We start from the raw sequence: 72,089 nt of genomic DNA, 5'->3' as shown, positions 1-72,089 counted from the left end.
TGTCCTAGAATCCATAGATTGAACTCATCGTATTATCTTCTCTTTCTTTGTGGATCCCCTTTCCCCATAGGAAAGCTTATGTTTATCTTGATATCTTTCTTTGTAGGTACATGTCTAGTTATCAGGTAATTAACTTCTCTCACAAACAAATCTTGAATTTGGTAGAAATGCAAGGGAGCTTTATGTGTCCCAAAAAATAGATACCTAAACTACATTGGTTCTCCATTGGGATTAAAATTACTTTTATGGGTTAATCCATTGAAAACATGACAAGTTACAAGATTTGTTATTAAATTTTCCATCATGAAAAACCTACAAGTTTTTGACAAATTCACCAACTAGAAGACTAGCTCATTTGATATGAGGTTTTCCCAGTGAAACAAAAAATCTTTTTTTATAAAAATAATATAGAACATAAAGTACAAAACTTGTAACATTGGATGTAGTCTCTCATCTTATTACTTAGGAAAAAAGCCAAGAAAAATCTTTGTAAGGTTCCACAAATATGGAAATCTCCAAGAAATAAATTTCAGAGGGAACCTGCGAGGCCAATGAGATGAATTCCTGGATAATGCTCATTCTGCTAGCTTGAGAGTTTAGGAAACTTTCAACTTCATGCAAATTTAACATCTTATTTGGCTTTGCCAATTTGAACATTTTCTTGAATCCTTTAGGGATCAAAGGAATTAGATTCATCTTCACTTCTACTCTTATTGTCCTTATCTTCAGATCAAAATGCCATGGCCAAATATAGGCTATTTCTTCAAAAAATTCAGGGATACATGCAACATTTTCTTACCCACAGGTCCAAATTTTTTTATTCTACTTATGTTTGATCAATAAGTTTACTTGACGAGTGAAATCTTTTGTCTTGGTAGGAAAGCAAATTAAATGTGTCACTGCAAATTGCTTCCTTCTTTCTTTCGGTAGCCATCTTCCCTTTATACTTAGAAATATGTGAGTAATCACCAACATTCTTAGTGGTTGGTAGTTATGATTTCCTCATTCTTCTATATAATTACTAGTTCTCATCCTTTCCCATGTGAAGCAGGACATGATAATAAATATAAGTTAATACATTAAGGTCGCCATTTATGGGAGGTGATAGAAGCATATCTTGAAGCGTTAAAGCCATCATGTCCCTTTAACTCAGACATTGATCCACTTTTAATATTCTTTATATTATTACCATGAGTAATAGGGAAATTAATGTGTTGATTTGATTATCTTGCTATGAAATCTTTGTGATCGTAATAGGTGTTGTATAGGTAATTAATTATTCGAAGGGGAAGTGCAAAGGAGTGGAGTGTGCAGGAAATAACATGTGCAAAAGGGAGAGGTATGTAGAGTGGTACATGTGTTGAACGGAAGACATGTGCGGAGAGGGGAATATGAACTTTTGTTCCACACACGTTATATTTGAGTAAGTATAAAATTATTCAATAGAATGCAAGTTTTGGGATCAACACAAGATAACTCTATACATGCACAATTTATAACATAGAAAGGGGAAATCAATACTTAATATTGAATTTAAATGAAAGAGAAAATAATTATCTCACAATTGTGCACAGTCCCTTTACAAATCTCTCTCATTCTCTCCAATCTCACTCCTCTCTAAACTCTAATTATTACATAAGATGCTGTTTTTAATAGAATTCTCATTCAAGTATAACAACCTAGAACTAATTCCTACTTTCTCTATCCAGATTTATCTAATTTATCTTTTTTACATAAAAAATTAAATAATATTCCACTAACTCCCTAACCATTTTGATTCATTTTAAAATATATCTAATTGAATTATTACAAATTCAAATAAATTAGATAACCCAACTTCCCTAAAAATATGTTAAGAACCAACTCCATTAATAAATTAGATAACCCAACTTCCCTAAAAATATGTTAAGAACCAACTCCATTAATAAATGGGTATTGACCCAAGGAGGTTAAAGGTGAATTTGGTTTGTGGATGTCCCTAGATCAAGTAATAGCATATATTTTATGTGTATGGATACAAGGTTGTCACTTGATTTTGATTTTTAGATTGATACTAAGATTGTGTTTCCATCTAGATGTAGAATGGTTGGAAACATGGTAAATGTTAAACACCAATACTTATATATATATACACAAAGTATTATTGATTGATTGTAGTTTTATAATATATTTTTTTATCAATAAAATAAATTTTGAGTTTTTAAAAATATAAATATAAATTTTACGCTTATAAATTAATTTGTGATATAATTTTGCATTTTTAAGTGAGAATACAATTTTGACAAAAATTATAAATTTTCATTATTTAAAATACATCTTTGAGTGAATAAATAAATTCAATGCCTTTGAAAACCTCTAATTTCTTGGTCATTCAAAATAAATAAACCATAAAACTTAAATTTATAATTACAATAATTAATAATTATAATATCGAGATAAAGAAAGTCTCCCACTTAATGCTGGCGCAAAATGGACCTATCTATTGGTTTGAATTCTTAGCTGGCAACGAACAATGCCGGGAAGATCAATAGCAGTAGCCATTTCTGTTTCAGGAAGATTAATCTTACATAGTTTGGTTTTGATTCAGGAATTGGAAGGAATTTTCGCTTTCAAATGTGATGCTATTAACCTTTAAACTTTACGTGTATAAGGATATTAAATTTTTTCACTGTAGATGCTTATATTGATCAAGTTTCTGAAAAATGTATTATTGATAATTCCTTTCCCACCGGGAAAATGTTGGAGAGAAAAAAAACCAATGGAGTTAGTGAATGTAGATATATGTGGTCTTATGAAAACATTGTCTCGTGACAAGTTCAAGAAGTATTTTATTGTTTTTTTTATGATTTTTGTAGAATAATATGCGTATCTTATATTAAACAAAAAAATTGATGTATTTGTTATTGTTCAACCATTTAGACGTTGCTGAGAGAGACGGAAAGTGGATATGTACGGAAGACATTAATTATAGAATGTTCCCAATAGAGTGTTTGCGAAGAATAGATCAATTGAGAGAGAGGGAGAGTGGATATGTATGGAAGACATTAATTATAGAATGTTTCCAAGAGAGTGTTTGTGAAGAATAGATCAATTGTTGAGATTTCTAGGAGTATGTTGAAAGTTAAAGCTCTTCCAAACACTTCTGTGGTAAAGTTATAATTACATCTATTTTTTTTTATTTTTTTTTTATGGATGTCTAATAAGAAGGGTGCAAATTATGATTCCATATTAGGGATGGACTAGAAGAAAATTTAGTGTTGTTCATTTCAAAGTTATTGATTGTATTGCTTATGTTCATGTTTATTTTCAAAAAAAAAAACTAGATGATAAAAGTGTGAAATGGATTTTTATTGGCTATTGTGAGGCAACTAAGGGATGCTTGTATGAAAAATAAAAAATTACTTGTATGTCATGATGTGTTATTTGATGAAATAGAGGAAGGACATTGGAATCAAGGAATACAACAAGAAAACCCAATAGTTATTTAACAAGAAGATGAATCTTTTGTTTCTACAAATCCAGCCAGTATAGTTTTCCCACTACATCCACACCATCATCTTCTTCAAATTCAAGTACTATTACAAGATGAATTCCTCTTTTCATAAAGGTAAAATCTTTAAATGAAATTTAGAGATATACTATTTTTCCTTTAATGTCTCAGATGGTTCAAAGAAATGGATGAAGAAAGTGTGGCAATAGAGAGGAATGAAACTAGGGAGCTTCTAGATCCTCCTATCTAAAAGGAAGTCATTGGAGTCAAATGGGTGTGAAAAAAAAGAAGTTAGAATTTTGATCTATTGCAATTAGATTTAGAAGGAGGTGGTTACTATGTTCCAAACTCCAAGTTATAGTTGTGGGAATGGGATCTAAAAAAAAATTCTTTCTTCAACTTCCTCAAAAATTAAAATGGACAATATCGTTGCATCCATCTCATTGAGATGATTCCAACGATATACTTTTTTTCTCAATCTGGTTCAAGGATCATAATTTATGAACTTTTAAGCATAGGCCATTGCAAACCTTACCACATCATCTGACCTCCACCTAGTAGCCACACAATAGCCCATGTGGCAAGTTATGTGCTTGCATTGCCATCGTGGACAGGTCCACGCGGCAAGTGATCCAAGCCTAAGGTAGTCGAAGGTCATGATTATTACTGTAACACATTGTTTAGAGACAATGTTCGACCCTATATGGATGCAACATTGATAAAGGGTGGGACTAACCTGACCCTCGACCTCGCTAACCATCTTGATCTTGACTCGGTCCATGGCTTGCTTCCTCCCCTTCTTATTATCAACATGGATGTAGGAAAAACATTAATATAATAATTTTGAAAACCTTTGCTTATATAAATGCCATAATATATTATTGGCAAAATAATGGGATGTAAAAAGTATCGGAGAAGCTATATGATGCAGGGTTTAAGTGGATAACAAATATTGACTTCTCTAAAGTGGTCATCGGGAATATGCTTCGAAAGCACCTTCGTGCCCGTCCCAGCATGCTCTGGAGAGTTATGGATATGACTAACATGCAGGTTTTTAACTTACCCCTTTTAAATTCTTTATTTTGTAGCTATGATCTTTTTATGACTTCTAGTGGTTTTGTATGGCATTGGTGTGAATCGAACTCGAGGTGCAGCGATGGGGCCCTATACGGAATTTAAATTGAACTCTGTTATGCTTGCCAATGATGTCAGCCCTTTTCGTAGTGTCTACTTTTGGAAGAGTGGGATTATTAAGTTACTTTGGCACCACTAAACAACTTTTTCCCAGTAAATGTGATGGGGAAGATAATCACCAAGATCTCAGTATTTAGAACTGTGTTTACAAAAGTCGAAATAAATTACTATCTCTCTAGCCAAATAGAGCGATGCCAAAATAACCTCACCCCCTTACCTTCCCTTTGAAATAACAAGAATGGAAATGCTTTGGACAGGTCAATATAAATATAATTTTTTTTGTTGGGTTATACATATATATTCCCAAATAATCTTGATTAGTTGGGATTTAATTTGCCAAATTTATTGATTTGATTTATTTTGAATGATTGATTGGATTTTATTATATAAATAATTGAGAGAAACAAAGAATAATAATTGGTATAATTTTGATTAAGGATTTATTTTATTTTGGACAATTTATTGACTAGGTTTAATTTGAATGATTGAATTATTATAATATTTATTATTTTGAACCAAAATACAATTTTTTCACCTTTTGGGGCAATTGCTAATTTTATATCCAATCAATATTAAATCAACCTAATCGCCAATTCTTCTACAGAATTAAAAATAAAATAATATAAAAAATACCTAATCTTGCACCGTTCGAGAACCAATTGCAAAGACCATATGAACGATGCCGAGTTTGGTTCGAACTTTTCCAATGACTATTTTTTCAGCAACGACATTTTCGTAACTCTACATGCTAGACAACTGGAAACATGGATTGTCATGTGGTTGCAGTTTGGAATACCTGCTTGCAGCAACTTCTTCCAAGTTGCATGTCCATGGTGGACAATGTTAAATAATCACTTACGTAAATGCGAACAAATATGACGGGTAGTCATCCTGGTCAAGTAAATGTAGGATTAGGGTATAAATTTAACTGACAATGTTACTTATAGAGTATATTTTTGGGGTTTTTTCCAAATTGACCCTTTTTTTTAATAAATATAAAAATATTGTGATATATTTGTTATAAATATAAAAATATATTTTTATAAATTTTGAGTAGATAGTTTTTTTAATTCTGACTTAGGGATAAAATAAATAAATAAAAAATATCTCACTAACATGTAAATTTTAAAATAATCAATATTTAACGAAAATCGGGCCCTGCACGTCAAATTGAACACCTACATGGGTGGATCAATATTTTATATCGTGGTGGGCGCCGATAGAGTTATAGGTCAACGCGATGCACAATCCAAGCGGTTTACTCGAATGCCCCGATATTTGGGCGTAATAAAGCATAATATTTTTTTAATAAATATAAAAATAAATGGGTCATTTTATCGTATTAATGGGATTTTATAATAATAATAATTGAATGTATAGTTAAAATATTAGTGAATTTTTTTGAAGTTTTTCCAGTTTAATTTTTCTAAAATTTGGTAGGAATTTATTAAAATCACAAGTTAGATGGGTAAATTCTGCACGATACTAAAAACAACTCAGTGAAATATTTTTACAATAAATACTCAAATTTCCATAAAATGATATTATGATATTATAATAGGATAATATTAGAATATTATTAAGATTATAATATTATTATAAAATGATATTATGATATGATAATATTTTTAGGATTAATCACATTTCATGTTACTCGTTGACATTTCGAACTAACTAATATGAGTTATTCAACTAATTATGTTTGGAAACGTATAGGTCAAAAATTTCTCTCATGTGATTTTTACAGAAAAACTTTACATAATTCATTATGGATCACAGAAGCCTTGTCACATTCCCTTGCTGTACAAATAAAGTAAAAAAAAAAAAAATTATTTTAACTACCATGCATAAACTATACATACGTTCCACGTTGATATTCCTTGCATAAACACTTTTATAACATATATATATATGTCACATTTTATCGAGCAGCACAATCTAAGTTTGCTTTTATACATATGTATGGGCTACACATATCCTTACCCACTTACATAATGGTTATGTTGATTATATTTACCTCCCTCCATGCAATCACCCATTCCAAAGGTTCGCTAACAATTAAACATTGACTAAGTTTTGATTTAGTGGCATAATAACAATCTGCGGTTGCAAAACCGAGATATATACAACGCACGGTAAGAGTTGTCAATCTTAAATGTTGGATTTATGGCAACTGTTGTTCATGTTCTGGTTTAAAACCCCGAGAAATCCGAAACTATGACGCTATGTCCGGCCTCGGCGTTGAACCAGCTGGCGATATCAGCATCGTCCATTTGGATTGATAAACGGTCAGATGACAAACCGTCATGTGCCAATGCGTGCCCGGTGCTCCAAGCGCCATACGGCCTGACACCTCGAGCTTGCCATTTCGCGCCTGAACTCTTTCCGAACTCCAACCCGCTATCGAACGGTGATAAGAAGCTGCTTCGGATCGAAGGCTAAGATTGCGCCACGAGGCGGTAAGATGGATGAGGTATTTTAAGAGGTGTGTTTTCCCCTTCCGACTGATACTGGTTTTCATTTTAGTGTGACTGTGTGCCGCTTACAACACTGTGGCGATTAGCATTGTTCCGAAATCCCTTCAACTTCAGCAAACATCACGCCTTCGTTATCAGGTATATTGTCATTGTTAACCTGGTTCCGTCTTTTCTTAATGCATGAAATTATCGGGTATATTAGTTTATGCAATACCAGTCTTGGTTACAGCCTGCGCTAGTTTTTCCGTTGCAGTCTATCATCGTTTCTAATCAGGGTTCTCGGTTTATGGATTGGTTATCGTGCTCAGGTGGATGGCTCGTCGTTTACCCATCGATGACAAGAAACTTCTCCACTCTGCTTGCTAGCTCAATACCAGGTAAGACTCATATGTTGCCAAAGTCCCCTATGTTCGACTTATCCAGGGTAATGGCTGAACTTTTGTTCACTTGGGCAGGGATGCCGGGTATCATACTCTCGAATTTGGGGTCCCGGTGCAAGCTCAAGGGTCTCCCTGTTGACAGTTTTTCTGGTTCTACTTTTACCTGTCGGGTTTCCTCGCCCCTGCTTAGGCGGAAACCTCTGTTAGGAGGCGCTGCATGCTGAGCATGACTGCTTAACCGTGTCTCATTTAAAATGTATAACTGTCTTTTAGCTTTTAACTTTGTCTCAGAACGCATACAGTGATTTTGTTAAACAATGGTACTGAACTGTATGGGTTTGTTTCGTGGTTTAGACTTGTTGAGATAACATGAATGAGACAAGAGAATTTTAATAAGCTTTTAGCTCTGTTTATAATGTTTTTCGGTTTATCCGCCTTCTCTGTACTGGACTATGTTTACAGACTTAAGTTTAATTTATATCATTTCCTTCTTCAGGGTAAGCTATTGTTTTTCTTTCCTTTCAAATGGTGAGTTCATATATTCATATGATTCGGCTTTGGTAGCCTCTGCTGGCTAAGCACATGCTTAAGCTCAGCTAGGGAGACTCATCCAGAGCGGGGGTTACAGGTTAATATTGGCTGTGCATGCATATGGTTAAGGTTATTGTTCTCGTTCCACGACATCAATGCATTATTTGTTTATTTACTGTTTAAACCGTGAATGTATATATTTCAAGCCATGTAACACAGTTACGCGGTTGTAAAGGAAATGTTGTTGAGTTGAACTTAGTTTCGTTACCAGCAATCGATTCATTCCGCGGTCCCATTGACCGAGGGTTAGGGTATCTCGTCGCCTTTCTTTGAACAATGTTATAGTTTAGAATATAACTCGTTTTATTCTGAATGTCACACCAGATTTACTTTCCGTGTTCATTCTCATGGGAATATATGTATGCTACAGTCTCTTTCCAACAGAGAATGCTTATAATTTTCTTTCCAGTTCTTGAATACAGAGATTGCTAGAATTTTGTTTTCGATTCTTGTATATAAAGAAGGGTTTTACAGTATTCTTTTCTTGTTTTAAAATTCTTGCTACCGCCAAGGTTACAGAGTTCTGTTCGATATGTCTTCGCTTTTATTTCAAATAAAGAATACAGGTTCTGTCTCTTCGGTCACATAGAAACTAGTATTCTTTTTTAAAAAGAAATAAACAGATTACTTTCCACTATTTTTATTCTCTTACCACAGAACCACGCAAGAAATTTCTCAGTTGATATGCTTAGTAAGCCATACCTGCTTAGCAGCAAACCTATTCGTAATGCTTGTCAAACCACCCGTCCGTAGGAAGATCCTTCTCGATCTTCCACCCCCAAGCACTTATGCAGATCCTCTTGTCTGCAATTTCACTGGCTACGCCAGATCTCGCTATCTGATCCTAACCAGACATAGCGAATACAGGAAAATCTCTTCCCTTTTCCTTTGCTATCTGATCACTACCAGACATAGCATTCTTTTTCTTTCTGCCATCTGATCTCTACCAGACTTGGCAATCTTTTCCCCTTTTTCCAACTGGGGCCTCAACTACCTCCTGAAGGTAGTTAGGGTTTTTTTTTTTATATTTAACTGCCTCCACAGTTATTAACCATAATTAATCATAAGCTCAAATCAAATAGTGATAACACAATTTAATTATCATAATGGTTAACAATACTAGCAACAGAGTTTTTATACTTTTCAAATAAAGTTTAGCTCATGGTTAACTTTACTATTTACCAACATTAACATTTCACGAGGAGTATTACAAGCCTTAATACAAAAATCAACTATTTTATCTCTCTTTTACAATATATCTTAACTTAATTAAAATATATATATATATATATATATATATATCTCTTAAAAAAATCTTATTAACTTAATTAAAAAAAATGATATCTCTTACTAAAATGATCTTATTAGGAAAGTTATGAATTCTCCCTTAATCACAACCCAAGCTTCTTTTCCATATTCAAACTCTCTAGAATTATCCCATGCTTACATATAACAAAGTTATAATATTATTATAATATTACTATAATACAATATTGTTATAATATAATATTACTATTATAATATAATATTATTAGGATTATAATATAATATTGTAATATAATATATAATATTATTAGGATTATAATATAATATTGTAATATTATTAAGATTATTAATATAATATGATAATGTTATAATATTATTATAAAATGATATTATGGTTTTTTAATGATTAATCACATTTCATGCTAGTTGACATTTAGATTCAACTAATTATGTTTTTCTTTTTTAATTATCTATAATATCAATTTATTTTATATTAAACAAAACCCAAGCTTCTTTTCCATATTCAAACTCTCTAAAATTATCCCATTGAATTTTGATTCCTTACGTAAAACAAAGTTATAATATTATTATAATATAATAATATTATATTGTAATATTATTAAGATTATAATATTATAATATTATTAGGATTATAATATAATATTATAATATTATAATATTATTATAAAATGATATTATGATATTTTAAAGATTAATCACATTTTATGCTGGTTGATATTTAGATTCAACAAATATGATTTATTTATTCATAATATCAATTTATTTTATCTTAAACAATGTCTTTCCCTAAGAATCACATAAAATAAACTTTTGACCATTTGGAACCAACAAGTATAGTTCATCTTTCTTTTCTACAATATATCTTAACTTAATCTAAAATAATAATAATAATATCTTTTAGTAAAATATTATTAACTTAATTTTAAAAAAATAAAATAATAATATCTCTTACTAAAATCTTATTATGAAAGTTAAGAATTCTCCCTCGATCACAACCCAAGCTTCTTTTCTATGTTCAAACTCTCTAAAAATTATCCCATTGAATTATGGTTCTTACTTATAACAAAGTTATAATATTATAATATAATATTTTAATATTATTATAATATAAAATCATATTAATAGGATAATATTATAATATTATTAAGATTATAATATAATATTGTAATATTATTACGATGATAATATTATAATATTATTAGGACTATAATATAATATGATAATGTTGTAATATTATTATAAAATGATATTTTTAAGATTAATGGCATTTCATGCTAGTCTTGTTTTATTTTAAGCAAAGTCTTTTAGTAAAAATCACATAAAAAAATTTCACGGTTTCAAACCAACAAGTGTGGTTCAATTTTCTACAATATATCTTAATTTAATTTTTAAAAATAATATATATATATATATATATATATATATATATATATAATCTTATTAACTTAATTAAAAATAATAATAATATCTCTTACTAAAATCTTATTATGAAGATTACTAATTCTACCTCCATCACAACCAAAAATTCTTTTCCATATTCAAACTCTCTAAAATTATCCCAATTATCCCATTAAATTCTGATTCTTACCATATAACAAAATTATTTTTTAATTATTCCTATAGAATGAAATTTGAGAAAAATCTATTATGGGTGAAGGGAAATGAAATAACAGACTCGTCACAACATAATTTCCTCAACCAAAATAGACTTCCTTACCATATAACAAAATTATTCAAATTATTTTTTAATTATTCCCCAGAATGAAATTTTGGAAAAATCTATCATGGGTGAAGGGAAATGAACTAACAGAGTCGTCACAACATTATTTCCTCTGCAAAACGCATAATAATCTTTCTCATTTTTCCCTTATTATATTATCTCTTTCATTTTTAATAGTTTAATTATTTTATTATCTATTATTAAAAAAATATTATTAATTATAAAAAATATTTTTCCAAATAAAATTATCATTTTATATATTTATTAAAAAAAAAAAAAAAATTAAATTATTATTATGATTTTTGATAAATTATATATATATATATATATATATAATTGCTTTATTTAATAAATTTAATATATATAGATATAGATAATCATATATATATATATATAATTGCTTTATTTAATAAATTTAATATATATAAATATAGATAATCATTAAAAATATAAATTTAGAATAATAAATTTTAATATAATTAATTTTATTTTTAATAAATATATAATTTTTATATGCATAGTTCTATTTTATTTCTAATTTTCATATTATGTAATCAAAAGCTATAAGTGGATTAGTTTATTTGATGCATTTATTAAGTTTATTTCTAATATTCCTGTTATGTAATCAAAAGCTATAGGTAAAAATTTATTTGGATTAGTTTATTTGATGCATTTATTAACAAGTTTATATGGACCATATGATAAACAAAATTTGGTATTAAAATAGGTGAAAATATAGATTTGTTTTTTTTTTTGGGTCAAAATTGTAATTTTTAAAATATAAGTTGTCACTTAAATTATACTATCTAGTACTCATTATAATGGAAATTTGTGAGATATCTTATTTTTCGTATTCATGGAAATTAGGAATTCAAAAGAAAATGGATGTTTCATTTCCTTGAATCATTTCCTCGTCCACCGTTAGAATCCTCATAGGCTTTTGCATGTCAAGATGATCCATCATATATAAATAAGTGCTAGAAAGATAGAGAGAAATTTGACTCTTAGCAAATTAATAAGGTCACAATATTAAAATCATAATTTTAAATCAATTATAGATTCAAGCCATCAAAGGGCCCAACTAAGTTAGCTATTAACATCATTTTCAAGTCCTCCAATGACCTAAATCTACTATTGGGTTAAGGATGGTCATCCTAAACCTAAAAGTGCTTAATGAAAAACAATATAGAACTTAAAGAATAAGACTATGTTTTGGAGCTTGAGACTTACTAATTGCATACCAAATTGTAATGTCCCTTTCTGACTCCTAGAAGCAAAGGGGGGTTGAGTCTTAACCTATCTAGATCCCATAGGCTATTGATAGGAAAAATAAAGGGGTCACCATAATAAGTTAGATAACATTAAATAAAAGGGGTAAAACACTTTGAGGGAAATTAAGTGACCCTTGGTATTCACAAAAGGATATTATTAAGATAGAAAGAAGATTGAAGGAGGAAATAACGAAGAATTGTTGAGAATTTGATAAGGAGATCTAGAAATTGCCAGGTAAAGGAGGATACTCTAATATTTACAAGCTTTGGTATTGAGAGACATACCCTAGATATATATCATTGGCTTCAAGGTTGGAAGACACTCCCTAGGCAATTATTCTAGTTGACACATTAAGTCTAAAGGAGAAGAATGCATGGCAGGAGAAAAACAGCATTTGAAAGATCAGATTCCTTAAGAGGTCAAGACTGCCAATCAATGACATTTCTCGGGGTTGAGTTGAATCTAATTACATGTCTTAATTAAAGATGAACCACCATCTCAGAGGGCCACAGTCAGGTGATTGATCTTGGAGCATGGCGAAATCAAGTTGACCTTCTAATACCTAAGGTCGATTTGACTAATATTAGGTATCCAAGTCGAATAAACTCATCATCTCAAAAAGGCATCACTATTATCCAAGGGGGTAATTATCTTTCTCACGGTCCAAATTGGAATTATGAAGGGGTCGAAGCTAAGTAATTGTTGGGTGAACCAGAGCATCAAGGTTGTCAAGGTTGAGCATCATTGAATCTATTGGATTGATTTTCCTCTCCATGTAGAAGAAGTGTCGACCTCATTGTATTGTCAAATTTGAGCATCATTGAATCTATTGGATCAAGCATATTATTTGTTAGGATGAGCAACATTGAATTGATTAGATCAAGTCACCATCTGCCACGTGAGGCTAGGATCACGTTATTAATTGAGGGTGTATAAGTCAACCCATCCATGTTTTCCTAGGAGTCAAGAGTTGAACTCTTTAATCTCCATAAGGCCGAGATAATAATAATATAAGGATGTGTTGGCATGCTTTTTAAGACTAATTGAATTTCTAGAATGAAATGTCAGATTAGGGTTGAGTTGATATTCTAAAACTACATCGAAGACCTAAGCCTTAATAAGCGAGAAATCCTTTGAAACATATTATCAAGTTCCTCTCAGAAATAGATTGTAAAATTCCTCATGATATTTCTTGGTATTAAATTAGATATGCAATACTTGCTTCTGGGGCTTGTATATTTCCTTGTGTTTTTTCCATTTACAAGATTTTGTGTAGTTAAAAAAAATCATTTTTAATTAAAAAACCCTAGAAATTTCTTGAAAATTATATAAGGGTTATTACAGTGCTATCAAAGATGCTCATATTTCTCGTGGTTGGAAAGAACAAAAAAAGTTTCGATGGGAAAGTAGGAAGGAAAATGCGCAGAACTAGGGTTTGGAGTAGAATACAGGAGTTGGGCACCATGGAGGACTGAGAAGCGGAGAGTTCTACTCCCTCCTATAGTCATGTAGTCTCTAATTGTTTCAAGAAGCCCGTGGAAGTGGAAATCGGGTATACAAATAAAGGAAAATAGGAAAATAGCAAAGCACAGAGTTCGGCATAAATGGAGGGGGAAGTCAGAAGGGAGAAACGTACAGAAGTAGACAGTCAGAAAGTTGACCCCAGAATTCGGACAAGACCATGTAAACCCAAGGCTTCCATCACACTGCGAGTGGTGTTAAGTGACCCAGCCCTATAGGCGCACGGGGAGCACATGGCAAGTTATGCAGTGATTTGAAAATTCATGGGATTATGGTCTACGAAGAAGACCCTACACACGTGGATAAAGAACCATTTGAAACCTAAGGGAGATATAGATCTGCACCTTGGATTCAAGGGTTTCTTCACAGTTGTGTTTACTAACCTTGAGGATAAGGACAGAATATTTGAAGGAGGACCCTACTTCTATGCGGCTGCAAGTCTCTATATGAGACCTTGGGTGATGAACTTTGTCCTAGAGCGAGAAACATTTACTTCAGTGCCGGTATGGATAAGACTTTATGCCCTACCTCTAGATTATTGGCTGCCGGAATCACTAAAAGCCATAGGTGATAAGCTAGGGAATTTTATAAAAATATCAGAGGCCACACTACGTAGGAAATATATCTCCTTTGCCAGAATATGCGTGGAAATGGACCTTTCTAGGGCTTTGCTGGATGAAATAATTCTAGAAGATTTTGACGAAGATTGGGTGCAGGCAGTGGATTATGAGCATATACCCTTCAGATGTCGCAAATGCCATGAACACGGACACCTCTTCAGAGACTGTCCTTTAAATAAGATGGAGAGAAGTTTCAAAGCAACCTCAGGTAAAGAGACCGAAAGTTTTACCAAAGAAGAAGGTAAAGGAAAAGGAGGAAGAAAGAACCAAAATAAAATCTATGAGGAAAAACAACCTAGTCATAATAAGTTCAAGATATTAGAAGAAGAAGAAAGGGAGGAGAAAGCGAAACAAGTTTTGAAGGACAATCCAGTAGAGAAGGAAAAGGAGGACAGCATGGAGGATAGATCCGACCAAAATCAAAAAAAGGAGGATCAACCCAGCACGATGGAACTTGATAGGGACCAAGAAATGACCTCAGGTGAAGTGGGAACGGAGGAACATGAACTGCGGGACATACTAGAAAGGGAACATCTCGATTTAGAAAAGTTCCTGGAGGAAGGAACTACCAGAGGAGTGGACTCACTACCTCAAGAGGAATTTAACAGAGTACAACAACTCTTCCTCTGGAGAACTCAGGCAAAGGGTTCTAGGGTAAAAAGAAACCATGATGGTCAGGATAATGGAGGGGTCAAAACTATGGAGGCAACAGAGGGACAAGCTCCCAAAAACCCAGGAAGAAAAAGAGGAAGAAAAAGACAAAATGAAATGCTGATTGAATGTGGAAAACTCATGATAAACTCAGGTAAGATGAAAGACCTAACTAATTACTCATTTACAAATCTTTCTTAATGAAGCTTACAACATGGAATATTAGGGGTCTAGGAAGTAAAAGAAAACAACAAAATCTCAACAATAGAATGAAGGAGGAAAAACCACATTTGGTTTTTATCCAGGAAGAAAAATGTTCTATAGATAAAATACAAGATATACACAACAAGTGGCTTATTAAGTATGAAAATCTAGAAGTTAAAGCAGACAACACAGTAGGAGGAATTCTTACAATGTGGAACCCTCAAAAACTTGGAATCCTAGATGCTGAAGCATCCAAAAACTACCTCTCAGTGGTCATCCAACCTTTGGGGGTCAAGGAACTTTATCTGATCACGAATGTCTATGGTCCACAAAAGCTTGAAGATAAATTCAAGCTGCTAAAATCTCTGGAGGAGCTAAGAGAAAGACACATGGGCATCCCATGGATTCTGGGAGGGGATTTTAATATGATAAAATCTCTTTCTGAAAAAAGGAGGGACTATATCTCTAGGCAGAGATTCCATAGCTTTTCAGAACTTCATTATCAACATGAGGCTAGTAGATACAGAAACCTCCAATGGTATCTTCACCTGGAACAATAAAAGGGGAGGGGCTACTCAAGTGGCCTCTAAACTTTGATAGATTCATTATCTCCGAGGACCTTATCCTCTCGGACCTTGACTTGTCAGCTATGATTCTCCCTTTTGGAGGCTCGGACCACTGGCCCATTCAATTAGAAGCATCCTTTATAGGAACGCCAAGAAATAGACCTTTCAGATTTGAAAATATTTGGCTTACCCACACGAACTTCAACAACAATATTGGAAATTGGTGGACAAAATATTTGAATGTTTAGGGTACTAAAATGTTCCTTCTGTAGCAGAGGCTGAAACACATCAAACTCAGGCTTAAAGATTGGAACAAGAATGAGTTTGGCAATATCTTCGAAGCAAAAGAAATAGTTGAAGGAAAGCATCAAGAAATTAACCAGGAGCTCATCACCAAGGGATTCACCGAAGAGGGTAAGAAGCAAGCTGATTCACTTCATCATGAATGGGAAGGCGTATGTAAGCAAGAGGAAATCTTTTGGAAATGGAAATTTAGAGTTCAATGGTTAAAGGAAGGAGACAAGAATACAAGGTTTTTTCACGAATCCGCAATGGATCACCGATCTCATAACAGGATTCTAAAACTTAAAGATATGCAAGGAAAACATCTCAATACCCACAAAGAAATAGAATCTTCTCTGGTTCAACATTTCCAAGGCATAGCAAAGGAGCCCCTTATAGATAGATCACATTTTATTAATGACTTCGCTAATCACATTCCTAGGCTTGTCACAAGAGAAGATAATTATAATCTTAACAGGCCAGTGAATGAACAGGAGGTCAATGAAGTCATCAAAGAAATGCAAAATGGGAAAGCTCCTAGCCCAAAAGGTTTTAATGTTGACTTCTTCAAATCATGCTGGAACATAGTCAAGCAAGACATTTTGGAGGTGGTAGAGGGCTCAAGGAAAAACAAAATTTTTTTGAAAGCCCTCAACACCTCTTTCATAGCCTTGATCCCAAAGCAGGAAAATGCTATGACACCATATAGATTCAGACCCATAGAATTATGCAATGTGGTGTACAAAATCATTTCCAAAATAATTGCAAATAGGCTTAAGCACCTTCTTCCAACTCTAGTGTCTGAGGAGCAAACGGGATATGTGGAAGGTAGAAAAATTCTAAATAATATCATTCAAGCTCACGAAGTGATCCACTCTTTGAAGAGTAATAAGCAGTCAGGCATGATAATACAACTTGATCTTGAAAAGGCTTACGACAAGCTTAGTTGGGCTTACATCAGGGAAGTTCTAAAGGCATATGGCTTTGACCATAACTGGATAAGATGGGTAATGGCCCTCGTCTCCACCTCAAGCTTTTCAATTCTACTAAATGGTTTACCATCCAAAACCTTCAAGCCTTCAAGAGGTCTTAGACAAAGAGATCTGCTCTCACCCTTCCTCTTTATTCTCATGATGGAAGGGCTGGGAAATGCAACCAAAGCTTCCAGTGTAGAAGGCAAAATTCAAGGGCTCAAACTCACCATGAATGGGGATGCTTTGACTCACTAATAATTTGTGGATGACACCATGTTGCAGGGTACACCTACGGTCAAAGAAGCTCTTACTTTCAAACAAATTCTGAAAACTTTGCTTTGGCTGCAGGTACTGAGGTAAGCCTTACCAAATCAAAGATTTTCTTTTTTAATATTGATAATGCTATACAGAGAAACCTCACCAGAATTCTAGGATTTTAAAGAGAATTATTACATGTGGGAGTTCCTCTAACAGACATACCTCTATGCAAGATAGTTTGGGGAGCCCGTTATTAATAAACTTGAGGACAGAATTCGGAAATGGACAAACAGGGCTTTGAATTTGGCAGGAAGACTAGTGCTTACAAAAGCCATCCTACAAACTCTTCCTATTTTCATGTTTTCAGCACTTCCAGCTCCTAAAGAAGTGATGCAACGCATTAGAAATATTCAAAGAGATTTTCTTTGGGGTAGAGGGGAAGAGAAAAAGAAATGGGCTCTGGTAGCCTGGGAAAAGATCTGTAAACCGAAGACACATGGAGGTTTGGGACTAGATGTCCCTAAAATCCTAAACAAAGTTCTAGGGGCTAAACTCTGGTGGAGATTGCTAAAGGAATCAGATGCCCCTTGGGCCAAGGTTTGGAAACAGAAATATGCAAACAATTGGAAAGAAAAGGAGCTCATCAGAATGTCTGGAATAATCAAAGGCTCCCACATCTGGAACAAAGCTTGGGAGAATAGAGCTATTGTTCAGAAACATAGTTTCTGGGAAATCAGAGATGGAAACCTTGCTTGGTTTTGGGAAGATAATTGGCAACAGGAACCAAAACTATTGAGATAAGAGTTGGACAATCTTAAGAATGATACCGATGACAAAGGGTTACATAGGGTTAATGACTTGTGGGAGCGGAACATAAATGAAGGAAAATGGAGAGTATGGAAGAACTTGTTGTACAGTGAGGGCTCTCCATTGAAGGCCTAGGCAGAAGCTCTCACAGCTATCTTGGAATAGAGAAAGATTCTGATTTCAACTTCTTCTAACCAACTGAGATGGGGTAGAAACAATGAAGGGTACTTTAACCTTAAAGAGGCCAAGCGAATAGCCCTTGGGATTGACTTTCCAAACCTTGATATGGTCTGGAAGGACCTATGGAAGAATTAAATTTGGATGAAAATCAAACTGTTCATGTGGTTGGTGCAACACAAAAGGATTTTAACTTGGGAAAACCTGAGGAAAAGAGGGGTAATTGAGCCATCAAGATGCAAGCTTTGCAATTTACAAGAAGAAACTATGGAACACCTTCTCAACTTATGCCCATTCACTTCTATCTTGTGGAATTGGGCAGCTTCAATCTTCAAACAGTCTGACATGGACATTAGCAGCATCAAAATCACATTGAGGAATTGGAGGAGTAATTTCTATGCTAATGAGATTATCAACAAAGCTTGGGAACTAGTTCCTGGATTTCTAATTTGGGATGTATGGAAAGAACGCAACAATAGAATCTTCAAGAACAGGAGTGGTTCTGCCCAGAGCATTATGGATCAGATCATTGGACAGATTAAAGAGATTGTTGGTAGCCTTATAAAAACCTCCCCTGAGAACCAACCTCATGAACAGTATAGGCAGATTTTGATCCAGTTGGGCCTTCAAGGGCTCTTCCCCCAGGGAACAACCAAGAATGTAAGTCATATATCAGCTGATAAGGATCTCTGGCAACCCCCCCTCGATATATGAAGTGCAATATTGATGGGGCCTAAAAAGGAAACCCTAGCATTTCTAGTTATGGAGGAGTAATAAGAGATGACCAAGGATTAATAAAAACCATCTTTCACATACATCTGGGTAAAGCCACTAACAATATAGTAGAGCTCATGGCCCTGGAGCAATGCCTAGGAATCGTAAAGGACTCAAACTTACATAATACCATAATTGAAGCTGATTCTGAACTGATAATCAACTCAGTCAAGAAAATATGCAATGGCTTAGTGCCAGACAAAGTTTCGAAACGCTGGAGATTACTACAAGTTTATCATCTTATTCAATCCCACCTGCACACCATGAGAACCCTTAGGTTCACTCATGTGCGAAGAACTGCCAACAGGTTAGTGAATATTATGGCTAATAAGGGTGCTCTCTATGCCAAAAGCAATAATATATATGAATGGACAGAGACTCCTCAGGGCCGTTTGAGGGATGAGTGCCACAAACAGGCCTCAGCAGACAGGGAGATCTGCCAGAACAGAGGAAAAAAGCAGGATGATCTATAAGCAGGGTGTCCAGCATGTTCAGAGGACTTTTAGTTAGCATGAGGAAAAACATGAGCAGAAGGTCAAAAGTCAACACAGGGGTTTATCCTGTTTATCGAAATTCTACAGTTATCAGTTTAACAAGTTGGAAACTATCTACAGAACAAGTCTGCAATTTAACATGCGGGAAACTATTAAAAGAACAAGTCTTCAAAGCCTTTTAATGTTTAGTGCTGAGAACTTCACTAAAGAGTGGGCAGGTCAGCATAATCACGGAAATATAATGCATTTCACACAACAAACTGCTCGGTTGTTAACCCTCTATTCAGACCCGAAATGTATTTCAGATTGGATTCTATAAGACTTCGGGTCCGAAGGCTTAGTTAAGTTCCGCTCTAGTTGGAGACGATTTTTGTGTCCGCTTGCATCTGGTACATTTCGGGCGGATAAAATGCCCGAAGGTTATCATTCCATTCAGACCCGATATGGATTTTAATGATGGTTTATTATATTTTTGGGTTTGTTTTTGGCATTATAGTGTGAGCATGTTGCTCACTCGATATTCACCTGGTCCGTTAAATCTGTGGGGCGTGATCGAACGGCCTTGTTTGGGCCCGAAGCTTGGTTTGTGGGCCCGAGGCTTGGTGTGTGGGCTCGAGGCTTGGTTTGTGGGCCCAAGGATTGGTTTGTGGGCCCGAGGCTTGGGCTATGGGCCCAAAGCTTGGGCTTGGCTTTAGTTTGGGCTTTTGCACTCTTTTTATATATTTTGTATCTTTTATTTGAATTGAAATAGAAGGACCTACGCTTGATTTAGCAAAAAAAAAGATGCTCATATTTCCAACCTAGTAGGGTTATGAGTTGGTGTTTCCAAAATATCAAGGAAACATAACTTTCAAGAAGAATAAGAAGAAAGAGCAAGAGGAAGGGCAAGACAAGATGAGGGATCACAAAGAACAACCCCGGAAGAGTTTCAATAACATTATGAATTACTTAGCTAGAGGTACTCCAAGAATTAGAGAAGGGATGGAGTGAAATGGCCCAAATGGTAATAGGGGGTTAATAAGAGGTCGTTTCCGCTCTAAAGAAGTTGCATATACCATGACTAGTTTCTTTGATAATAGGTCCAATCAAGTGGCATAAGGGTTGCATAGAAATCATAGTTTAATTGAAGGAGATGATAACCATCAGTGTTGATAATATCGCCGAAATATCGACGATATTCGCAAATATCGCGATATTTTCGGCGAGCCGAAATATCGCCCCGAAAAAATCGCGATATTTGCTTGTTTTGAATTTCGCGCGAGATTTGCGAGATTTCGGCGATATTTTCTAAAATATCGCACGACGATAGTAAATATCGCCGGCGGGCTGTATAAATTTGGTTTTTGGTTTTTTGTTTCACCGTTCACGTCATTTCGTTTTCGTGAGAGCTGGAGACGCTGCGAAGGAGGGTTTGAACTTTGGCTGCGAAGGAGGGTTTACAGGTATGCTATCTTAATGTTCAGTGGATGCTATCAGATTAGCCCGTCCTCCTTGCAGAATTTCTGACTGAAATATTAAAGTAATGCGATATTATTATTGCTTCATAATTGATAATGGTATCAATGTTGGTAATATATATTATCAATGCGGCTCTCTCATACCGAATGCTCCAGTATTGGTAATGCTCCAGCGTTGGTAATGTTTCTCTCTCATACACAAATACTCCAACATTATACTATGTGAATGCCCCACCGTTATTGTAGCATTGATATTGCAGATTGTAGCGTTGATATTGTGAGGGTGGCAGCGTTACATGTTTTTCCAGCACCAATGTTAATGTATTAATGCCCAACATTATTGTTGAAAAATGCAACGCTCATCTTGCAATCACTCATCGGTAATGCCGTAATGGGCACAACTATGCATGGAGCTTGGAACCTTTACATGGTTCTGCCTATTTCTAAACAGATATATCATATCATTACACGGCTGCATGGTGTTTTTTGGGGCAAGCAATAAGCCACATATAGAATACCTTCCCAGAACCTTGCAAATGTGTATGGTCCCATTATCCATATGCCCAGCCTGTCAAATGAAGGTTCTGAGCAGAAAATCTGCATAGAGCTTATTGCTTGTGCTTAAGAATTGCCTTATCTTCCCTCAATCTGATACCAGGGAATCGGGATAGCTTCCAAGCGTTTGACTTTTGTCAATCCCCTTGCTTGTGACCTCAAACTAGTACTAAAGTCTAATATCACCTCCAAGTGTCTCTCTCCTTTGTCAATCACCTTCCTTATAAGTTATAACCTCAATCTAAGTACTAATATATGATGCTTCTAGGTGTTTATCTCCTTTGTCAATCAAAAGTTAAAACTAGTACTAATATCAAATTCAGATGTCTATGTCCTTTGTCCAATGTCAATAGCCTGCTGCCTTACTATCATATCATGTTTCCAGGTGTTATCTCCTTAGTTAATCCCTTTGCTTTTGAGGGTCAACAAGTAACCAACATCAAAGTAATAGATGCTGTATAGGTTAGGATATACAGCATTTATTACTCTGCTGCAGGGTGCATGATGTTTATCCTTGCTTGTGATTGTTATTGCTCTTACACTTTTAAAAGCTAGGGTATTAAAAATTTAATTTTCTTTCAAGACCTTTGGATTTTTCTTGTAGAACTTTGTTAAAGTTTAGTCCATTTGTCTTTGAAGAATGAGGATTTGATATTGAGACCTGCACCCATGGAATTTCGTAAACTCGTATTACTTATTAAGTTATTAAGTTACTAATTCCAAAATTTTTTTGGTGTTGTAGGTTTCCTTTTGAGTTAGCCCACTACAAAATACAAATATGCCAAAAAACTTGGACCCATTTTGGGAGTATGGGATCCCTGATGGTGGGACAAATCGTGCATATCTTTCATGCAAATTGTGTGGGGACAAGATGACAGGTGGGGTTACACGACTGAAATACCATCTTGCTAGACTCACTGGACATGATTTTGGCATTTTTCAAGTTTCTAGTCCGGAGCTTATACGAAAAGCTCTTGAGGCAATTGAAGAAAAGGACAGAAAGAAGGAAGAGGCGGAAAGAAACAAAGCTGAACGTGCAGGTAGATATTTTGGGATATCTTCTCCTGATTTTGATGTTCAGGGTAGTGGCCCTACTGGCCCTAGTGGGAGGGGCTCCACAACTGGCACACCATCACATGCTAGCGCTACTGCTAGTGTGAATGCGAGGTCATCATTTTTTGTTCCACGAACAGGAGCTAGAGCACAACCTGGCATAAAATCGCTTTATAAAAAAAAGGAGAAGCAAGAAGCAGATAGAGTCATGGGGAGGTGTATTTTTTGGAGCGACTTACCTCTCAGCATCACAAAAACCAATCCATTTTGGCAACCAATGTGTGATGATATTGCTGTTGTGGGCCCAGGGTACAAAAGTGCCACATATGAGGAGTTGCGGGGGCCAATTCTTCAAGCAGAAAAACAGGACATCAACTCTAGATTGGCGGAGTTGAAACAGACATGGGAAGTCACTGGATGCACAGTGATGTCTGATGGTTGGACAAATAGGAAGGGTAGGACCCTTCTAAATTTCTTGGTACATTGTCCTAAAGGTACCATGTTTATTAAATCGTTGGATGCATCAGAACATATCAAAGATGCAGCAACGATATGTGAGTTGTTAGATGGGTTCATTCAGGAGATTGGTGTGCAGAATGTAGTGCAAGTCGTAACAGACAATGCAGCTAATTATGTGTTTGCCGGCAGAATGCTTATGGAGAGGCATCCCACATTGTTCTGGACTCCATGTGCAGCGCATTGTCTTGATTTGTTGCTTGAGGATATGGGGAAACTCTCCTTCATCAAGGAGGCAGTTGATATGGCTAGGAGCATCCCCAAGTTTATTTATAACCATGCTTTTGTCCTTAGCCTTATGAGGAGGTTCACTAGAAACAAGGAGTTGCGACGTCCTGCCATCACACGTTTTGCCACAACCTTTATTACTCTTCAGTCTTTGCTTCGATGTCAGTTCGAGTTGAAGCAAATGTTTGTGTCTGATGATTGGCGTGCTTGTAGATACAGCAGGAGACCTGATGGGAGAGCCATTGAAAAAATGGTGTACTCTGAGACATTTTGGCGTGGAGTACAAGAAGCATGTGCAGTTAGCGAACCTATAGTAAAGGTTCTTAGATTGGTGGATGGAGAGAAGCCTGCAATGCCTTATTTGTATGAGGGCATGGATAGGGCCAAGGAGGCCATTCGTTCCTATTATGCAGACAAGGGTTCTGCTGGCCTTAATAGGCAGATGATGTTATGGGATGTGATCGATAGTCGGTGGACAGGGATGCTTCATCGACCCATTCATGCAGCAGCACTCTTCCTCAACCCTGCATTTGCATACAAATGCAACTTTCGTTTTGATGGCGAGGTGATGGAAGGGCTCCATTCCTGTATTCAGAGGATGGTACCTGATTCTGAGCTTCGTAGCAAAATCAAGCGCGAGGTACAGAGTTATCAGGATTGTGTTGGCCTATTTGGCTTTGATGATGCCATTAAGGAAAGGGCCCTCTTCATGCCACGTAAGTGACAAGTCATCGCTCATTAGAAATTAGAAATTTGAATTTAATTATGTTTTAACTTTTAACTTTTAACTTTTAAGTTTTTGAATTTTTTATTTCATTATTTTGTTGTAGATCTTTGGTGGCGAAGCTATGGTGCAAGGGTACCAAATTTGCAAAATTTGGCTATACGAATCTTGAGTCAAACATGTAGCTCTTCAGGGTGTGAGCGCAATTGGAGTGTATTTGAGAAAATACACGCCAAAAAGCGCAACAGGTATAACTTTGAACTCAAGCCTTCAGTTGAGCAATTACACTTATTGTAATTTTTAATTTTTAATTTATGACCTTCAAGTGTCAAGAGTCAAGAGTCAAGACTCATTACTTTTTTTGACACTCTTACAGGTTGGAGTTCGCACGCCTCAACGATTTGGTGTATGTGCATTACAACATCCGACTTCGAGTGAGGCAAATAGAATCACCAGTGGATCCAGATGCCATTTCCTTAGACAATATTGATGTATTGTCTCCGTGGAGGGTGGAGTCTCAGGAGCCCATATTGGAGGAGTCACCTTCATGGTTAGAGCCAGTGGCAGATGATCCATTAGAGCAGGGGCAGCAAGAGGAGGACTCGGAGTCAGAGGAGCAGAAGCACTTAGAGGAGGAGCAGGAGGAGCAGGAGGAGCAGGACACTGCGGGAGCATCAGCATCAACACCATCTGCTATAGATATAGGAGAGCATAGCTCCATGCCTATCACTCATTATTTGACATTAGGTGCAGAGGCAGTGTCAGGGCCTTCTACTACTAGGGGCAGGCCTGGCAAACAGCCCATCATGTTTTCCCGTAAAAGGGGGAGAGGGCAGTAGATAGATAGCTGCTAGTTTTATTTGTTATGCTACATGTAACTCATGATGATGAGATACTTTTATTATTATATGTGATGTTATTTTGTATTGGTTCTCCACATTTGAGTCCTTGAATGGACAATTATCAGGGATTAGCACGATTTGGTATCGCCTTTGATATATCATTTCTATTTGACATCATATATATCAGTGTTTTCTTCATATTTATGTGCCAATGTGTTTATTTCATGTTGTTATTGCTTTATATGTTTAAAAATCTGAAAAAAATGAATATATTATGCATTTTTTATGCTTGCTTTTGTTGTTTAAATTCTGAACATGAAGATGTTGCTTTAAAAATTAAAATAGTTTCTTGAGTGTTTGCTGGGCACTGTATAGTTATACTCATTTAATGCCAATTTTTTGTTTTTTTTGTGCCCTAGGTTTGAATTAGTTCACTACAAATGTCAAATATGCCAAAAGCCTTGGACCCATTTTGGGAGTATGGGGAGGCTGTTGGTGGGGCAAATCAGGCATATATATCATGCAACTTGTGTGGGACCAAGATGTCAGGAGGGATTACACGATTGAAATACCATCTGGCTAAACTCTCTGCATATGATGCAGATGTGATGCCTTGTATGGTTTCTAGTGCAGAGGTTATACAAAAAGCTCGTGAAGCAATTGCTGAACAAGACAGAAAGAAAGCTGCTAGGGAGAGGCCAATGGTCTCAGATAGATAGCTGCTAGTTTTATTTGTTTTGCAACTTTTGCTACATATAAGTTTATAACTCATGATGATGAAATACTTTTAAAGTTTTATATATGTGATGTTGTTTTGTTTGAGTCCTTGATTGGACAATTATCACTATCAGGGATCAGCAGGATATGTGATGTTATTTTGTTTGAGTCCTTGATTGGACAATTATCAGGGATCAGCAGGATTTGGTATCGCCTTTGAAGTTTGATGTATCATTTCTATTTGACATCATATATATCAATGCCTTCTTCATATTTATGTGCCAATGTGTTTAGTTCATGTTGTTATTGCTTTATATGTTTATAAATCTGAAAAAAATGAATATATTATGCATTTTTTATGCTTGCCGATATTTGCCGATATTTTGCCGATATTTTTGCCGATATTTCCGATAAGATATTTTCCGGACCCTCGCCGATATTTTCCCGATACTGATATTATCAACACTGATAACCATAATGGGAAGCCTAGTAGCTCTATTAATCTGGTGCCTCCACCGATAAAACCACCTTCATCAAGACCTTTCCTACCCATGCGTTTGGAAGATAAAGCCGATAACCAACAAAGATGAGGTGAAAACTTTTTAGATTACCTAAGAGAGTACTAAGCAATGGGAGCATAATTTAATGCCCAAATGTCATTCCAAGACTATTATGCATCAAACACAGAAGTAGATCAAGGCACTCTAAAATGGTGGATGAACAATGATAACCCAAAGAAGGTCAGGAAAATAAATATACCCACTTTTAATGGAACTTCTTGAGGTTTAGCTAGAGCTTGGGTGAAAAAGCTCGACACATAATTTTCGCTCAATCCCATGAGGGAATCAGAGGCAATCTGGTATGCCGCCATGCTTCTAGAAGGTGAAGCTCATGAGTACTGGTGGTACCATGGGTTAACCAAACTTGGGCATTCCATCATCAAGTCCTATCTGGAGTTCACAAAAATGAGAGGCTTGATAAGAGGGATCCAGAACTGCATTTTAGGGACCTTGCACAACTATAATAAACTAGGTGTCCAGACAGATTTATTTCAAAATTCTAGAGTTTTGTTGTGATGGTTACAAAGATATCTTAGGAACAATTGGTGATGTTGTTCATGAAGGGTTTAAATTAACTATTTCGAGCTTGGGTAAAGGCATTTAATCCTAGCATGTTGTAAGATGTCATTCTAAGATGAGGGATATGAAGGCTATGGTGCCTAAAAATAAAGCATCTCCCAAACCACCGCCTTTTCAATAGACTACAGATAAGCTAATACCCTAGGAGAAGGAGATCGAAATAAGCATGTTGGAACTTGGAACTTGAGATAATCTATGAAGAAATAAACTATGTTATAGTTGCAAGGAGCCTTGGGATTCAGGGCATAGATTCAAGGGAAAGGGAAAAGTGCACTACATTGAGGTGCTCTCCAAACGTGAGGGAGAAGATGAAACATGATCAGTGTAGAGTGACGTATATTTTAATTCAAAGGAAGAGTATACAAGGGAAGAAGTATTAGGTGGCACCATAGCCACACTTTCAGGAGTCCCTAGCTACAACAACTTCAAATACAAAGGTTCTATATACAGGCATTGGGCCACTGTCCTAATCAATGGTTGGCCAACGCACAATTTTATTGACTTGACATTAATAGCTAAAAGAGGCATCCCAACAAAGGACTTTGGAGGGTTTAATGTGGAGATGGTTTGCTATTTCATCATGGCATGAAATTAGGCATTCCCAATGGCAAAGTTAAGGATGGGAAACTACATTATGGTTCACGATTTTTACATGTTGAAGTTGTCCAATTCTAATGATAGTATTGGGTGTCCAATGGCTTATCACCATAGGGAAGCATTGGAATAAATATTAGACCATGGAAATGGGATTCAAAACGAAGGGAGGTCGAAAGCTAGTCTTGAGAGGTATGACTCAAGATCCTCCAAAGATTACTACACACAAACAAATGGTGGGCGGAGTGGGAAGAAGCACATGGATTCATCAAAGGATACTCAGCAAATGAGGTCACATTCTAATTCAAAAGAACATTTAAATTTGCAGTCAAGGTCATGTTTTATGGTTCAAACATAGCCTAACTTTGTTGAGAGGCATGTAGTGCTAAATCAAGAATACTCGAGATGGAGGTGCGAGACCAAACAAAAAATGGATCTGCAATTAAGAGTAGTCAAATAGCAGTAGGAGATCCAACAAAAATACAACAAAATCATGAAGCAGATAGGCCATCATGAAGAGTTAATCTCTTTAAACTCGCTAGAAGTTTTTATGGGAGTTGGGTTACAAGGGTTTCTTCATGCCATGGTGACAAATAACAATATTATTGAATTGGGAAACCTTAAGATGGTGCAACAAGTTCTTACCAAATCCTTTAGTCAACTTGTCTAGGATTCTGGTATTGGATGGAATTTGCTTAAGGAGAAGAAAAATTTGGGAAGGGGTGATAGTAATGTTCCAATCTAACTCTTTGAAACAAAGGAAAGTTGAGTCTTAGCCTATCTGTATCCCATAGGTTATTGATAGAAACAAAAATGGGTCACCATAATAAAATAGATAATAATGAAATAAAAGGGGTAAAAAGTCACTTTCGGGGACACTAAGTGACTCATGGTATTACACATGGTATTTGAAGAAGGATATTATTATCAAAAGGGGAAGGAGATTGTAGGAGGACATGAGGAAGAATTATTGAGGATTTGATAAGGAGCTCTACGAGTTGTCGAGTAAAGGAGGGTACTCTGATATTTACCAGTGTCATTTTTGGGAGACATACCCTAGCTATAAATCATTAGCTTCGAGTTGGAAGACACTCTCTAGCCAATTATTTTAGTTGACACTTTGATTTTATAGGAGCATAATTGGTGGTAGGAGAAAATCAACATTAAGAAGCCCAGATTCCTTAAGTGGTCGAGACCACCACTCTAGGACTTTTCTCAAGGTCGAGTTGAAGCTAATCAAATGTCTCAATTGAAGATGAACCATTATCTCATAGGGCCATGGTTGAGTTATTGATTTAGGAGAAGGGCCAAATTAGGTTGAATTTCTAGTACCTAAGGATGATTTGAATAATACCAGGAAACCAATTCGAATTAACCCATCGTCTCAGAAAAACAACCTTATTATCTAGGGGGGTGAACATCTTTCTCAAGCTCTAAATTGAAATTGTGAAGGGGTCGAATAGGAGCTAAGTCATTGTTGGGCAGAATAGGGTCAAATTCAATAACCTTTTTTAGTGTTGATCTCATTATATTGTCAAGGATAAGAATCATTATATCTATTGGATTGAGTTGCCTCTCCATGTAGAATGAGTATTGATCTCATTATCTTGTGAAGGTCAAGCATCACTAAATCTATTGGATCCAATGTATTATTTATTAGGCCGAGCAACATCAAATTGATTGGATTAGGTCACTATCTTTATACAAAACAAATAGGGAGGAAATAAATAAGTGAAGAGAGGTGGGAATCAATCTACTACAAAGAACTAAAGTTAAGTTTGCTAATTGCTTAGGAGGAAGGACACACCTCTTATCTGATTGAAGAATAAATTAAACTACAAATTTCTAGGCATCAAAGGATGAGACTTGTGAGCCAACGAGTTGTTGAATAATGAGTAACCATACCATTATTTCTTTGGATCCCATTTCATATCAATAAGGGAACAATTATTAGGTCAAATTTGCATGCTAGAAAGGGTTGTAGCTATTTCAGTAATTTGGGCGAGTTTTCCTGAGTATTTACACTAGTGGTATCCCAACATATGGTTGCATAATTCTTGCACATCATATTGTTCTAGTGCGAGTATCTGTCACATGAGGCCATGATTGTGTTATTGATTGAGGGCTTATAAGACGACTCCTCCTTATTTGCTCAGGATTCAAGGGTCGAATTCTATAAACTTCGAAAGGCTAAGATAATTTATAAGGAAGTCTTTCCATGCTTGTTAAGACTAAGTGAATCGCTAGAACAGAAGGTCGCATCACAGGTCAAGTCAATCTTCTAAATCTACAACGAAGACTTGAGTCCCACTAAGAAAGCAATCATCTGAAACATATTATTAGGTTCCCTAGAAATAAATTGTAAAATTCGTGATATTTTTGGTAATAAGATATTTAATATTTGATATTAGGGTTTATATATTTACCGGTGTTTCTTCCATTTCTTGTGTGTAGTTAAAAAAATCCATGTTTCACTTAAAAAACTCTAGAAAATTCTTGCAAACTATACAAGGGCTATTACACAAATACACTCTTCCCCAAATAATTAAAATAAATATGACACTAACGAAGACAAGAAATGACTATGATGTCAATAACTAACTCCTAGAGACTAATCAAACTCAACAAACATAGAGAAAACAAAGTGAAACGAAGACCAACCTCCCACCTAATAACTAGAGTGCATTAGTTTGGTGCATTCTAAACTAATGTCAATTAAACATAACTACCTACAATCTTTCCACCACACAAAGGTCCAACATTCTATATCCCACCTTTCGTGGATTGAAATAAACCTTGCCTTTAATAACCTACATCCATGAGAGCTCAAGCATGTGTTAGATAACCTTGGGTCATGTCAAGATCATCTTTCCTTAAGAAAGGGGTTGGCACATGAAAGTCACATGGCATAGTAAAGTCAAAGTACTTGTCATTAATTGCAAAGAGGACATCTCAAACATTCTTAGCACAATTCCATCTCCATGTAGAATGGTTGGAAACCTGGTAAATGTTAAACACCAATACTTATATATATACACAAAGTATTATTGATTGATTGTAGTTTTATAATATAATTTTTTTATCAATAAAATAAATTTTAAGTTTTTAAAAATATAAATTTAAGTTTTACGCTTATAAATTAATTTGTGATATAATTTTGCATTTTTAGTGAGAATACAATTTTGACAAAAATTGTAAATTTTCGTTATTTAAAATACATCTTTGAGTGAATAAATAAATTCAATGCCTTTGAAAATCTCAAACTTCTTGGTCATTCAAAATAAATAAACCATAAAACTTAAATTTATAATTAAAATAATTAATAATTACAATACTAATAATAATAATAATCATTAATTTTATACCCAATCAATATTAAGTCAATATTAAAAATAAAATAATATAAAAAATAGCTAATCTTGCACCGTTCGAGAACCAATTGCAAAGACTATATGAACGATGCCGAGTTTGGTTCGAACTTTTCCAATGACTATTTTTTGAGCAACGACATTTTCGTAACTGTACATAGTGGACAACATACCTGGAAACATGGATTGTCATGTGGTTGCAGTTTGGAATACCTGCTTGCAACTGCTTCCAAGATGCATGTCCATGGTGGACAATGTTAAACAATCACTTACATAAATGCGAACAAATATGACGGGTAGTCATCCTGGTCAAGTAAATGTAGGTTTAGGGTATAAATTTAACTGAGAGTGTTACTTATATTTTTGGGGTTTTTTCCAAATTGACTTTTTTTTATAAATATAAAAATATTGTGGTATATTTGTTATAAATATAAAAATATATTTTTATAAATTTGGTGTAGATAATTTTTTTAATTCTGACTTACGGATAAAATAACTAAATAAAAAATATCTCACTAACATGTAAATTTTAAAATAATCAATATTTAACGAAAATCGGGCCCTGCACGTCAAATTGAACACCTACATGGGTGGATCAATATTTTATATCGTGGTGGGCGCCTATAGTTTTATAGGTCAACGCGGTGCACAATCCAAGCGGTTTCCTCGAATGCCCCGTTATTTGGGCGTAATAAAGCATAATATTTTTATTATTAAAAATAAATTTGTTATTTTGTGGTGTTAATGGGATTTCATAATAATAAGAATTGCATGTATAGTTAAAATATTAGTGAAATTTTTTGGAAATTTGTCCAGTTTAATTTTTCTAAAATTAATTTGGTAGGAATTTATTAAAATTACAAGTTAGATGAGTAAATTCTGCACAATCGAAGTGCACAATAAATAAATAAAACCAGTTTAAATAACACAAATCAAGATTTCACTTCAAATTTTTCTACGGCCCCAAAATCTAAAAAATCACACTAAAAACAACTTAGTGAAATATTTTTACAATAAATACAATTCAATTTTCCACAAAATGATATTATGATATCATAATAGGATAATATTAGAATATTATTAAGATTATACTATAATATTATAATATTATTATAAAATGATATTATGATATGATAATATTTTTAGGATTAATCACATTTCATGTCACTGGTTGACATTTCAAAGTAATTAATATGAGTTATTCAACTAATTATGTTTGGAAACGTATACGCCAAAAATTTCTCTTACGTAATTTTTACAGAGAAACTTTGTTAATGCATTATGGATCACAGAAGCCTTAATACAAAAATCAACTTGTTTTATCTTTCTCTTTTACAATATATCTTAACTTAAAAAATAAAATAATAATACCTCTTAAAAAAATCTTATTAACTTAATTAAAAAAAATGATATCTCTTATTAAAATGATCTTATTATGAAAATTACACATTCTCCCTCGATCACAACCCAAGCTTCTTTTCCATATTCAAACTCTCTAGAATTATCCCATTGAATTTTGGTTGCTTACATATAACAAAGTTATAATATTATTGTATTATTATAATATAATATTATAATATTACTATAATAAAATATTATTATAATATAAAATTAGTATTATAATATAATATTGTAATATTATTAAGATTATAATGTGATAATATTATTAGGATTAGATATGATAATGTTGTAATATTATTATAAAATGATATTATGATTTTTTAAAGATTAATCACATTTCATGCTAGTTGACATTTAGATTCAATTAATATGATTTATTCAATTAATTGTGTTTCTTTTTTTTAATTATCTATAATATCAATTTATTTATCTTAAACAAAACCCAAGCTTTTTTTCCATATTCAAACTCTCTAGAATTATCTCATTAAATTTTGGTTGGCTACATATAACAAAGTTTTAATATTATTATATTATTATAATATAATATTATAATATTACTATAATACAATATTATTATAATATAATATTACTATTATAATAAAATATTGTAATATTATTAAGATTATAATATGATAATATTATTAGGATTATAATATAATATGATATTGTTGTAATATTATTATAAAATGATATTATGTTTTTTTAAAGATTAATCACATTTTATGCTAGTTGACATTTAAATTAAACTAATATGATTTATTCAATTAATTATGTTTTTCTTTTTTAATTATCCATAATATCAATTTATTTTATCTTAAACAAAACCCAAGCTTCTTTTCCATATTCAAACTCTCTAGAATTATCCCATTGAATTTTGATTCCTTAAGTATAACAAAGTTATAATATTATTATATTATTATGATATAATATTATAATATTACTATAATACAATATTATATATAATATAATATATAATATTATTATTATTATTATTATTATTTATTATATTATATTGTATTGTAATATTATTAAGATTATAATATTATAATATTATTAGGATTATAATATTATTAGGATTATAATATAATATGATAATGTTATAATATTATTATAAAATGATATTATGATATTTTAAAGATTAATCACATTTTATGCTAGTTTACATTTAGATTCAACTAATATGATTTATTTAACTAATTATTTTTTCTTTTTTAATTATTTATAATATCAATTTATTTTATCTTAAACAATGTCTTTCTCTAAAAATCACATAAGAGAAATTTTTGACCATTTAGAACCAAGAAGTAGAATTCATCTTTCTTTTCTATAATATATCTTAACTTAATCTAAAAAAAATTATAATAATATCTTTTAGTAAAATCTTATTAACTTGATTTTAAAAAAATAAAATAATAATATCTCTTACTAAATTCTTATGAAAGTTAAGAATTCTCCCTCGATCACAACCCAAGCTTCTTTTCCATGTTCAAACTCTCTAAAAATTATCCCATTGAATTATGGTTCTTACTTATAACAAAGTTATAATATTATAATATAATATTTTAATATTATTATAATATAAAATCATATTAATAGGATAATATTATAATATTATTATAATATAAAATCATATTAATAGGAAAATATTATAATATTATTAATATTATCATATAATATTGTAATATTATTACGATTATAATATGAGAATATTATAATATTATTAGGATTATAATATAATATGATAATGTTATAATATTATTATAAAATGATATTTTGAAAATTAATGGCATTTCATGCTAGTCTTGTTTCATTTTAATCAAAGTCTTTTAGTAAAAATCACATAAAAGAAAATTTTCACGGTTTCAAACTAACAAGTGTAATTCATCTTTCTTTTCTACAATATATCTTAATTTAATTTTAAAAAATAATATATATCTCTTAATAAAATCTTATTAACTTAATTAAAAATAATAATAATATCTCTTATTAAAATCTTATTATGAAGATTACTAATTCTACATCCATCACAACCAAAAATTATTTTTCATATTCAAACTCTCTAAAATTATCCCAATGAATTCTAATTCTTACCATATCACAAAATTATTTTTTAATTATTCCTATAGAATGAAATTTGAGAAAAATCTATCCTGGGTGAAAGGAAATGAACTAACAGACTAATCACAACATTATTTCCTTATTATTTCCTCAACCAAAATAGACTTCCTTACCATATAACAAAATTATTCAAATTATTCTTTAATTATTCCTACATAAGGAAATTTGGAAAAAATAAAAAAAATGAACTAATAGACTCGTCACAACATTATTTCCTCTACAAACCGTTGACTACAAAACGCATGATAATCTTTCTCATTTTTCCCTTATTATATTATCTCTTTCATTTTTGATAGTTTAATTATTTTATTATCTATTATTAAAAAAGATATTAATAATTATAAAAAATACTTTTCCAAATAAAATTATCATTTTATATATTTATTTAATATTTTATTTTATAAAAAAATTAAATTAAATTATTATTATATTTTTTATAAATTAAAAAAAATATATATATATATATATATATATATATATATATATATATATATATATAATATTTATATATAATTGTTTTATTTAATAAATTATATATATAGATATAATCATTAAAAATATAAATTTAGTATAATAAATTTTAATACAATTAATTTTATTTTTTAATAAATATATAACTTTTATATGCATAATTCTATTTTATTTCTAATTTTCGTCTTATGTAATCAAAAGTTATAAATAAAAACTTATTTGGATTAATTTATTTGATGCATTTATTAACAAGTTTATTTCTAATATTCCTGTTATGTAATCAAAATCTATAGGTAAAAGTTTATTTGGATTAATTTATTTGATGCATTTATTAACAAGTTTATATGGACTATATGATAAACAAAATTCGGTATTAAAATAGGTGAAAATATAGATTTCTATTTTTTTTTTTTGTCAAAATTGTAATTTTTAAAATATAAGTTATCACATAAATTATACTATCTAGTACTCATTACAATTGAAATTTGTGAGATATCGTATTTTTCATATTTATGGAAATTAGGAATTCAAAACAAAATGGATGTTTCATTTCCTTGAATCATTTCCTCATGCACCGTTAGAATCCTCATAGGCTTTTGCATGTCAAGATGATCCATCATATATAAATAAGTACTAGAAAGATAGAGAGAAATTTTACTCTTAGCAAATTAATAAGGTCATGATATTAAAATCATAATTTTAAATCAATTATAGATTCAATCCATCAAAGGGCCCAACCAAGTTAGCTATTAACTTCATTGTCAAGCCCTCCAATGACCTAAATCTACTATTGGGTTAAGGATGGTCATCCTAAACCTAAAAGTGCTTAATGAAAAACAATATAGAACTTAAAGAATAAGACTATGTTTTGGAGCTTGAGACTTACTAATCGCATACCAAATTGTAATGTCCCTTTCTGACACCTAGAAGCAATGGGGGGTTGAGTCTTAACCTATCTAGATCCCATAGGCTATTGATAGGAAAAATAAAGGGGTCACCATAATAAGTTAGATAATATTAAATAAAAGGGGTAAAGCACTTTGAGGGAAATTAAGTGACCCTTGGTATTCACAAAAGGATATTATTAAGAGAGAAAGGAGATTGAAGGAGGAAATAAGGAAGAATTGTTGAGAATTTGATAAGGAGATCTAGGAATTGGCAGGTAAAGGAGGATACTCTAATATTTACAAGATTTGGTATTGAGAGACATACCCTAGATATATATCATTGGCTTCAAGGTTGGAAGACACTCCCTAGGTAATTATTCTAGTTGACACATTAAGTCTAAAGGAGAAGAATGCATGGCAGGAGAAAACCAACATCTGAAAGATTAGATTCCTTAAGAGGTCAAGACTGCCAATCAATGACATTTCTCGGGGTTGAGTTGAATCTAATTACATGTCTTAATAAATATGAACCATTATCTCAGAGGGCCACAGTGAGGTGATTGATCTTGGAGCATGGCGAAATCAAGTTGACCTTCTAATACCTAAGGTCGATTTGACTAATATTAGGTATCCAAGTCGAATAAACTCATCATCTCAGAAAGGCATCACTATTATCCAAGGGGGTAATTATCTTTCTCAAGGTCCAAATTGGAATTATGAAGGGGTCGAAGCTAAGTAATTGTTGGGCGAACCAGAGCCAAATACAATAACCTTTTTAGGGGACGATCTCATTACCTTGTCAAGGTTGAGCATCATTGAATCTATCGGATTGATTTTCCTCTCCATGCAGAAGAAGTGTTGATCTCATTGTATTGTCAAATTTGAGCATCTTTGAATCTATTGGATCAAGCGTATTATTTGTCAAGACGAGCAACATTGAATTGATCATATCAAGTCACCATCTGCCACGTGAGGCTAGGATCACGTTATTAATTGAGGGTGTATAAGTCAACCCATCCCTGTTTTCCTAGGAGTCAAGGGTTCAACTCTTTAATCTCCATAAGGCCGAGATAATAATAATATAAGGATGTTTTGGCATGCTTTTAAGACTAATTGAATTGCTAGAATGAAATGTCAGATTAGGGTTGAGGCAATATTCTAAAACTACATCGAAGACCTAAGCCTCAATAAGCGAGAAATCCTTTGAAACATATTATCAAGTTCCTTCTCAGAAATAGGTTTTAAAATTCCTCATGATATTTCTTGGTATTACATTAGATATGCAATACTTTCTTCTGGGGCTTGTATATTTCCTGGTGTTTTTCCATTTACAAGATTTTGTGTAGTTAAAAAAATTTCATTTTTAATTTAAAAACCCTAGAAATTTCTTGAAAATTATATAAGGGTTATTATAGTGCTATCAAAGATGCTCATATTTCCGGTGGTTGGAAAGAACAAAAAAAGTTTCGACAAGAAAGCAGGAAGGAAAGCTCGCAGAACTAGGGTTTGGAGTAGAATATAGGAGTTGGGCACCATGGAGGAGCGAGAAGGGGAGAGTTCTACTCCCTCCTACAGTCATGTAGTCTCTAATCATTTCAAGAAGCCCATGGAAGTGGAAACCGAGTATACAGAAAGAGGAAAATAGGAAATTAGCAGAGCACAGAGTATGGCAGAAACGCAGGGGGAAGTCAGAAGGGAGAAACATACAGAAGTAGACAGTCAGAAAGCTAACCCCAGAATTCGGACAAGACCATGTAAACCCAAGGTTTCCATCACACCCTGAGTGGTGTTAAGTGACCCATCCCTACAGGCGCATGCGGAGCACATGGCGAGTTATGCAGTGATTTGCAAATTCATGGGATTATGGCCTACAGAGAAGACCCTACACACATGGATAAAGAACCATTGGAAACCTAAGGGAGATATAGATCTGCACCTTGGATCCAAGGGTTTCTTCATAGTTGTGTTTACTAACTTCGAGGATAAGGACAGAATATTTGAAGGAGGACCCTACTTCTATGCGGCTGCAAGTCTCTATATGCGACCTTGGGTGATGAACTTCGTCTCGGAGCGAGAAACATTTACTTCAGTGCCGGTATGGATAAGACTTTATTCCCTATCTCTAGATTATTGGCTGCCGGAATCACTAAAAGCCATAGGTGATAAGCTAGGGAATTTTATAAAAATATCAGAGGCCACACTGCGCAGGAAATATACCTCCTTTGCTAGAATATGCATGGAAATAGACCTTTCTAGGGCTTTGCCGGATGAAATAATTCTAGAAGTTTTTTATGAAGATAGGGTGCAAGTGGTGCATTACGAGCATATACCCTTCAGATGCTGCAAATGCCATGAACATGGGCACCTCTTCAGAGACTGTCCTTTAAATAAGATGGAGAGAATTTTCAAAGCAACCTCAGGTAAAGAGACTGAAAGCTTTACCAAAGCGTAAGGTAAAGGAAAAGAACGAAGAAAAAACCAAAAAAAATCTATGAGGAAAAACGGCCTAGTCATAATAAGTTCAAGATATTAGAAGAAGAAGAAGGGGAGGAGAAAACGAAACAAGTTTTGAAGGACAATCCAGTAGAGAAGGAAAAGGAGGACAACATGGAGGATAGATCCGACCAAAATCAACAAAAGGAGGATTAGCCCAGCATGATGGAACTTGATAGGGACCAAGAAATGACCTCAAGTGAAGTGGGAACGAAGGAACATGAACTGCAGGACATACTAGAAAGGGAACATCTCGATTTAGAAAAGTTCCTGTAGGAAGGAACTACCAGAGGAGTGGACTCACTACCTCAAGAGGAATTTAATAGAGTACAACATCTCTTCCTCTAGAGAACTCAAGCAAAGGGTTATGGGTAAAAAGAAACCAAGATAGTCAGGATAACGGAGGGGTCAAAACTATGGAGGCAACAGAGGGACAAGCTCCCAAAAACCCAGGAAGAAAAAGAGGAAGAAAAAGACAAAATGAGCTGCTAATTCAATGTGGAAAACTCATGGTAAACTCAGGTAAGATGAAAGACCTAACTAGTTACTCATTTAGAAATCTTTCTTAATGAAGCTTACAACATGGAATATTAGGGGTCTAGGAAGTAAAAGAAAACAACAAAATCTCAACAATAGAATGAAGGAAGAAAAACCAGATTTGGTTTTTATCCAGGAAGAAAAATGTTTTGTAGATAAAATACGAGAGATACACAGCAAGTGGCTTATGAAGTATGAATATCTAGAAGTTAAAGCAGAAAACGCAGCAGGAGGAATTCTTACAATGTGGAACCCTCAAAAACTTGGAATCCTAGATGCTGAAGCGTCCAGAAACTACCTTTCAGTGGTCATCCAACCTTTGGGGGACAAGGAAGTTTATATGATCACAAATGTCTATGGTCCACAAAAGCTTGAAGATAAATTCAAGCTGCTAACATCTCTGGAGGAGCTAAGAGAAAGACACATGGGCATCCCATGGATTCTGGGAGGGTATTTTAATATGATAAAATATCTTTCAGAAAAAAAGGAGGGGCTATATCTTTAGGTAGAGATTCCATAGCTTTTCAGAACTTCATTACCAACATGAGGCTAGTAGATACAGAAACCTCCAATGATATATTCCCCTGGAACAATAAAAGGGGAGGGGCTGCTCCAGTGGCCTCTAAACTTGATAGATTCATTATCTCTGAGGACCTTATCCTCTCGGGCCTTGACTTATCAGCTATGATTCTCCCTTTTGGGGACTCGGACCACTGGCCCATTAAATTAGAAGCATCCTTTATAGGAACGCCAAGAAATAGACCTTTCAGATTTGAAAATATTTGGCTTACCCACCCAAACTTCAACAACAATATTGAAAAATGGTGGACAGAAGATTTGAATATTCAGGGTACTAAAATGTTCCTTCTGCAGTGGAGGCTGAAACACATCAAACTCAAGTGTAAATATTGGAACAAGAATGAGTTTGGCAATATCTTCGAACAAAAAAAATAGTTGAAGGAAAGCTTCAAGAAATTAACCAGGAGTTCATGTAAAAGGGATTCACCGAAGAGGGTAAGAAGCAAGTTGATTCGGTTCATCAGGAATGGGAAGGCTTATGCAAGCAAGAGGAAATATTCTGGAAATGGAAATCTAGAGTTCAATGGTTAAAGGAAGGATATAGGAATACAAGGTTTTTTCACAAATCCACAATGGATCACCGATCTCATAACAGGATTCTAAAACTGAAAGATACGCAAGGAAAACATCTCAATACCCACAAAGAAATAGAATCTGCTTTGGTTCAACATTTCCAAGGCATAGCAGAGGAGCCCCTCATAGATAGATCACATTTTATTAATGACTTCACTAAACACATTCCTAGGCTTGTGACAAGAGAAGATAATTATAATCTTAACAGGCCAGTGAATGAACAAGAGGTCAATGAAGTCATCAAAGAAATGCAAAATGGGAAATCTCCTGGCCCAGATGGTTTTAATGTTGACTTCTTCAAAGCATGTTGGAACATAGTCAAGCAAGACATTTTGGAGGTGGTAGAGGACTCAAGGAAGAACAAAACTTTTTTGAAAGCGCTCAACACCTCTTTCATAGCCTTGATCCCAAAGCAGGAAAATGCTATGACACCAGATAGATTCAGACCCATAACATTATGCAATGTGGTGTACAAAATCATTTCCAAAATAATTGCAAATAGACTTAAGCCCCTTCTTCCAACTCTAGTGTCTGAGGAGCAAACAGGATATGTGGAAGGTAGACAAATTCTAAAAATATCATTCAAGTTCACAAAGTGATCCACTCTTTGAAGAGTAATAAGTAGCCAGGCATGATAACACAACTTGATCTTGAAAAGGCTTATGACAAGCTTAGTTGGGCTTACATCAGGGAAGTTCTAAAGGCATATGGCTTTGACCATAACTGGATAAGATGGGTAATGGCCCTCGTCTCCACCTCAAGCTTTTCAATTCTACTAAATGGCTTACCATCCAAAACCTTCAAGCCTACAAGAGATCTTAAACAAAGAGATTTGCTCTCACCGTTCCTCTTTATTCTCATGATGGAAGGGCTAGGAAATGCAATCAAAGCTTCCAGAGTAGAAGGCAAAATTCAGGGGCTCAAACTCACCATGGATGGGGATGCTTTGACTCACCAACAATTTGTGGATGACACCATGCTGTAGGGTACACCTATGGTCAAAGAAGCTCTTGCCTTCAAACAAATTCTGAAAGACTTTGCTTTGGTTGCAGGTACTGAGGTAAGCCTTACCAAATCAAAGATTTTATTTTTTAATACTGATAATGCTATACATAGAAACCTCACCAGAATTCTGGGTCTTCAAAGAGAATTATTACCCTCCAAATATTTGGGAGTTCCTCTAACAGACATACCTCTAAGCAAGACAGTTTGGGAGCCCGTTATTAATAAACTTCAGGACAAAATTCGGAAATGGACAAATAGGGCTTTGAATTTGGCAGGAAGACTAGTGCTTACAAAAGCCATCCTATGAACTGTTCCTATTTTCATGTTTTCAGCACTTCCAGCTCCTAAAGAAGTGATGCAACGCATTAGAAATATTCAAAGAGATTTTCTTTGGGGCAGAGGGGAAGAGAAAAAGAAATGGGCTCTGGTAGCCTAGGAAAAGATATGTAAACCTAAGACACATAGAGATTTGGGACTAGATAACTCTGAAATTCTAAACAAAGTTCTAGAGGCTAAAATTTGGTGGAGATTGCTAAAGGAATTAGATGCCCCTTGGGCCAAGGTTTGGAAACATAAATATGCAAACAATTGGCAAGAAAGGGAGCTCATCAGAATGTCTGGAATAATCAAAGGCTCCCACATCTGGAACAAAGCTTGGGAGAACAGAGCTATTGTTCAGAAACATAGTTTCTGGGAAATCAGAGATGGAAACCTTGCTTGGTTTTGGGAAGATAATTGGCAACATGAACCAAAACTGCTAAGAGAAGAGTTTGACAATCTTAAGAATGATACCGATGACAAAGGGTTACATAGGGTTAATGACTTGTGGGAGCGGAACATAAACGAAGGAAAATGGAGAGTATGGAAGAACCTGTTGTATAGTGAGGACTCTCCATTAAAGGCCCGGGCAGAAGCTTTCACAGCTATCTTGGAATAGAGAAAGATTCTGATTTCAACTTCTTCTAACCAACTGAGATGGGGCAGAAACAATGAAGGAACTTTAACCTTAAAGAGGCCAAGTGAATAGCCTTGGGCTTGACTTTCCAAACCCTGATATGGTCTGGAAGGACCTATGGAAGAATTAAATTTGGATGAAAATCAAACTGTTCATGTGGTTGGTGCAACACAAAAAGATTTTAACTTGGGAAAACCTGAGGAAAAGAGGGGTAATTGGGCCATCAAGATGCCAACTTTGCAATTTACAAGAAGAAACTATGGAAAACCTTCTCAACCTATGCCCATTCACTTCTATCTTGTGGAATTGAGTAGCTTCAATCTTCAAACAGTCTAACAGGGACATTAGCAGCATCAAAAGCACATTGAGGAATTGGAGGAGTAATTTCTCTGCTAATGAGATTATCAATAAAGCCTAGGAACTAGTTCCTGGCTTTCTGATTTGGGATGTATGGAAACAACGCAACAATAGAATCTTCAAGAATAGGAGTGGTTCTGCCCAGAGAATTATGGATCAAATCATTGGATAGATTAAAGAGACTGTTGGTAGCCTTATAAAAACCTCCCCTGAGAACCAACATCATGAACAAGATAGGCAGATTCTGATCCAGTTGGGCCTTCAAGGGCTATTCCCCCAGGGAACAACCAAGAATGTAAGTCATATATCAGCTGATAAAGATCTCTGGCAAACCCCCCCTAGATATATGAAGTGCAATATTGATGGAGCCTAAAAAGGAAACCCTGGCATTGTTGGTTATGGAGGAGTAATAAGAGATGATCAGGGATTAATAAAAACCATCTTTCACAGACATCTGGGTAAAGCCAATAACAATATGGTAGAGCTCACGGCCCTGGAGCAATGCCTAGGAATCTTAAAGGACTCAAACTTACATAATACCATAATTGAAGCTAATTCTGAAATGATAATCAACTCAGTCAAGAAAATATGCAATGGCTCAGTGCCAGACAAAGTTTCAAAACACTGGAGATTACTGCAAGTCTGTCATCTTATTCAATCCCACCTACGCACCATGAGAACCCTTAGGTTCACTCATGTGCGAAGAACTGCCAACAGGTTAGCGGATATTATGGCTAATAAGGACGTTCTATGTGCCAAAAGCAATAATATATATGAATGAACAGAGACTCCTTAGGGCCATTTGAGGGATGAGTGCCACAAACAGGGCTCAGCAGATAGGGAGATCTGCCAGAATAGAGGAAAAAAGCAGGATGATGTATAAGCAGGGTGTTCGACATGTTCAGAGGAATTTTAGTCAGCATGAGAAAAAACTTGAGCAGAAGGTCAAAAGTGAACACAGGGGTTTACTCTGTTTATCTGAATTCTACAGTTACCATTTTAACAGGTTGGAAACTATCTACAGAACAAGTCTACAGTTTAACATGCGAGAAACTATTAACAGAATAAGTCTTTAAAGCCTTTTAATGTTTAGTTCCGAGAACTTCACTAAAGAGTGGGCAGGTCATCATAATCACGGAAATATAATGCATTTCGCACAACAAACTGCTCAGTGGTTAACCCTCCATTCAGACCCAAAATGCATTTCAGATTGGACTCTATAAGACTTCGGGTCCAAAGGCTCAGTTAAGTTTCGCGCTAGTTGGAGACGATTTTTGTGTCCACTTGCATCTGGTACATTTCGGGCGGATAAAATTCCCGAAGGTTATCATTCCATTCGGACCCGATATGGATTTTAATGACAGTTTATTATATTTTCAGGTCCGTTTTTGGCATTATAGTGTGAGAATGTTGCTCACCCGATATTCATCTGGTCCGTTAGATCTGTGAGGCGTGATCAAACGACCTTGTTTGGGCCCGAAGCTTGGTTTGTGGGCCCGAGGCTTGGTGTGTGGGCCCGAGGCTTGGTTTGTGGGCCCGAGGATTAGTTTGTGGGCCCAAGGCTTGGACTGTGGACCCAAAGCTTGGGATTTTGCGCCCTTTTTGTATATTTGGTATCTTTTATTTGAATTGAAATAGAAGGACCTATGCTTGCTTTAGCAAAAAAAAAATATGCTCATATTTCCAGCCTAATAGGGTTATGAGTTGGTGTTTCCAAAATATCAAGGAAACATAACCTTCAAGAAGAAGAAGAAGAAGAAAGAGCAAGAGGAAGGGAAAGGCAAGATGAGGGATCACAAAGAACAACCCCGAAAGAGTTTCAATAACATTATGACTTACTTAGCTAGAGGGAAACAAAAGGTACTCCAAGAATTAGAGAAGGGATGGAGTGAAATGGCCCAAATGGTAATAAGGGGTTAACAGGAGGTGGTTTCCGCTCTAAAGAAGTTGCATATACCATGGCTAGTTTCTGTGATAATAAGTCCAATCAAGTGGCATAAGGGTTGTATAGAAATCATAGTTTAATTGAAGGAGATGATAACCATAATGGGAAGCCTAGTAGCTCTATTAATGTGGTGCCTCCACTGATAAAACCACCTTCATCAAGACCTTTCCTACCCATGCGTTTGGAAGAGAAAGCAGATAACCAACAGAGATGAGGTGAAAACTTTTTAGATTTCCTACGAGAGTACTAAGCAATGGGAGCATAATTTAAAGCCCAAATGTCATTCCAAGACTATTATGCATCAAACACAGAAGTAGATCAAGGTAATCTAAAATGGTGGATGAACAATGATAACCCAAAGAAGGTCAGGAAACTAAATATACCCACTTTCAATGGAACTTCTCGAGGTTTAGCTAGAGCTTGGGTGAAAAAGCTCGACACATACTTTCCGCTCAATCCCATGAGGGAATCAGAGGCAATCCGGTATGCCGCCATGCTTCTAGAAGGTGAAGCTCATGAGTACTAGTGGTAACATGGGTTAACCAAACTTGGGCATTCCATCATCAAGTCCTCTCTAGAGTTCACAAAAATGAGAGGTTTGATAAGAGGGATCCATAACTGCATTTTAGGGACCTTGCACAACTATAATAAACTAGGTGTCCAAACAGATTTATTTCAAAATTCCAGAGTTTTGTTGTGATGGTTACAAAGATATCTTAGGAACAATTGGTGATGTTGTTCATGAAGGCTTTAAATCAACTATTTCGAGGTTGGGTAAAGGCATTTAATCCTAGCATGTTGTAAGATGCCATTCTAAGATGAGGGATATGAAGGCTATGGTGCCTAAAAATAAAGCATCTCCCAAACCACCTCCTTTTCAATAGACTACAGATAAGCTACCACCCTAGGAGAAGGAGATCGAAATAAGCATGTTGGAACCTGGAACTTGAGACAATTTACAAAGAAATAAAGTATGTTATAGTTGCAATGAGCCTTGGGAGTCAGGGCATAGATTCAAGGGAAAGGGAAAAGTGCACTACATTGAGGTGCTCTCCAAACGTGAGGGAGAAGATGAAACATGATCAGTGTAGAGTGACATATATTTTAATTCAAAGGAAGAGTATACAAGGGAAGAAGTATTAGGTGGCACCATAACCACACTTTCAGGAGTCCCTAGCTATAACAACTTCAGATACAAAGGTTCTATATATAGGCATCGGGCCACTATCCTAATCAATGGTTGGCCAACCCACAATTTTATTGACTTGACATTAATAGCTGAAAGAGGCATCCCAACAAAGGACTTTGGAGGGTTTAATGTGGAGATGGTTTGCTATTTCATCATGGCATGAAATTAGGCATTCCCAAAGGCAAAGTTAAGGATGGGAAACTACATTATGGTTCACGATTTTTACATGTTGAAGTTGTCCAATTCTAATGATAGTATTGGGTGTCCAATGGCTTATCACCACAAGCAAGCATTGGAATAAATATTAGACCATGGAAATGGGATTCAAAACGAAGGGAGGTCGAAAGCTAGTCTTGAGAGGTATGACTCAAGATCCTACAAATATTTCTACACACAAACAAATGGTGAGCAGAGTGGGAAGAAGCACATGGATTCCTCAAAGGATACTCAGCAAATGAGGTCACATTCTAATTCAAAAGAACATTTAAATTTGCAATCAAGGTCATGTTTTATAATTCAAACATAGCCTAACTGTGTTGAGAGGCATGTAGTGCTAAATCAAGAATACTCGGGATGGAGGTGCGAGACCAAACAAAAAATGGATCTATAATTAAGAGTAGTCAAATAACAGTAGGAGATCCAACAAAAATACAACAAAATCATGAAGCAGATAGGCCATCATGAAGAGTTAATCTCTTTAAACTCAATAGGAGTTTTTATGGGAGTTGGGTTACAAGGGTTTCTTCATGCCATGGTGACAAATAACAATATTATTGAATTGGGATACCTTAAGATGGTGCAACAAGTTCTTACCAAAGCCTTTAGTCGACTTGTCTAGGATTCTGGTATTGGATGGAATTTGCTTAAGGAGAAGAAAAATTTGGGAAGGGGGGACAGTAATGTTCCAATCTAACTCTTTGAACCAAAGGAAAGTTGAGTCTTAGCCTATCTATATCCCATAGGCTATTGATAGGAAAAAAAATGGATCACCATAATAAAATAGATAATAATGAAATAAAAGGGGTAAAAAGTCACTTTCGGGGACATTAAGTGACTCATGGTATTACACATGGTATTTGAAGAAGGATATTATTATTAAAAGGGGAAGGAGATTGTAGGAGGACATGAGGAAGAATTATTGAGGATTTGATAAGGAGCTCTATGAGTTGTCGAGTAAAGGAGGCTACTCTGATATTTACCAGCTTCAATTTAGCTATAAATCATTAGCTTCGAGTTGGAAGGCACTCTCTAGCCAATTATTTTAGTTGACATTTTGATTTTATAGGAGCATAATTAGTGGTAGGAGAAAATCAACATTAAGAAGCCCAGATTCCTTAAGAGGTCGAGACCACCAATCTAGGACTTTTCTCAAGGTCGGGTTGAAGCTAATCAGATGTCTTAATTGAAGATGAACCATTATCTCATAGGGCCATGGTTGAGTTATTGATTTAGGAGAAGGGCCAAATTAGGTTGAATTTCTAGTACCTAAGGATGATTTGAATAATACCAAGAAACCAAGTCAAATTAACCCATCATCTCAGAAAAACAACCTTATTATCTAGGGGGGTGAACATCTTTCTCAAGCTCTAAATTGAAATTGTGAAGGGGTCGAATAGGAGCTAAGTCATTGTTGGGCAGAATAGGGTCAAATTAAATAACCTTTTTTAGTGTTGATCTCATTATATTTTCAAGGATAAGAATCATTATATCTATTGGATTGAGTTGCCTCTCCATGTAGAATGAGTGTTGATCTCATTATCTTGTGAAGGTCAAGCATCACTAAATCTATTGGATCCAATGTATTATTTATTAGGCTGAGCAACTTCAAATTGATTGGATTAGGTCACCATCTTTACACACAACAAATAGGGAGGAAATAAATAAGTGAAGAGAGGTGGGAATCAATCTACTACAAAGAACTAAACATGAGTTTGCTCATTTCTTAGGAGGAAGGACACACCTCTTATCTAATTGAAGGATAAATTAAACTACAAATTTCTAGACATCAAAGGATGAGACTTGTGAGCCAACGAGTTGTTGAATAAGGAGTAACCATACCATTATTTCTTTGGATCCCATTTCATATCAATAAGGGAGCAATTATTAGGTCAAATTTGCATGCTAGAAAAGGTTGTAGCTATTTCAGTGCTTTGGGCGAGTTTTTCCTGAGTATTTACACTAGTGGTATCCAAACATATGGATGCATAATTCTTGCACATCATATTGTTCAGGTGCGATTATCTGTCACATGAGGCCAGGATTGCATTATTGATTGAGGGCTTATAAGACGACTCCTCCCTATTTGCTCAAGATTCAAGGGTCAAATTCTTCAAACTTCAGAAGGCCAAGATAATTTATAAGGAAGTGTTTCCATGCTTGTTAAGACTAAGTGAATTGCTAGAACAGAAGGCCACATCACAAGTCAAGTCAATCTTCTAAAGCTACAACGAAGACTTGAGTCCCACTAAGAAAGCAATCATCTGAAACATATTATTAGGTTCCCAAGAAATAAATTGTAAAATTCGTGATATTTTTGGTAATAAATTAGATATGCAATATTTGATATTAGGGTTTATATATTTACTGGTGTTTCTTCCATTTCTTGTGTGTAGTTAAAAAAATCCATGTTTCACTTAAAAAACTCTAGAAAATTATTCCAAACTATACAAGGGCTATTACACAAATACACTCTTCCCCAAATAATTAAAATAAATATGACACTAACGAAGACAAGAAATTACTATGATGTCAATAACTAACTCCTAGAGACCAATCAAACTCAACAAACATAGAGAAAACAAAGTGAAACGAAGACCAACCTCCCACCTAATAACTAGAGTGCATTAGTTTTGTGCATTCTAAACTAATGTCAATTAAACATAACTACCTACAATCTTTCCACCACACAAAGGTCCAACATTCTATATCCCACCTTTCTTGGATTGAAATAAACCTGGCCTTTAATAACCTACATCCGTGAGAGCTCAAGCATGTGTTAGATAACATTGGGTCATGTCAAGATCACATTTCCTTAAGAAAGGGGTTGGCACATGAAAGTCACATGGCATAGTAAATTCAAGGTACTTGTCATTAATTACAAAGAGGACGTCTCAAATATTCTTAGCGCAATTCCTTAGATGGTTAATTGGCCATAAATAAAAAAACTCCCATTCCTTGGGTGGTTAATTGACCAATAACACAAAGCGCCTCCTATTTTTAACATAACTATTGGGGGAAGATTATAAGTATTGGGGGTTACATAACTATTGGGGGAAGATTATAAGTATTGGGTGTTATAAAAAGAGGTATTCCCTAAAAATAGAGGATATTTATTCAAAATAGGGGTTCTTTTTATTATAAAGATGTATTGAGAGGGGGTTAGGCAATAAGATTTTGTTAGGTTTTTATCAATATTTGCACCCCCTTTGTAGGAACGTAGATTAGCAATGAATATCTTCCATAAACTTTCCATTAGACTACAATTCAACCAACAAAATCCTTGTTGTAGCCATAATAATTAGTGTCCTATCTTATGAATGACAAGTGAGTAAGCTTTGATCCACTTATTTGTACCATGGGAATGTAAAGAAATCTCACACATTGAACTACTATCTCCAATTATCCCCATGGCAACCTTAGGGGTTGAACACCCTCATGTGAATTAAACCTACAAGACCAATGAAAAGCTATTATTCCTTTCCTAGAAATCCAACCTCTTTAGATTCAATTGTCCTTGTAGGTTCAATTGTTTCCGGGTACAAAACACATCAAAACTCCACAATATATTTTTTTTTGGTTTTTACCAAATTCCAACAAAAACTCCAAAAACATCTAATAGGCAACAATGCGTTGCCCTTGTCTAGTCCAACGTCTTCCGGCCTCCGATTTCCAACCTAGACATTCATTATTCTCTGATGCCAGCAAATAATTTTAAAATCCTGCACAGTACAGTGATGTGTGGTTTGACAGTAGGTCCACTTGGGCAAAGTCCGGGAGACCGAAGTTCAAATCTCATGGAGTACAGTGACCTGCTGTGGTGGTAGCTAAAGGAGCAGATTCTCCTTCCCCGTGAGTCTTGTTCTTGCTAAAATCCTATTTCCACTTGCAGGTAGTTGGATGTACTCTTGGTGTTATAGTGGCAGCTACGAGGATTGATCCTGGGTCTCCCATAGATTAGGCCTCGCAATTACCGATTCACCATGTGTTAAAAAAATAAAACAATGTTAACCGTCAACAGCCTACTACTTGGTTTGATACTTGTTTCCAACCAGTTGATACTTGGGAAGAGAATGCCAGTGATTGGGGCGTTTAGTGCCATATAAGTTGGGGGGTACGCCATGAAGGCTGGCCGTTATGGAAGGACTGTGTGACCTCAAGCGAAGTCTAGCGCTTGCTCGTCTATTGATCCTCAGTTTTTTTATCCTCGACTTCTATCGTGTCAATCTTTTCCCATCGTTTATTGCCTTCGCCAGCTACTTCCTCTGTATCACTACATGGCAGGATGCATGATCATGAATCCCAGTCCCAAGCAGCCTCACCATTGGTTCCATCAGTTGATGGAATTCCTTAGAACAGCAGCTCTGTGAATGAGGTGATTCAACTCAATATTGGTTAACCTATTTCATTTTTCTTATTGATATTAATGAATATAGAGTGATAGGACAATTCATGTTGAATTTAATAAGTTTTAAACAATGGGAACAGAATTGAATTGAATTTTACTGCGTGGATGTAGTGGAAGCGGGGAGGCATCGTATTCCGAAGGTGGAAATCGACCTGAGAAGGGCTCGGGCAGCCATAAGGAAAGCGATTTTACACAAGGCACAGAAACAATACCCGGAAGATTCCTATGTTCCAACTCGAGACATCTATCGAAACGCCGGTGTCTTTCATCGGTAAAATTTCTATTCCAACTATATATGAATCTTTATTCTGGTTCATTATATCTTAATAAATGGATTTCGGTCACTGTTAGCGAAGTTTATTTGATTTGTATTTTTCTTGTGTTTTTGTTAAGCTATAGGGAAATGAAGAAGCGTTTCAAGATCTTCGTATATCGAGAGGGGGAGCCGCCTCTGGTACACCACGGACCGTCTAAGGATATCTATTCGACGGAAGGTAGATTCAGTGAGGAGCTTGAGCTGGGGAATCTGTTCGTGACATTAAACCCAGAGGATGCCCATGTTTATTTTCTTCCCTTCAGCGTAACCCTCATGATCACTTACATTTACGTGCCCAACACATATGATGCCACGCCCTTAAGGCTGTTCGTGGGAGATTACGTTAACGTTATTGCCAACAAATATCCCTTTTGGAACCGAAGTCTGGGAGCCAATCATTTCATGCTCTCATGCCATCACTGGGTAGTGCATTCCCTTATATCCATTTGGCCACATTTTCAACATTTTTTTAAACTTTATAAAACAAAACATTTCCATTGCACTCCCCGTGCATGACGGTTTTATGAAAAAATCATCGTAGAATGGGTAGAGAACAGACTTATGGTCTTTTTGGTAACCTCGGTAGTTCCATTTTTAAGTTTCTAATCTGAGGGTTATTGCTGAAATTGTCATGGAATAGGGAAATCACGTACATAGATATGCTTCTTTAAGTTCCTACTCCTAGGTTACAGTGCATATTGTCACGCAAATTTCACCTACAACACTATGCTGGTTAAGGTTATATATAAGGTTATGTTGTTAAGGTTATATATAAGGCTATTGTTGATTTTGTCATGGAATAGGGCCATCATCACCTAGAAAATATGCTTCTTACCTAATGTTGTCCCAAAAATTCTGATTGCGTTAATTGTTTTTTTTCGGCAGCGTGTTAGAAAAATTGAGGAATTTAAGTTTCGTTTTTGCAAAGGGTAGAGGCAGAGAGTTATGGCTTTCCCAAAGCTACTTTGGCGAAATTAAGTTCGCGTCACAGCTACCTTCTTGCACCGCGAAGCTATTTCCCAGACTTGGATTTCGCACAGCGCGGAACTATTCCAGAGACTTATGAATACTCATAGCAAAAATAACAAGATAGGTTTGGAGCAACACACTAAAACTTAGTATTCATTTCTTAAACATGAAAATACATTTACATGAGACTACGACTCATTTACAAAGTAAAATAAGAGTTTTACAGTGATTTAAACTTACGCGGAATAACACACAATAAAACAGAGTCACTGTTGTTTTCACGCGCCCACCAAAAATTGCTCCACCATTTTCTCCATAGAGACTTGCACTCTTTTTCTTATCTCTTACTCTCTCTGACCTCTCTACCCTATTACAAAATGACTTTTACATTCATATATAACTCAACATACAATTTTACATTTAATTCATGACAAAGAGAAATTAATATGATGTTGTTGTTGAGTGTGATCAGAATCGTGCAGGTATTTCTGGAGTGTGGGCAAAGGTTGCTCAATGAATGCTTGCCCATATCTGTTTACCAAAGTACATAACTTCTTTAAATGCCTTTGCTGAGTTTCTGAATGGTTCGCGTCTAGCTTAAGTCCTTCTACGTTCAAGCAAAGACACAACCTGCAAAAATGCGTCTGACAGGTATGGCAACTGTCAGGCTGTTTGTTGCGGTGGTTGGGATTATTATTTCCAACACTCCCCCTTAATCACAACTGTTGTCATTGACAATTCTCAAACAGTTTCTGAGATAAACAAAACTTTCACTTGCCAATGGCTTTGTGAAAATATCAGCAAATTGTTCCTGTGACCTGCAGTGCTGCAACACAATTTCATCATTGTTAATCAACTCTTTAATAAAATGATATTTAGCATCAATATGCTTGGTCCTTTTGTGGAAGACAGAATTCTTTGACAATGCAATTGCTGAGCTGTTGTCGCAGAAAAGAGTTATTGCACCCTCTTGGTCATGACGAAGATCCCTCAACATCCTTCTCATCTGAATTGCCTAACACGCTTCTATTGTTGTTGTGACATATTCAGCCTCTGTTGTTGATAGTGACACTATTGGCTGCTTCTTGGAGGCTCATGAAATGGCTCCGGAACCCAAATGAAAAACATATCCTGACGTGCTCTTTCTGTCATCAATACTGCCTATCCAATCATTGTCAGTGTAACCAACCACCCTGAAATCAGTTGTTGTTGTGTACAAAACGCCATACTGTTTTGTCCCATTGACATACCTTAGAATCATTTTTTCTGCTTGCCAATGAGTCTTCTTGGGTGTCTCCATCAACCTTGACACCAAACTTACTGCATACATTATATTTGGCCTAGTGGCGGTCATATACATCAAGCTTCCTATCATGCTTTTATATAATGTCAGATTGACATTGCTGCTGCAATCATCTTCGCTCAACTTCAACCCTATGACAGTTGGAGTTGGTGCGGACTCGTTGTTCTGCGTTTTAAACCTCTCCAAAATTTCTGCCACATACTTTGCTTGAGAGATAAAAATTCCATTGTCTGTTTGCTTCACTTCTATGCCCAGAAAATATCTTAACAATCCCAAGTCAGTCATTTCAAACTCACTCTTCATGACTTGTTTAAAATCAGCAATGAAGAAATCATCACTACCTGTAAAGATCAAATCATCTACATATAAGACGACAATGAGAATCTTACCTTCGTTCTCTTTGATGTAGAGAGTAGGCTCACCGTCACATTTTTCGAAACCATTGTCCAACAAGTAAGCATTTATCCTGTTGTACCATGCGCGCAGTGCTTGCTTCAACCCATAAAGAGCTTTCTTTAATCGATATACTTTGTCTTCTTGGCCTTTAATCTCATAACCAAGCGATTGCGCAACATACACTTCCTCTTTCAGCACTCCATTCAAGAACGCTGACTTTACATCCATCTGATACACTATCCATTTATGTTGCACGGCAATCGCCACAACTGTGCGCATTGTATCCATCCGCGCGACTGGCACGAACATCTCCGCGTAATCTCTTCCATGTTGCTGCTTGTATCTTTTGAAAACTAGCCTTGCCTTGTGCTTTTCAATCTTTCCCTCAATGTTGTTTTTGGTCTTATAGACCCACTTCACTCCAATGACATGTTTTCCTTTCAAAAGGCTCACTAACTTCCATGTGTCATTCCTTTCTATTGCTTCTATTTCTTCCTCCATTGCCACAACCCATTTTTCTTCTTTGACTGCATCTTCAAAGTGGATTGGGTCATCTACATGACAAAATAATGCAAATAAGGAATTCAAACCTGCGCCACTATCAACTTCATCTTGCTCATAAATTTCATTTAAATTTCTGAATTTTGGCCTTCTTGTGCTTGCTGAAGATGGGCTTGATATGTCACTTGGTGTCGCGCTTCGCGATGTGCTTGGAGAAGCACTTGTTTGGCTACGCGAAACTATCCTATTATTTGTTGATGGCGTTGCTTGCTGTCTTCTTTGTTGCGCTTGAATAGGAGTAGAGGGAGTCAGAGTTGAGGAATTACTTGCTGTTGTTAATTCCTCTCTGTCCTCATTTGGTATGCATGCTTTGACATTGACTGTCTTTTCTAAACTTCCATCCCATGCTTCCTCTTCTATGAACTACACATCTCTGTTGATTATGACTTTCTTGGTTAATGGATTGTAGAGTTTGTATGCCTTGGATTCATCACTGTATCCAACAAACATGCATTCCCCCCCTTGTTTTCCAACTTCTTTCTCAACTCTTCGGGGACATGTGCATAAGCCACACATCCAAAAACTTTCATTTGAGTGACATTTTGTTTCCTTCCACTCCATGCCTCTTCTGGAACAATGTTCTGGACGCTTTTGGTCAGACATCTATTCAAGATATATGTTGCACAAGCGACAACCTCAGCCCAATAGTCATTTGGCAAATGCTTTGCCTTCAACATACTCCTTGCCATCTCCATAATGGTCCTATTCTTCCTTTCTGCCACACCATTTTGCTGTGGTGTATATCTTGTTGTAAATTGCTTGTGAATTCCATGCTCCCTACAAAAACGAAGGAAATCATTTGAGATGTATTCACCACCTCTGTCAGTCCTAAGGACTTTGATATAGTGTCCACTTTGCTTTTCAACAAGAGCCTTGTATTGGCAAAAGCGCTCAAACACTTCACTTTTCTGTTTTAGGAGAAAGACCCATGTCTTCCTTGTGTAGTCATCTATGAAGGTCAATACATAGTGGCTGCCACCAATTGATGGTGTCTGCATTGGTCCACATAGGTCTGAGTGGACAATCTCCAAAGGTGCCTTTGCCCTCACTGACTTTCCTGCTGGAAATGTCTCTCTATGTTGCTTGCCCAAGATACATCCTTCACACATGCTGTTTGATTTTTCTATGAGTGGTAAACCCTTCACCATGCCTTTCCTATGCAGCAAATTCAAACTTCCAAAGTTGAGATGTCCAAATCTCAAGTGCCATAACTAGTTTTCATCTTTTACTTCTGCTTGAAAGTTTACTTGTGTGACAGTTGCCCCTTTTCTTCCATTTTCTTGTGAGTTCATAGATAGTTGTGCTTGTGCACCTTCTTTCTATAAATCTGATATTATTTTCAGGGGAAACATTCTATTGTCTATCATTTGAACCTTTGCAATCAACTGTCTGCTTGGAGGCCTATCCAAATTGTGCACACATTATTTTTTAAGAAAACATTGTAGCCTTTCTGCATGAGTTGTCCAACGCTCATGAGATTATGTTTCAGACCAGGGACAAAGTAAACATCAGAGATGTATTTCTTCTCCCCCTTCTTTGTTAGGATATTAACTCTTCTTTTTCCCATGACAGAGACTTTGCTATCAATCCCTAATGTCACTTCAAATTTCACACTTTCATCTAGATTGGAAAACATTTCTATGTTTCCTGGTCATGTGGTTGCTACACCTTGAATCTAGATACCATATATCACTCTGTTTTTCTTGTGATACATTACAAGCTAAAAACATGCTATCATGGCTCTGATTTTCTCTTGTGAAATTTACACTTGGTTTGTTACTAATGTCATATTGCTTCTTTCTACATTCATTTTCATAATGACCATACTTCTTACAGTAATGACATTGGACTTGAGATTTATCATACCTTTGACCTTGTGCTTGATTTTGGCTTGGGCCTTGACTTGGATTTTGATTGTTGCCTCTTCCATTTAAGCTTGAAGGGTTGTTTCTTCTACCTCTGTGTGGGCTTCTTCCTCTTCCTCTAACATATGATCTTCCTCTGCCTCGACCTTGATCAAATGATACTTGTGTCTTGAAAGAATGCTCCAATGAGGAGCTTGCTGCTCTATTCAGTCTATGTTCATGAGAAATCAGTGATGCATTAAGCTCATCCACTGAGAACTGTGAGAGATCCTTCGTCTCTCCTATGGCCACAACAATGGCCTCAAACCTTGGCAAACTTCTCAAAACCTTCTCAATTATTCTCCTCTGGAGGTGAATTTGGAACCAGGTGGGATGAATGGCTTGCTTGGGGTCCATTTGCTTTAGAGAGGCCTTTGCTTGCATTCTTTGCTGGTGGAAAGCATGGACCTGTGAGACCAATATTGTTTGAGCATTGGAAAAACGGGACTGATGATGATATGCAAGTCTATGAATATCTCCCCAAGGGCTTGTCATATTTTGACTTGATGAAGAAGAGCAGATATTCCCTGTACCCAAGTAAATACGAAGTGGCCAGCCCACGTATTGCGGAGGCAATTTACAATGAATGTGTTCCTGTCATAATTTCAAAATACTATGTGCTTCCCTTCAGCGATGTTCTGAATGGGACAAGTTTTTCTGTTTAGGTTCCCGTGTCCGAAATTTTAAATCTCAAGACCATACTGCAATCCATACCAGTAAATAGGTATGTCGAGATGCAAAGTAAACTGAAGCAAGTTCAGACCCATTTTACTATAAACCAGCCCCCAAAACCTTATGACTTTTCCCACATGGTTCTTCATTCCATATGGCTCAGGCAGCTAAACATTCACATTAGCTCATAAAAGATCTCCTCCCCTCCATACATTTCCCCGTAATGCCCACCACAAACTTCTTACTGCAACACACTGTATTCACTGCATTGATTGGTCAGCAGCGAATAATTCCCAGCTTAAAAGTTGGTAATTGTTACTGATACTTGTGATAGCCGAATAGATCAGTTTCCAGTCCATCAATTCATGCAACGTATGACCACGGAAGAATGATTTTTGCTCATGAAATTGCAGCGTTAATCCTAAGATGTTCATTGATTATTTCAAATTTTAAATATGTTTTCACTACATTGACCTGGTGTATTATTTTTTCTTCAAGATATTTAATATCAAAAAAATCTTGCTTCTCCATGGACCATTTAGTGTTCTTACTGATCCTCGTGACATTTCCATGTAACTTGAATCGTGCTTCTTCATTTACTGTATTGTTATTTTGTTATCATAGTGTTTTTCTTTTTATTATATTATTTTCTTTTGGGTTCTATGTTAAGGTGATGTGTTTAATATTTATTTTCAAAAAAAAACTATATGTTTTTCGCATGTTACTTTGAGAAATAAGAAATTAAATCAGTAGTAGAGATTTAGAATTTTAGTGTATTTATTGCAAAAGAAATTAGTTTATTATTTAAATTGAAAAGATAATTAATAGAAATCGCTGAAGGCAAAAAAAAAAAAAAAACTATTACAACACAATGAATGTCTTACCAAGGCATACATTTACCATTAACCATGTATAAAAAGATTATGGGTCAACTTTAACTTGATAAAAAAAAAGAAAAAGAATTACACATCTTATTGTAAAATGGACCATTTTGCTAAATAAAATTTGCTTATATATAAATGAATGTTATAAATAATAATGAGGAACTTATCATGGAAGAACTTATTAGAATTTGAATAATCTCAAATCCCTAGGAAATTGGTGGGTGGGGAGCCACTTGGCATAAATCTAATTTTTTAAATTTATTAAAAGTAATGGACCATTTTGCTAAATAAAATTTGCTTATATATAAATGAATGTTATAAATAATAATGAGGAACTTATCATGGAAGAGCTTATTAGAATTGGAATAATCTCAAATCCCTATGAAATTGGTGGGCAGGGAACCACTTGGAAAAAATCTAATTTTTTAAATTCATTAAAAGTCAATCCAACTTAACAAACTTTGTAACACACTACAACCTTTGATAAGCATTACGACTAAGCATATGTTGAGCATATTCCCTTCAGAATCAATCTAGGCCATCATTAAAAAAATATAAAAATCAAGAGATCCTCATCCACCTTAAGTTGAAATAAGAAGCCTTTGGCAATTAACAAGAAAAATCAAGAAAGTGTTAGTGTGTAAAATTTTAACCAAAATATTGGTTGGCCTAATCATGTCATGTTGTGTTGGAGTCCCCTTAGATTCGTGGGGAATCACTTTCCTCTTCAAAAGGAATAAAAGTAATGTGTTCCTGCATCTTGGCTAGGTCAAAGACTTTCTACAATGCAAACCAGATTCTTCTCTCGAGTTTCTAACCACTCAATGAGAACTTTTCCTATAAGAGTTTTGATGTGCCAATATAAGTTGATTGTGTGCATATAAGAGCTTTACAAGACAAAGTTGAAGTACAAATTTCCAGGATCCATTACCTTGCTTCACTTTCTACATGATGGTGAGGAATGAACCTATGATCCTCACAAACTTCCTCTTCAACCTCTACAATAACGCATCTAACCACTTCTAAAATGAATTCTGCATAACAAACCATGACTCATCGGATTGCAGCCTCTAATTTAGATTGTGAGGAGGATGGAAGATGGGCATCTAAGCTCACAAAGGGAGAAGCTTCACCCCTTCTTCCATCTATATGTCTTGCAGATATTTTACGTTTAGCCATAGAGGGAGGGAGAGAATAGATGGGATAGAACAAAGGAGAACAATTTCAACCTCGAGGAAAGATAAGGGAGTTGAGCACCTTAAACCAAAACATAGTATCTCCCAATGTCCAATCTTGAAACTAACGTAATTGAATCCACAAAGCTCTACTTTTAACACATAAACCTAAATTATTCTCAAGAAAAGGGACATTACTTCTAGACGAGACACTTTGAGTTGGCTACCCGAAACACAACAACCACCCAGACCATGAAAATTGACGGTTCCAAATACATCACTTGAAAAAGTAGAAAGAAAAATCTTTGAGTAGACCATATAAAACTATGTTACTTATACATAACCTTCCATGATGTAGCTTCCTCGAGATGATAGACCAATTTAAATTATATTTTCACATCCTTGACTTCATCCACCATTCTCTATTATAATTTTACTTTCCCATCAAATCCAAAGCAACTAGGTCGACAACATGATTGAATTCCATCTCCTTGTATGGTTGTCCTTTCATTGCTACCTTCTTATGACTATCAATCATGAAACATACCTCACACTTTTTCCTCACAATCAATCATCTGGATACATTATTCTTTGCATGTGTTTCTCCACTTAGGTGGTGTATAGCCCCCTTTATTTATTGTCTTGTTTCTCATATCAAAGAAGGGGTTTGCGTCCCACTTATGGGCACCCACCATGGGGGAACATTCACCATATTTTTATTTGAAATGTTGTTGTTTGTTATTTAGTATTTTAATCAGTTTTTCTCCTGTAACATTTTCATCATAGATTTTATGTTTATCATTTTGTTTTTATTTATTTATTTAGGTTCTTTGATTTATTACGTATCTATAATATTTATATTCTTATACTAAGTGTTTACAATGATATATAATAATATAGTTATAATAAATATAGACCAAAAATTTCAAATAATATGATACACTTAGACAACATATATAATCAAATATCATGTCAAAGGGTCAATGTTAAAAAAATTTAAATCAATTATAATACATAAATTTATATTTACATTGTACAATACACACTTCTAGTCTCAAACATCCTATTTTTCCTTCTTAAGATTTCAGCTTCCCATGAACCCTTTGCCTTCCTCCATGTCACTTTAGCTCGATCCAAGTAAATCAAAACTAAGCCTCATTTCCCACCTTTCTTCTACCACCTTTCATATTTCCTTAAAACTCTATTGCCTTGCCACGCACACTCAATGCACTTTTGTTGACAAAAACTTTCTTAGCACATTGTCATCCCAATTATACACATTATATAACGAAACCTAAGCCAAATGTTGCATTATTATTATGGCATACCATATTATTGCACTACCATATCTAACCTTTACATTCTAGGTGTCATAAGGAACCAAAAACATAAATAAAAGATGACTTGATTGGAGAATCTTTAGTAACTAGTAAGATTACCATTAAAGTTAGCTTCATGGATTCCACTTCTAGAGCTTGGCATGAAGTTATCCCTACACCACTCCCACAAAGCAAAAGGGGAGATGTCATGCTCAAAAAATATGCCCGAGTATATCACTATCTACCCAAGGCCACCCTCCTCCAACTTCTATCCCTCAAGTCAATTAGATGACTTTTATGGTCCATTAATATAGCACTCAAAGTAATGGTCACTAATAATAACTATCAAAGATTCTAAGAAAGTTTCTAGACATCCCAAGGTCTCATCCACTACACTAATCTCCAAACAAATAGATAACATCAAATCATAAGGAAACAAATTGTTAAAAATATTTTCTATAATTTGGATGCCAAGAATCCAACCCTCCATCTTAATTGCATCTATTAAATTGCCAATAAAATATGAAACTATCGCATAGATAGAAAGAGTGATAAATAACCACATTTTAACATATTTTTATAGGTATATTAAGTTTGGAAATGCAACATTAACTAATACCCTTGCAAGCATATCAAAGAAAGGAGAATGCACCATGCCTATAATGTCCACTCCAAATCCTAACCAAACCAACATCTTGAGGATAAATTCTTAACCAACCCTATCATGTTATTTGCAAAAGTTAATCTTGAGTAACAAGGACTCATGTTTGATCCCTTAAAGCACTCCAAAATTGTGATTATTATACCTTATATCATCCCATTCTATTATTTAATTGGTTTGTTGATCTAAACGGGAAATTTAGTGTTTGATGTGCTGAATTCCAATTCAAATTATAAACAAAGTGCTTGAGGATTAAGAGGTAAATTGCAAGTTTATCATGAGTTTTTATGTATTTATATGTATTTCATGAGATTAAAACATGAATTAAAAAACATTGAACAACAGCATAACAACAGACAAAACATCACCATAACAGTAATACACTCAGCAATAGATGAAGGAGTTTACCTGTTATGAAATTAGCTCAAAAAAAGATAGAAAAGATAGATCAACGCCTTAGAATTCAGCCTCTTCGAGGAGGCAACCTCCTTTACATTACATAAATGAACCATTTTTGGATGATTAAAATGACAAAACCTCCTTTCTATATATAGGAGTCTAAGGAGTCACAATATAACCCAGTCAACCTAACAATAATAATATAAAGCCACAAAATAACAATAGAGGGATTCTATGGGGCACAGTAATAACAATATGGGGTCAATAGGGGCACAACAATATTAATAAGGGATAAAACTACAATAGTAATGGGGTAATCACTAGTATTATCGGGACCCAACATGCCCCTCTCCTTCAAAAAAGTGTTGTCCTCAACGCTTGAGTAGTTTTGGATGCTTCTTTATAAAATCCTCATCCTCCCATGTGGAATCTTCAGCAGATAAGTTCTTCCACTTGATAAGATACTCCAAAATTGATCAATTTCGTAGCTATCAAGTTCTTGTTTCTGTGACTGCTTCTGATTCCAATATAATTTTTCCTTCCTCGTCAAGTTCTGGCAATATTGTTTGAACTGGGAGCTTGTCACCTATAACCTTCTTTAAACATGAAACATGGAAAACTAGGTGCAATCAAGAAGCTGCAGGAAGCTCTAATTTGTATGCCATAGTACCAATATTTTGCAACACCTTGTACGGACCATAATACTTTGGTGATAATTTATTATCCTTCTTAGATTGCTTGAGGGACATTTGCTTATATGGTTGTAGCCGTAGGAATACCCAATCACCTACATCAAAACTTCTTTCGCTGTGATGTTAATCTGCCTGTTGTTTCATTCTATTCTGTGCCAACACGAGGTTATCCTTTAAGAGTTGGAGGAATTTTTGTTGATGTTCGATGTGATGTTCCACTACTTGAACCTTAGAATTTTCTCGTGATGGATGATGGATGATATCCATAAAGTGCCATAAATGGGGTCATTTTTGTTGTTGTATGGAAGGAAGTGTTATACCACCACTCAGCCAAAGGCAACCATTTGACCTATTGTGCCTGTTTATCAGATACAAAGAAATGAAGATATTCTTCCAAACATTTGTTTACTATCTCAGTTTGACCATCAAATTGAGGATGATAAGATGAGCTATGAGCTAATTGAGTACCAAGACAAGAAAATTATTCTGTCCAAAAATTTCCAGTGAAAATGGGATCTCTGTCACTTACAATAATCTTTGGCTTCCCATGTAGCTTTTTAATTGTTTCCATAAATGCAGTAGAAACTATACTGGCTTTAAATGGATGTGATAATGCACAAAAGTGTGCATACTTGGTAAGTCTGTCAACTACCACCATGATGACACTCTTTCCCTCATACTTGGGTAAACCTGTGATACAATCCATTGAAACCTCCTCCCAACGTTGGCTTGGAATGGATAAAGGTTGTAATAGACTCGGTGTCTTAATTGTTTCAACTTTATTTTGTTGGCAAACTAAACATTCCGCCACAAACTCTTGAATATCCGATTTAAGGCCATCCCAAAAAATTCCTTCTTAACCCTGTGGTAAGTTCTTAAAAATCCTAAGTGCCCTCCTAAGGGAGAAGTGTGCAATTCCATAAGAATATTTTGTTTTAGTTGGGAATTCTTACAAAGGTATAAGTGATCTTTGTACCATAATGAATCATTTTGCCAGCTAAATGTATCAGACGTACTGGAATTTTGTTGTAACTTTCGAATAAGTGCCCACACTTCTTCTTCATTCTTCCATTCCTCCCTTGCTTCGTTTATCCAATCTAGTTGGATAATAGAAATGGCGCACAACAATGCTTCCACATCCTCATCCTTTCTTGAGAGTGCATCTGCCACCACATTTTGCTTCCCTTTTTTGTAGATGATTTCAAAGTCATAACCCAACATCTTTTTGACCCACTTTTATTGCTCTTCAGAGGATAATCTTTGTTCTAAAAAGTATTTAAGGCTATCATGATCCGTTTTTACCTTGAAGTGTCTTCCCATTAGGTAGGGTTGCCATTTCTTAAGTGCATGGAGTATTGCCAACATTTCCTTCTCGTAAATAGCTTTGTGTAAAAACTTTCCCTTGATTGGACGACTTTCAAAAGCAATGGGTCTTTCATTTTGCATTAAAACAACACCAATTCCATTTCCTGAAGCATCACATTCCACAATAAAGGTTTTTGTGAAGCCCGGTGTAGCTAAGACTGGTGCTTGGCACATTGCCTCTTTAAGATGTTCGAAGGCCTTTGTTGCTTCTGGAGTCCATGAAAATGCATCTTTCTTCAATAATGTTGTTAGAGGTGTTGCTATTTTCTCATAATTCTTAACAAACTTGCGATAATACCCTGTCAACTCGAGAAATCCTTGCAGATGCTTTATGGATGTGGGGATTTTCCATTCCTTAATGGCTTTAATTTTGCTAGGGTCTACCTTAAATCCTTAATGAGATACAGTATGACCCAGATATTCCACCTCTTGTACTCCAAAGAAACATTTGGATCTTTTTGCATATAAGTGTTTCTCCTCCAATAGTTGTAGCACCCTGTCAACATGTTCAACATGATCCTTCCAAAACTTGCTGTAGATTAGTATATCATCAAAAGATACTAACACAAATTTTCTAAGGAATGGTTTGAAAATGGAATTCATCAAACCTTGAAATGTTGAAGGTGCATTGGTAAGGCCAAAAGGCATGACCAAAAATTCATAATGACCCTCATGAGTTCTAAATGTTGTTTTCGGAATGCCTTCAGTCTTCATTCTGATTTGATGATATCCTGAATGAAGATCCAACTTGGTGAAGTAAATTGATCCATGCAATTCATCCAGTAATTCATCAATGACAGGAATGGGAAACTTATCTTTAATAGTGAGCTTGTTGAGCTCCCTATAATCCAGACACATGCACCATGACCCATCCTTCTTGTGCACCAATACTACTAGAGCAGAGAAAGAACTTTGACTCAGTTGAATTATACCAGCCTCTAGCATTTCTGCAACCATACGTTCAATTTCACTCTTTTGGGCATAGGGATATCTGTACAGCCTAATGTTTGGGGGAACACTTCCTGGAATCAGATGAATAGCATGATCATGACCACAAATAGGTGGGAGACCTTTGGGAGTCTCAAATACCTTGGAATGATTGTCCAAGACTTTTTGGAGATCTGGAGAAATAGGTGATTCCAATGTGGAAACATCTAGCGAACATAATTGTGCAATTACACCTCTTTGTTCCTTTTTTAGAAGCTTTGTCATACCGTTAGAGCTTATTATCTTTTTCGGTTTCCATGCAATACCCCTTAATTCAACTTCCTTTCCTTCCACAAAAAAATTCATGAAAAGTTCTTGAAAATTAAAAACTATTATACCCAAGGATTGTAGCCATTGGACTCCTAGTACAACATCAACACCCCCCATTGGAATGGAAAGCATTGGGCTAGTCAATACATATTCTCCCATGGATAGCTTGATATTATGGCACTTTCCAAAGCAATTTATTGTTCCTCCATTTGCAAACATCACTTGACACTCTGGTGCTAGATATAAGAAGCAATTCAATTCTTTTGTTACCTTACAATGAATAAAATTGTGGGTACTTCTTGAATCAATCAACACTATTACCTTTTTCTTCTTGATTTGTCCTTTTATCTTGATGGTTTGAGGAGTGGTAATTCCCGCCAATGCATTACAAAATATGGTCGGATTCATTTCTTCTTTATCTATGCTTTGTTCCTGGAGTATATCCTCTTCTTTTGACCTTTCTTGCTCCTTTTCTTCTTCCTCTTCGCAATCTATGTAGAATAATTTCTTCTCAGCACACTTATGACCTTTAGTGTATTTGCTATCACAACTATAACAAAGCCCTTTTGCTCTTTTTTCTTCCAATTGTTGTGGTGTCAACCTTATAGGTTGTGGAAGACTAGGAGCAACAACACTTCCATCTTTATAGTTGTGAGTGGTATGTTTCCTGGTTGCCATAATTTTGCTTTCCATTTTTCTTGCTAACCTGAATGCCTTATCTAATGAATCAGGTTCCCAAAGGTGAACATCATGTTGGATATTATCCTTTAAAGTCCCTATGAACACATCAATCCTATGCTCCTCTGGAATATTTTTTACACTTATGTTCAATTTTTGGAACTCCTCAATGTGCTCCATTACTGAACCTTTTTGTTTGAGACTTATCAATTGGCTAAAAAAAGTGTTGTTTTTTGTATCCTCATAATGTGCTATCAATTCTTCCGTAAAAATTGCCCAAGTGATAATTTGTTTATGAGAGCAAAGCCATTGATACCAGACAAACTGATTTGGTTCCAACTATAAGGTTGCAATACGTACCTTTTCTGTGTTTTGCACATTATTGAGATCGAAAAATTGCTCCATCTGTAATATCCATGTTGCGGGATCCTTGCCATCAAACTTTCTCATATCGATTTTGGAATATGGGGGGTCTTTGATCCCACATTAGAGTCTATGAAATCATGATTAACATTTCTTTTGTTCACATCATGAGTTTCCTTTACTACCTTTTCACCATTAGTAAGTATTTCTTGTAGAAAATTTGTCAAATCTGCCATGTCTCTTTTCAAATCTATCTTCAAATCTATCTTCAAATCATCCATCTTAGCTTCCATGCCCTTTATCTTAGATTCCATGCCATTTATCTTAGCTTCTGTTAGCTTTGGTGAGAGTGGCATTTGTTGCACTTGTTCTTGTAATTTTGATATATCATGTAGCATTTCTTCCTCTTCTTCATGAGTCATGCTAGAGCTTTCAGGTTGCTTACTAGGTGTTTGCATTTTCTTTCCTTGGGGCATCAGTTACCAATAATAATGCTCTATTATTCCCTTTGAATTCCTTCAAAATAAATTTTCAAACCAAGCTTAAGCAAAAATTTAAAAAAATCTACACACCTTTTTTCACTTTGTAGGAGCTCGATATTGCCTCTGATATATCTCTATACTTTCGGATCATCTAGTTCTGAATTTGTGCACTACAGTAGCCCTCTATGTCCTCTTTCCAATGCCACCAGCCAAATTGGATTCTCCAAGGAAGAGTTATGTGAAATCTCCCACAGTGACGTGATTATAAACTAGTTCAGTAGAGCGAAATTGTGCGACATGCCACGAGTCACTGTTTCGACCTTTGGCTCTAAACAATATATACAAGAAACTACAGTCCGTCCTCTTTCTGTACCTTCTTACGAAATTTCAATCCGATGCTCAGAGAGAAAGTTATGACAATTTTCCCCAGGTCACCTGTTTGGAATGTAATTTAGGAGTCTACAAAAAGACCAACTTCCTCAGATAATATCTCCGCAAATATAGCGCGAAAAGCTCTGAAATTCGGATCCGAGGTTTAGCATGATTTCGTCTCAAATGGGTTTTTTTTTAGCTTATGAAACGTCGCAGAAAAAAGTTATAGCGAAAATTCCACGATGACCTATTTGGAGCAGCGAAACCCTAGAACCCAAAGCTCTGATGCCAAATGTTATGAAATCAGCTCAAAAAAAGATAGAAAAGATAGATCAACGCCTTAGAAATCAGCCTCTTCGAGGGGGAAACCTCCTTTACATTACATAAATGAACAATTCTTGGATGATTCAAATGACAAAACCTCCTTTCTATACATAGGAGTCTAAGGAGTCACAATATAACCCAGCCAACCTAACAATAATAATATAAAGCCACAAAAATAACAATAGAGGGATTCTATGGGGCACAATAATAACAATATGGGGACAATAGGGGCACAACAATATTAATAAGGGATAAAACTACAATATTAATGGGGTAATCACTAGTATTATAGGGACCCAACATCACCCCTCCTGGGCTACGTCCCCTTGGTCCAATTTCCAATGGCTTGGCCCTACATCATTATGCTCAAAATAGTGATTACATACATTTACATTGCTCCAATGGCTCTTAAACCTATTCCAATGGCTTCAAAAGACCCAAAAATTCATGTCTGACCCCTTCTTTCTCCCAAATTGGACAAAAACTACATAATTTATGCTTTCCCTAAGTTTTGCACTAACCACACCACAAATTCCCCAAAACCCAGCACCTAACCCACAATTTCGCCTCCAATTCCGTTAACCGAGCACCAAATTTGTGGGAATCTGACCATAATTGTTGGACCGCCAATTAGCCACTAAGGCCTTAATGCCGAGGACCGCCTACCCCCGCCGACCGAGCCCCAATTCTCCGCCAATCAAATTCAAATATGTGTTAAGGACTATAGTGTTAAGAACCATTTATGTATCCCATTGGTGGAGGCCTAGGCTTGGTGTTTGGAGATCGCGGGTTTGACCCTGTCGTTGTTGCCCAAACCTTAACCCAATTTTTGGTGGCCCTCGAGCTGCCACGTGGCGGACCCTGGTTGGGCCACGTGGCAGCCTATGATTGGCCACCCTTCCACCAATAAAAACACGCCATGTCATAAATGAAACCTTCCATGTAACATCTTATAATTCGCCAGAGGTCCAATCAGCTTGCACAATCACGCTGCCACCTAGACACCCCAGTCAACCTACCATGTAAGAAGTATAGACTGCTGAATGTGCAGTGATGCACATTTTTTTCCAAATTTGCATGTTTAGGAAAATGAACAGAACATGTTTATGGGAGCATATGATATTCATTTTCCGTGAAACGAGTTGCACCATAATTAGGAAGACGAGATCTACACAGTCGTTCGGGTTTTGTTTCTATCCGACAACTTTAATTTTTGAGCATATTTTTTTTAGCACCAGATCACTCCTCCCAACTAGAAAACTTTGGACCCTAAAAGATCACTTTCAGTTGTTCAGCAGATGAGGGTACAATTCCTTCACCTTTTTAATCTCAATCCATTTGGCCTTGCTTGGATTGGTTCCTTTGAGCCCCACACTAAGGTAGTCCACACTCCCTCATTTTGAAGTCCTTGTTCTTCTGTCAAGAATGGTATCTTGTTGTATTTATTCAAGGTACTCAAGAGAGAAATCCTCAATGGCAAAAATCTAGACACTTTCTCATTTATCTTCAATGAAAGGAGGCTCATACAATCTTAAATTCTCAACATTAACAAGAGAGTAAATTTGCATGTATGAAGGAAAATCTAATTTGAAGGCTTTGTCACCAATCTTTTCCAAAATTATGAAAGGACCATAATGGATTGGTTTCAGTTTTCTACCTTCCCCTTAAAGCCTCTCTTTGCTAATGTGAAGCCAAGCTTCGTCACTGACTTGGAACTTGTGATCTACACGATGCTTGTCGTGCCTTGCTTTGTACTTGCCTTGGCTCTTTTCAAGTTGATATTGAACTATTTGATGTACCAATAAAATATGCAACTATCGCATATATAGAAAGAGTGATAAATAACCACATTTTAACATATTTTTATAGGTATATTAGGTTTGGAAATGCAACATTAACTAATACCCTTGCAAACATATCAAAGAAAGGAGAATGCACCATGCCTATAATGTCCACTCCAAATCCTAACCAAACCAACATCTTGAGGATAAATTCTTAACCAACCCTATCATGTTATTTGTGAAAGTTAATCTTGAGCAACAAGGACTCATGTTTGATCCCTTAAAGCACTCCAAAATTGTGATTATTATATCTTATATCATCCCATTCTATTATTTAATTGGTTTTTTGATCTAAATGGGAAATTTAGTGTTTGATGTGCTAAATTCCAATTCAAATTATAAAAAAAGTGCTTGAGGATTAAGAGGTAAATTGCAAGTTTATCATGAGTTTTTATGTATTTATATGTATTTCATGAGATTAAAACATGAATTAAAAAACATTGAACAACAACATAACAACAGACAAAACATCACCATAACAGTAATACACTCAGCAATTGATGAAGGAGTTCACCCCTCCTGGGCTACGTCTCCTTGGTCCAGTTTCCAATGGCTTGGCCCTATATCAATATGCTCAAAATAGTGATTGCATACATTCACACTGCTCCAATGGCTCTTAAACCTATTCCAATGGCTTCAGAAGACCCAAAAATTCCTGTCTAAACCCTTCTTTCTCCCAAACTGGACAAAAACTACATAATTTATGCTTTCCCCAAGTTTTGGCACTACCACACCACAAATTCCCCAAAACCCAACACCTAACCCACAATTTCGCCTCCAATTCCACTAACCGAGCACCAAATTTGTGGGAATCCGGCCAAAATTGTTGGACCGCCAATTAGACACTAAAGCCTTAATGCTGAAAATTATGGCCGCATGGGGGGCCACATGCCCGGGGGCCAGGGTTAACCACCTACCCCTGCCGGCCGAGCCCCCAATTATCCGCCAATCAAATTCAAATATGTGTTAAGGACTATAGTGTTAAGAACCATTTACGTATCCCATTGGTGGAGACCTAGGCTTCGTGTTTGGAGATCGTGGGTTCGACCCCCACCGTTGTTGCCCGAACCTTAACCCAATTTTTGGTGGCCCTCGAGCTGCCACATGTCAGACCCTGGTTGGGCCATGTGGCAGCCTATGCTTGGCCACCCTTCCACCAATAAAAACACACCATGTCATAAATGAGACCTTCCATGTAACATCCTATAATTCGCCAGAGGTCCAATCAGCCTGCACAATCACCCTACCACCTAGGCACCCCAGTCAGCCTGCCACGTAAGTAGTATAGAATGTTGAATGTGTAGTGCTACACATTTTTTGCCAAATTCGCATGTTTAGGAAAATGAACAGAACATGTTTCTGGGAGCATATGATATTCATTTTCCGCGAAATGAGTTGCACCAAAATTAGGAAGACGAGATCTACACGGTTGTTCGAGTTTTGTTTCGATCCAACAATTTTAATTTTTGAGCATATTTTTCTTAGCACCGGATCACTCCTCCCGACTAGAAAACCTTGGACCCTAAAAGATCACTTTCAATTGTTCAGCAGATGAGGGTACAATTCCTTCACCTTTCTAATCTCAATCCATTTGGCCTTGCTTGGATTGGTTCCTTTGAGTCCCACACGAAGGTAGTCCACACTCCCTCGTTTTGAAGTCCTTGTTCTTCTGTCAAGAATGGTATCTTGTTTTATTTCTTCAAGGTACTCAAGAGAGAAATCATCAATGGAAAAAATCTAGACACTTTCTCATTTATCTTCAATGAAAGGAGGCTCATACAATCTTAAATTCTTAACATTAACAAGAGAGTAAATTTGCATGTATGAAGGAAAATCTAATTTGAAGGGTTTGTCACCAATCTTTTCCAAAATTATGAAAGGACCATAATGTATTTGTTTCAGTTTTTTACTTTCCCCTTGAAGCCTCTCTTTGCTAATGTGAAGCCAAACTTCGTCACCGACTTGGAACTTGTGATCTACATGATGCGTATCGTGCCTTGCTTTGTACTTGCCTTGGCTCTTTTCAAGTTGACATTGAACTGTTTGATGTACCAATTGGATTTGCTCAATGAACTTCTTGTCTTTTTCTATGTCATTATGGCCATCAATAGAGACATCCTTCCCAAAAATGAAATCCAATGGTGATCTAGGAAGTATCCAAAACATGCTTCAAATGGTGATGTTTATGTTGAATAGTTCTTTGCATTGTTGTAAGCATGTTGAATGTAATGCAACTGTTCATCCCACAACTTAGGATGCTTGCTGCAGTACCCACAAAGAATATGTTTCATTTTTCTATTGACCAATTCAGCTTGACCATTTGTTTGTGGATGAAAGGTTGTACTCTTTTTCAACTTTGTATCCATCAAGCCCCACAAGCTTGACAAAATTTTTCCAACAAATCGAGAATCTTGATCACTAACAATGGATGTGGGCAATCCAAAATGAACCCAAACATGTTGAAATAATAACTGAGTGGTTTGTTCAACTGTGATTTTCTTTTTACATGGCACTAATATACACATCTTGTTGAACCTATCCACAACTACATACAAATAATCATGACCTCTTTTTGACAATGGAAGGCCTCCTACAGAATCCATAGAAACACTTTTCCATGGTCGTGAAGGTACCAGAATTGGTGTGTACAATCCTAACTTCCTATTGCTAGGCTTACTGATTGCACACAATGAACATCATTCAATAAAATGTGACACGCTTTCAAGCATACGAGGCCAATAACAATACCTCTAAAGATGTGACATCATTTTTCTTACACCGAAATGTCCAGCAATAAGATAAGTGTGTGCCTCCCTTATGATATTCACTCTCTCTGCCCGTGGAATACAAAGCTTTCCCAAATGATACAATAAGTTATTATGCTCATGGTAATCCAATTCCTCTACTTGGTTCCCCTAACCCAAGCTTTCATAAACATCTTGAAAGTCATTATCAAATGCATATTTCTCAACATAACTTTCATGCAAAAAAAAATATGCTTGAGTAAAGTAGATGCACTAACAATAGGCCTGGAAATCATATCAGCAACCTTGTTGTATATACCTTTCTTATACCTAATGACCAAGTGGAATTGTTGTAAGAAACCCATCCATTGAAAGTGCCTTGATTGTTGCAACTTTTTTTGTGATTGCAAGTATTGTAATGGTTGATGATCGGTGTGAATCATGGTTTATTTACCCATCAATAGTGTTTCCACTTTTTCACACTTTGAACCAATGCATATAACTCCTTGTCATAAGTAGGATAGTTAATCACTGCATCATTGAAAATTTCTGAATGAAATGAAACAGGCTTACCATGTTGCATAAGGATTCTACCCATGGCATAATCGTTTGCATCAGTTTGAATCTCAAAAGAATGTCTCAAGATTGGAAGTGCAAGTACTAGAGCTGAACTAATCTTTTCTTTCAAAGCATCAAATTGTTTTTGTTGCTTGCATCCCCATTGTAAGACCTTTTTCACACTAGTCAATGCATGCAAAGGAGCTGCAATAGAAGAAATGTTAGCAATAAAATTTCTATAATATTGAGTCGTTCCCAAAAAACTTCTTGCCTCAGTAACTATCTTGGGCATTAGCCAATTCACAATGACCTCAACCTTAGAGGGGTCTATCTTCAACTCACCTCCTCCAACAATATGCCCCAAGTACACCAAAGAAGGTTCACCAAACTCACACTTTGACATCTTTAAAAAAAAATGTTCTTTCTTCAAGACATAAAGTACTTTTCTCACATGCATGACATGTTCATTACATGACTTATTGAAAATCAAGCTATCATCTAAGTAGACTATGAAAAAATGATCTAGAAATGGCCTTAACACATCATTCATCACACGCATGAAGGTAGCGGGAGAATTACAAAGACCAAAAGGCATAACTAACCATTCAAACAAACCTTTTTTTTATGTTGTCTTCCATATGTCTCCTTCAACAATTCTGATTTGATGATAGCCACTCCTTAAGTCCAACTTAGTAAAATACTTTTCATCTTTCAATTGATCAACTAAATCATCTATTCTAGGAAGTGGGTAATAGTTCTTTACCATAATCTTATTCAATGCACGTAAA

The 72,089-nt window shown here is 35.5% G+C and overlaps 1 pseudogene; it reads left to right on the top strand.

Moving 5' to 3' along the window:
* The first annotated feature begins 24,029 nt into the window (after positions 1–24,029).
* Positions 24,030–56,378, top strand: LOC149188457 (putative glycosyltransferase At5g03795; annotated as a pseudogene).
* The last annotated feature ends 15,711 nt before the right edge of the window (positions 56,379–72,089 follow it).

Source organism: Pinus tabuliformis, chromosome 3_1 (genome assembly GCF_031772625.1).
Source record: "Pinus tabuliformis cultivar Carrire ecotype Pingquan chromosome 3_1, CPIR1, whole genome shotgun sequence".
Lineage (NCBI taxonomy): Eukaryota > Viridiplantae > Streptophyta > Pinopsida > Pinales > Pinaceae > Pinus > Pinus tabuliformis.
Note: the sequence above shows the minus strand (reverse complement) of the source record. Positions and strands in the feature narration are given on the sequence as shown.